The sequence below is a fragment of the Equus caballus genome, chromosome 2 (assembly GCF_041296265.1).
Source record: "Equus caballus isolate H_3958 breed thoroughbred chromosome 2, TB-T2T, whole genome shotgun sequence".
NCBI lineage: Eukaryota > Metazoa > Chordata > Mammalia > Perissodactyla > Equidae > Equus > Equus caballus.
Window position 1 is genome coordinate 71,472,224 of NC_091685.1, and position 72,089 is coordinate 71,544,312.

The 72,089-nt window shown below is 41.8% G+C and overlaps 1 protein-coding gene and 1 long non-coding RNA gene across 18 annotated transcripts; both read left to right on the top strand.

The window, feature by feature from the left end:
- Positions 1-4,516: 4,516 nt before the first annotated feature.
- MFAP3L (microfibril associated protein 3 like) lies at positions 4,517-47,208 on the top strand. Of its 16 annotated transcripts, none has more exons than XM_070257134.1 (4): positions 5,579-5,800; positions 25,604-25,773; positions 27,773-28,201; positions 41,437-47,208. In XM_070257134.1, exons 3-4 carry the CDS (start codon positions 27,904-27,906, stop codon positions 42,369-42,371), a joined length of 1,233 nt encoding a protein of 410 aa, XP_070113235.1. In that variant the 5' UTR covers positions 5,579-5,800; positions 25,604-25,773; positions 27,773-27,903; the 3' UTR covers positions 42,372-47,208. The 16 variants fall into 16 exon arrangements, with proteins under 16 accessions (XP_070113239.1, XP_005607782.1, XP_070113245.1 ...); XM_070257150.1 differs by lacking the exon at positions 25,604-25,773 and adding an exon at positions 34,450-34,504 and having other exon boundaries at positions 5,664-5,800; XM_023636300.2 differs by lacking the exon at positions 5,579-5,800 and adding an exon at positions 26,660-26,760.
- Positions 47,209-50,411: 3,203 nt separating this feature from the next.
- On the top strand, positions 50,412-59,286 carry LOC138921808 (uncharacterized). 2 transcript variants are annotated; one of them, XR_011434662.1, is made up of 3 exons: positions 50,412-50,539; positions 52,238-52,492; positions 58,817-59,286. It is a non-coding gene; the product is annotated as an uncharacterized lncRNA (long non-coding RNA). The 2 variants fall into 2 exon arrangements; XR_011434663.1 differs by lacking the exons at positions 50,412-50,539; positions 52,238-52,492 and adding an exon at positions 55,700-55,835.
- The last annotated feature ends 12,803 nt before the right edge of the window (positions 59,287-72,089 follow it).

Below are 72,089 nucleotides of genomic sequence, written 5' to 3' on the forward strand. Positions count from 1 at the left end.
GAGATGCACGAAAATCACCAGCACAGAAAATGACAATCCAACTTTCGGAGTTCACTCTGGACCTCTCCCTGTGCAGGTTTCTCAGGTAATTCCTGCTGAGGTCACCGTGAAGCTGCAGAAGCTCACCTGGGCCTGAGAGCCCCTGGTTCCGAGCAGCTTTCCACAGTGGGTGTCGAGCATCCCTGCCAAGGGTTGGGGCAAGGGATTGTCCTTGGGGCCACATTCCTGGAGAACATCCTGGCTTCTCTGGGGGTTTGTTTTCCCACTTGTCAACCGTGATTTGTTAGTTTGATTACCTGGGTCACCCAACTTCCACCTCCTCCAGCCTATGGTGGGAAAACGGATGTTTGGCCTTCCCTCCTTCCCGAGGAAAATATAAACTAAAAGAACAAAACTTCAAGCCGTGTACAAGACAGAACTTTTCCAGAATCCAAGGGAAAAGCACCCGAGAAGTCAAGTTTTACAGAGGGGTCCCCTCTAGGCCTCACCTCATCTCCCCAGTCAGCCTCTCGGGGGCTCTTCTCAAACCTCCCTCACCAGAGGTTCCCTCTTCTAACCTTCCCATGCATACATCCACCCACCTTTCAAAAAGCCCCTACACACTGGAGGTGATTCTTGGATTCATCCCTTCTCCTGTCAATAATTCACATCCCTAAATCTGAGTCATTGTCTGGAATGAAACCCCGGGGAGCGACAGGCTCAGCTGCGATGGGCATTAATGTTGAAGGCCGGCAAACTGTCCAGGAGGGCGGGGCTCTGATGTGGTCTCAAAGGGAGGTCCAGAAAGGGTGCGACCCTTCAAGCTGGGTCATCTGCCCCAAGTGAGTGGCAGGCATGCCATCTGCTCTCCTGATTTTGGCAGCTGGCTAACTGGTTAGACCACACTCGTACACATATACCTCCAAAGGACCAACATCGATGCTCAGTCTAAACCCATAATGAGGAAGGGAATATTTTCCTAATGCTGACTCAGACTTTTCGAGAAGCTTCGTACTCGGTGGCCAGCAAGTTGCAAGATGTGGAAGTATTTGCTCCCTTTCATTTCCACCCCCCCAAATCCCCCTTTCTAATTGTGCCCTTTTAGACACCCAGAACAAGGAAAAAGCCTAATGTAGGGTTACACACCACTTATTGTCCTCTTCCAGGAAGGGGTAAGGTCAGAACTTCCACTGTCCCACTCACCCTCTGTCAGAGGAGGCTGGATTTAGGAAAGAGGTGCTGGAGAATGACACCTGGCCTGAATGGGTCACCAGCAAAACGCCGTGTGGTTCAACACATAGAAAAACAAGCGGCTACTTTACTACATATTCCGCCACATTCTCCAGACTCTCTAACATGAGTCAAGGCTATTCAATAAGCACAAACAAGGATGACAGTTTCAAAAATGGATGGATTCCCTTCCCATCCACTTACATCTCTCTGCCAGAGAAAACTGATTTGGGACTACTTGAAGTTTTGGACTAACAGCTATCATTTTCCCTTTTATGTATATGACTTAGAACTGCGTTTCTCAAATACAGTATGCAAAATCCTGTGGAGGGCTTGTTAAAATCGCTTCCCCCTGGACCACTCTATCCAGGAGGTCTGGAATGGGTTCATCATTCCCCCAGGGGATTCTGAAGCAGGCAGTCTGTGCCTCCATAGTTAGCTCTAGGGCTCTCAGCAGACAATGGAGCTGGTAGAACTGTAAAAATTATGTTCATTCCTAAATGGTTAATCTGCCCTCCCAGGGTGCCACACCTTCAACAGAAAAACTAAAATCTATTCTAAGGAGTAACCATATAATTAGAAGGTTACACCTACCCTGTGGAAGGAAACACAATGATAGAGAACAATAGAATCTGTGGATTAATTAGCAACACAGTGCTGGGCCTTGTGCAGTTACAGACTGATAAAACAAGTACATCAGACGGGCTCAAAAACACTTCCTGATTTCTGAAGCTGAAGAAAATTCACTGGGTTTAAGGCCAACTCTGAAATCTCGCTTCTGTCAAAAGAGCATAACCATGCAGCAGGCTGTATAGAGGTGACTTTGTTCTGGTATTTTTTCTTTGCACTCTATTTACAATTCTCAAGAGGAATTTTAAAAATTAATGAACTTTAAATATTATATGGGCACATATGTCTATCATTCATTTATTAAGTAAAATTTTATTGAGCACTGAGAACAAAGATACAAAGATGGTTGAGACAAGCCCTTGTTGTCATGTCGCCTACAATGTAGTGGAGGAGACGCAGGAAAATAAATCAAGGTTAGGTGTCAAAATGGAGAAAAGGTGTATGGTACAGGTGAAGTATTCAGGAGGAAGTCACCTTGGGGAGGTCAGAGGAGACCCAGCCTGAACTGGGTCTTGAAGAGGTAACAGTTCCCCAAGGCGTGGGCAAGGGGAGAGGAGAGACAAAGAACCAAGGGAACATGGAGGCGTGAATTCACATGATAAGTAATTCGGATTGGCTAGGATATGGGAAGCTAGGAGGCACTAGCTGGAGGCTAATGTGGAGAGGGAAACAGCCAGTTCAAGCCTGAAACTGAGACTTTATCCTGTAGGCACTCTGAAGCATTTAAGGATGTGTTGAAATATAATTTGCGTAAAAAGAAAAGTCTGAGGAGGCATAGAGGCTAGATTGGAGGGAACGCAGAAAGAAGATCCTTCTGGGAAAGATGATGGGGCCTGAAGAGGGCAGTGCAGGTAAAGGGTCCATATTGAGAGATATCTAAGGGCAGGGTGGACAGTGTCAGTCACCAGCTGGATGGTAGGGGAAAGGCAGATGGACAAAGCTGGGATAACATCCATATTTGTGGTGTGCAGAGAAGATGGGGGCACCAGTAACCAAGCTAGCATGTACAGGCAGAAGAATAACTATGGCTCGTGAGTTCTGTTTGGGACATACTGGGCTCAAGTTTCCTGAGGGTCACAGCACTTATTTGGTAGATTACATATAAGGGTCTGAACTCAGGGAGATATTTAGAACTTGTAGTTTGAGGCAAAGATAATATTCCAAATACTAACAAGTGGTATGAACAAATGGTTAGGCATAGATACCAATCAGAATAGGTGCCTGATCCACCAGAAAAGATCACAGCAATAAACAACTAGTGTAACCCATGTGCACACGCCAACTGAACACCGCCTTGGTACTGACAAGCACTGGAGTGGCTGAGAGTCCAGCGGGAGATGAGAAGGGAAGAGGCCACAGGACCGAACACCCACAATGGAGTGGTGCCAAGGAAAAGAACCTGGAGAAGGAAGATGAGAAGGAATAGTCAGAGAGGTCAGAGAACTAAGAAAGGTTCATATCACGAAAGACTGGGGAGCAGAAAGCATCAGATGGGGAGGAGTGGCAGAATGGACTATTGAAGAGATGTCTTACCCATCCTCTCCCAGGCTGGACTATTTGTGGTGTGGGTGTCTACCAGGACCAGGGCAAGTTTAAGAGCAATGCCCAGGTGGTACCAGTAACAATGGAGTTTCAAAGCTCAGAAAAGGGATAAGAGTGACTCCAGCACAAGTTAGGATTCTAGGAGGAAGTACTTAAGTAAATTTATTCTTCCCAGGAGTGATACCTAAAGACGGTGTCTCCCACTGTCCTGAAGCTGAAGGTGGGGGGAGCCTGGGTTTGAAATGAAGCCAACCTCCCTGAGGGTATTTCCCACTATTAACCAAGCCTCACAGGGCAGCTGAACTGCCTGCCCATCTTCCTCCTCTTTATACAGAAAACAGACAACCATCCCACTCACTTGCCTGGGCTCAATGAAAAGCTCTCTCTGGGTTCTTAAGTTTATCCATCTTGAGACTGTAAAATCTCTTTCCTGTAATATTTCTCCATTTCAGTCTTCTCTTCTGTAACAGAATATTAAAAGCAATTCCCCACACCTGCCTGAAGTGGATCGAAGATGGCATGAGAGCATTCTGCAGGTTCTCTGAGAACTGGAAAAGGGAGGCAGAAGGAAAGAGAGCAGAACGAATGCAGAATTGCCTTAAGAAAAAAGAGAATATAACTGCAGAATTATTTCAGAGTGAACATAAAGATTTAATCTTTGATAAAACAGGTGAAAATTTAACGTTCTAGTGCAATTGCAAAGAACGCTTATTAAGTACTTGAAAAGAAAGAAGATTTAGGTTTCCTGAAAGAACGACGGGCTGAAAAGTTCTTAGAGCTAAAATTCGAGATGCCATAAAACTACTGTTAAAATATGATTTCTAATTTCAATCTTTCAGGGCAAAATCAAGCTTTGATTCACTTGTAAGCCAGATCCCACGCACTCTTCCTCCCAAGGAGGGCCTAGGCAGCGGCAACCTGTCCACGTGTCGAGGTTATCCTGCACCACCAGAGCCCGTCTCCTGACCTTCGATGTCGTGATGAGCGAGCGCAGCTCCATCAACCTTGGGCAACGAGATGCACCCGCGTGCGGCAGCCTGGCACTGCCCCGAGCATGCTCAGTCCTGTCCTGACCCACTTCTGCAGGTCTGCGCTCCGGGCAGGAGGTCGCAAGCGCTACTTTGTTTTGTTTGCCAGGGATAGAGAGAAGGAGAAGAGAAACTGGGAGTCGTTGAAAGCCTCCTCTCTCCTTGACAGCAATCCCTGACCCGGCGGCGGAACATGCCCAGTCTGGCTGCACGAGCCACCAGGAGCGTTCGTGTGTAAGGTCCACCTTTCCGGGTTTTGCAGCAACCGAAGGAGAAGGGGAGGTACCGGAGTAAAAGGGTCGAAGTGGGCGTGGCCAAGGGGCGGGACGAGAGGAGCCAGGGAGGAGGAGACCGGTCTCGGTCCCCGAAATTGACTGTCTCTCGCAAGTCTTAAAAAAGAAAAAAAAGGCTGCTTACATTGCAGGGTAGTGCTGCCAAACTTCTGTTCTGCAGGCGTTCTTTATAAATTTAGAATAACCTATCTTTCCTATTAAAAAAGCATCCTGTTGTTCATTAGAGAAAACTTAGAAACTACAAATAATCAAAAAAGAAGACAACTTAAGAATCCCTGGAAACCTCCCAGTCAGAAGCCACCAGTGAACGTCCTGCCGTGTTTTCTTCCAGTCTCTTGTGTGTGGGCTTTAGACTAGACAGCAGAGACACCCGGGGAGGCCTGCGAAGCTTTTGATTGCAACGCGGCTTGACAGACGGCCTTGGAGACGGGGTAGGTTCGGAGGTCGGTTGGTTGGTTCTCCCTCGTGTCCCAGGATGGGATCCGGAGAAGCCTGTTCCTGGGTGTCTCTGAACACTCATGGGACGCGACGCTCAGAAAAGTTGCCGTGGAAGCCCCGGGAGCGCCCCGCCCCCGACAATTATCAGTCACGCTGCCCAAGCGCGACCGCGTCGGAAGTAGGCGCCCTGCGCTCCAGTAACAGCCGCGGCGTGCCGCAGCGGAGCCCCGGGGCCCGCGGAGTCCCGCCCAGAGGCTGCGCGGACTGCCCGGAGGGCATCCCGGCACGCTCGGCCCGCCCCTCTCCTCCGCGGGCGGAGCCGCCGCGCCCACGGGTTCGCCCGCGCCGCCGCTCCGCCCCCCGCCCGCGGCTGCCGCGAAAACCCGGCGGCGACACACCGCCCGGCCCCAGCCTGCGCGCCGCCCGGCGCGCCGCACTGGGCATGCTCGGCACCGGCCGGCTCCGGCTCCAGTAGGTGGGAAGCTCCGCACTCCCGGCTTCCCGCGGCGCAGCCCGCATCGCTGCGAGGCGCGGGCGAAGGCGGCTCGCCCGCAGTAGGCGCTGCCGCGCGTCGGGTGTGGAGCGCGGCGCAGCGGCAGCTCGCAGGCTGGCCATGGCGAGGGGCGCACGGCGGCCACCTGAGTGGCGAGGCGGCGTCAGGTTGGCGGGGGCGCCGGCGAGCTGGGGCGGAGGGGCGCAGGTGGCAGGGAGCCCCGCACGGGGTGGGCGGCCGAGTGGCTGCCGCCGCCGGGGCCGCGGAACTTTCGGGCGCTTGGGCTGGCGGAGGCTGCGCCGCGAGGTCCCAGCAGCGGGCTCCTGGGGGTCGTAGGATGCTTCGAGATGCTTGCGGGGCGGGACTTGGGGATCGGCGGGTTGGGGCTAGCGCGTCTCAGCCTTGTGCCATAACCTTCCTACGGCGAGGAGCGCAGTGTCTACCGCGCGCTGCCGAGGAGATTCCCGGGTCTCCGGGAGGAAGGGGAGCCAAGGAGCGGCGGGGGCCTTCGCAGACTCCAGATCGTTCGAGTCACCGTGACTCAGTTTCCCCGGGACGGAGGGGAGGGTGTGCTGTCCCGGGCCCCGAAAGCCCTGAGTGCGGGTTCCGCGTCAGGAGCCGGGAGAACACGCGTCCTGATGCTGCAGGAGTGCGGGAAGCTGTGGGCGCCGCGAGCCGCCGCCTCGCGACTGGAGCTCGCAGAGTTTGTCGCATTTGACTCCAAAGGAAGTTGACATCGAATTGCTTCATGGCGTGAAATGGGGAAACGTGCTTCACGGCTTAAAAAACAAAATAATTGCAGAGCTGGTTTATTTTAAGCTCGACCGTTAACCTGCCTTCGCCTCCAAAAACTTGAGCTTGCAAGTTGAAAGATTTATTAAGCAAGCTAGCAAAAAATGAAGAGTGTTTGCAGCTCCATTATCTGCTCACTCTGTAGAAAATAATCATTACGGTTGAATTGTCTTTGTTTTTAAGGATACTTGTTAACAGAAAAGTTTGGTTACTGTGGCAATCTTTATTTTGCGTTATCTTAGCTTTCTATTAGGAACTTGGAAACCGAACGTTGTAGAAGCGCAATGTTTCTGGTAAAGTGTTCTCACATTTGTTTCTAGATGAAACACATTTTTTTTCAGTTGCTACTATGCTGAACATAGTAAAATTTTTCAGGATGAAATGCAAGATGGAAGGAAATTCATTTTCAGGAGAGAGTAAGTTAGAACAATGTGGTTCTACTGGTATTTTACTTGTACAGAAAATGCAACTTGTAGGTCCCACTGCGATTTCCAGTGTTGGTTTTCCTAAAACATTGCTACCATTCCCACTCGTAGGATTATTGGATCTCTTAGGAGCAAGGGAAACAATCCTTTTTTTAGTGGGAGTGAGTTCCACCTCTAAGTAAAGCTAAATTTTCAAGCCTATTTTCATAAGCACCACTTAGTGGATTCATTCACTTTTTTTATTAAGTTTATTACGAATCTTCTGGTTTGGGTTCTTGGTAGAGCTTAGTAGACTTTTGAGGTGCACTGACTTTTCACTGGGTTATGAATAACCTTTAATGTTTGTTCTTGCCTGAGGTAGCTCCAGCTCTGATCCCAGATACTCTGGGTACCCAGGTGGTCTCTGTACTATGCCTGTACATAACAGAGATTTAATAGCAGGAAAGGCTTGAAATGTCAAGACAACAACAGCAATAGCAACAACATGCTTACTCTTTCTACAGTTTAGACCTACAGTCCTCCATTTTAACCAAATAGTTTGGTTGGTGGTGTTCATTGCTCCTAAATGTATTTGTAAATACGTTTCTAGAAAAGTTTAGAAACTTGAGGAATCCCAACACAAATATTAAGAAATTGTGCTTCCCTTTTCTATAAAAACACATCACGTTTAAAATCTGCCATGAAGTACTGCATGTATGCCAACTTATCTGTGCAGCAGCTCTCGTGTTCTCAGGCTGCATTCCCAAGTGGAAGTCAGTACGCTCTCCCCTCAGCCTCGGGTTTTTCCTGACCTAGAGGGAGCAGCAAGGCCTTAGTTTCCCCTTTGTGAATGGTGAGGTTTAATACAGATAAAAGGGCCCTCTTTTGCATCTAAAAATCCTAACTATTTTTTCAGTGTTAGGAAAGAATGAAATTTAACAAAAGGCATTTTTAAACACCGCTCATAGCTTCAAGACTTCCACGAGAGAAGGGAGTCTGCTAACCGGAAACTAACAAAACCAACAGGATTTAGGTTGAAGAGGGGTTTTATTATTCCTGATGAAGAAAAAAATAGCAAAGTTGACTTTGTATTCGAATTAGGAAATAGGTGATGATTTCTGCTTTTTTGTACCTAACTGTTGGGTTCTTGCAATTCAACTGCTGGGCCCATAATTTTTAGTTTGATTTCCATGTCTTTAGATTCTATACTGTATGATGGTGTTAGTGACATTAGATATTTATAGGAAACTGTTGCCTTTAAAAATAGATCTTGCCCCTCCCCCGTTCACCTGACCTTAATTTATTCAACTCCTTGTTTGGCTTGCAATTTAAATACTTGAGGCTATTTAAAATTTGTTTAATTTGAACTTTTGGGTCTATTTTTTCAATGCAAGAACTTCCAGATACTGAAATACCCAGTAAGTATTGTGGTAAAGTTGCTTTCAACCTCCAACATGGTACAGTTCAGATTTGTTACATGAGTGTCATTTTTTTGGAATTCAGAATCATGCGGATAATATCACTTCCCTAACTTGACATCTAACCAAGCACTTGGGGTGTGGCTTGCCCTTTTCTAGCCAAGCCCAAGAGGACACTTAAAACTTTGACATTTTGTGATCCATGGCAAATGGCATTAAAGTTAGAAATAGCCTTAGATGCAAACAGTTTTATTTTTGGTGTTTTAATTTTTAATTTTGGTGTTGTAGGGGAGGAAGAAATAGTCCTCTGTCCTCTAGGTGTTTCTGGCTGGTCTAAGAATTAATTGACATGAGACAGAATAACAGGAGAAAATCAAACAAATTTAATAACCTGAGTACATGGGGGAAACCCAGGAAAACTGAGAAACTCATTAAAATGCCTGAAGCCACCACTTATATACCTTCTTTGGCTAAAGACAAAGGAGGATGTGGTTTTGGAATTCAAAGGAGCAAAAGGTAATTCACATGGAGATGGAAAAGCAAATGTTTGGTACACAAATGTTTGCCAAACCTTGCAAAGACAATGGGACCTGGGGAAGACTTTGACCAAATGGGCCTTGCTTGGTTCCTCCCTATCTACCATTATAGTTATCTGTGGTGATAACTCCTTCCTGAAACAGGCCTTCTATCTTAAATTCTTTTAGGCAGTTAGAGAGAAGGTCAAAGTTTCTTTCTGATTCTTTAGTTCTTAAAAATAGTGAAGCGGAAGAAACACATTTGGGGATGGTAAATTCTGATCCCCCATACTATTATACCTCCCTGGAATGGTTAAAGGATTGGGGGGGCTGGCTGATTATGTGATAACCAGTTAAGAGCTGTCACAGCTAGTTTCTAAGTTATACTCAAAACAGAAGTCCTGTGAATTCATTGGTTGTGCCTGTGCCTACACCTGAGGTCTTTACTCATTAAGTATCACGTTCATTTTTCTTCCCCAATCTTTTCTGGTTAGGCCCTTGAGGCGGCAAAAACAAATAAAACTGGTGACTCATAATCTAGTCAGAGACATGCTTGAGGACAAATAAACTACGGTACAAAATAAGTGCTCCAGGAGAGGTGTATGTACACAACTAAGGAGACATAGGAATGAGCTTCTTGAGTTGGAGGAGGAGGGGGCCTCATGAACACAGTGATATTAACATAGAATCTTAAGGAATGCCTAAGGAATTGGTTAGGAGTCTTTTAAGCATAGAAGTGGACTCTCCAGGCAGAAGAAACACCATTATGGTAGTTAGAATAATGCCCCCCAAAAATAATATCCCCTCTGTGACTTTGCAGATGCGATTAAGTTGAGGATCTTGAAATAGATTATTCTGAATTATCCAGTGGACCCATGAGATGTAATCATGAGAGTCTTTATAAATGAAAGAGGGAGGCAGAGGTCAGTGTCACAGTGTTGTCATGTGAGAAAGACTTGTCTGGCCATTGCTGACTTTGGGGAAGGAAGGGGGCCACAAACCAAGGAGTGTGGGCAGCCGATAGAAGCTGGCAAAGGCTTGGAAACAGATGTTCCCCTAGAGCTTACAGAAGGAACCAGCCCTGCCAACTCCTTGATTAGCCCATCATGACCCATGTTGAACTTTTAACCCACAGAACTGAAAGCTCATAAGCAAATTTGTAAGTCACTAAGTTTGTGACTTGGTGCCATAGAAAAGAGCCGTAGGAAGCTAATACGACCATATGCAAAGAAAGATTTTGTATTATGGAAAGATGGACAGGGGCAGGAGAAGGGGAATGAAGTAGTCCTTTCGTTGTGATGAACTCGATATTATGCAAGGACTTTATCCTGTTATGGATCAACTCTGGGAAACCAGCTAAGGATTTTTAAACAGGAATATGTAATGAACAGACTGCTGCCAGATTGATTTGTCTTCCTAAGAAAGCCGTGTAGAGCTGAACCCCAAGTTTCACAGGGCAGTTTGAGAAAGGGTGTCTCACCAGAGGTGGTCAGTGATGGATAGAGATCTGGAACCAGCATGTTATATAATTCAGTTCTCTGAATTGATCTGAAATAACATTTGAGTGCATGTGTGAAATAATAGCATAAGAAAATTTTTATTTACAGTTTAAGAACGTCATAGAAAGTAAAACACAAGGGCCAAGTCACATTTTGACTTTTTTTCTGCTCGTTGTCCTCTTAGCCGGCAGCTGCTCTGCTGCACATGCAGACGTTAGCAGAGAGCTGTGAAAGCTCAAATTTAACATAGTTAACTTGAGAATGATGCGATGTCACCTAGGCCAACTCTGACCAGTTGGTTGTAATATTGTGGGCTTGTACAGGCTCCACTAGGAAATGGTCACAATCCAGTAGCAGTGTTTGCCATGAGCTCCATATTTGGCGGGGACGGGTGCCAGCCCCTTATTCAGTCTCTTTTATGTACAAAGGCTTAATGTCTATCCTGTAAAAACTTATAGTCTGGATGAGTTGACATCTCTGTATGTCTGGAAAATCTAAACTGAAGAAATCTTCTTGGGGCCGGCCCCGTGGCCGAGTGGTTAAGTTTGTGCGCTCCGCTTCGGTGGCCCAGAGTTTCGCTGTTTCGGATCCTGGGCGCGGACATGGCACTGCTCATCAGGCCACGTTGAGGAGGCATCCTACATGGAACAACTAGAAGTACTCACAACTGAAAATACACAACTATGTGCTGTGGGGAATTTAGGGAGATAAAAGCAGAAAAAAAAAAAAAAAGATTGGCAACAGTTGTTAGCTCAGGTGCCAATCCTTAAAAAAGAAAGACATCTTCTACCTTAGTGATACAGGAGTGGCTCTGAATTGAAACTAAACTATATGTGAGAAAAAAATTAGGAGGAGGAAAATACATTTTTCAGACGACATGGTAAATGAAGCCCTGGGCTGGCAAAGTCTGATACTGGAAACAACAGTAAGACTTGATTAAGATTTATCTTAATAAAAACAAAACAGTGTACCTATATTGTGTAGCTCTATTTGCATAACTAAGATTTTTACCCAAACTTCCATATATAATCATGTAATAACTGTTGTTTTCCACTGTAAGGGACCGGCTTAGTGTAAACCATTCCCTTTTTCTTGGATCTTGATCTCTGGGATACATGCCCCTAGTTCTCTCCAGGCTTGCTTTTTTTTTCCCCCTCTGTCTTTGAGGGTTTTCACTCTCTTTTTTCTGGGTTCTAACCTTAGTCTTCTCATCTTGTGGCCTACTGCGTTCCTTCTGGGTGAGTTTTTTTTCCTGACTGCATCAATAGCCCATACACCAATGTCTCCAAATCTGTGTCTTCAGATAAGTCTCTATCAGCCATTCATTAATTCATCAATTAATTCAACAAATATTGATAACCTGCAAGCTTATAATCTATTGGAGGGATAGATGTGCCAAAAATCAGTTACAGTGAAAATATGAAGTTACGGGTAAAGGTCAGTGAGAAAAGGAGTGTCTGGGGCTACCTGGGGAATCTTAGAGAGCTTTTAAACCAAGACTTGCTAACCGCTAAGTAGGGGTTTGCCAGATGTGCAAGGTTAAGAATGGCAGGATGGCCAGCTGGAGGCACAAAGGTGTTGTGGGGGCTACAGGGAGCTCAGGAAAGGGTACTTGATGGGGGTGGGGGGAAGCTCCAGAGATGAGGTTAAAGAGGTGGATGGGAGTCAGACCATGAAGCATCATATATGTGCGGCCAAGGACTTTAGTTTTATGCTAGTGACAAAATGAAGACATGGAATTTGTTTTAAATCAGATCTTTTAGAGTCAGCTAACGTCAGCAACAACATGGTATGTGGATTAGAGGCAGGCAAGACTAGAGGCAGGTCAGTGAGGAAGGAGTCTGTTAGAGTGATGCTGGTCAGCGATGATGAGCACGTAAACCAGGGACAGACCAGGGACGTGGTAGACATGTGGGCACGGAAGGCAAGGGGGCGTCTTAAACAACTCCCATGTAATTGGATTATCTCTCTCAGGTCCGCAGAAGGGTGGAAGGCACACCCTATCAAAAGAATCACAACCTTAGAGCAGCTCTCGAGGGCTCTCCTACCGAGCACAAGGCTTTGCAGTACCAGAGACACTAACTTCCTCTGCTTGTGCTTAACCAGAGGGAGCTAAAGCAGCAGAGGAGGAGGAAAGCCCAAATGCAGAGCTGTGTGTGAGGGAAGAAGTCAGAAGTTCATCGTCACAGGGCACGTACCTTGTAAAGGAGGCATCAAAGAAAAAAAGAAGAATTAATTCCCTGATGGTTCTCCAGCTTCTGAACAGAGGTGTTCAGGGCTTGTTAGTGAGACTGAAATGATATTGGTGTCGGGTGGACTTCCCTAATTCCAGATTAGAAGGTAACTCGTGTAGAAGCTGGGCTGAAGTTGACTCTTTGTGATCAGTGGAAAAGAAGCTTGCTGAGCAGATGCTTAAATATAGTCCCACTCTTTCCGTCCATTGAGGGGAAAAAAAAAGTGTAAGGGAAGGTTTTTCTCCTTAAGGAAGTAAATGGGTTGGGATGAAGTGCTCCAGAATTACCCATCGATAGGGCCCACCCAGTTCAGACAGGGTGGAGGGCCCAGGCTGGGGCTAATTCACATCATTCTCATCAGTTCATGCAGTACCTCCCCTAGACGAGATGGGATGCATCTATTCCCAAGTCTGTACTTTCTGTCCCCTCTAGCGAGAGCTCTTTAATATCTGTGGCATTGGGAACCGTCCCAAGTTGACCAGCTAACTCCTTTCTTCCCAGAGGCCTGGCTCACCTGTAAAGAAGTAGGTAGATGCACAGTGACTGTGCTCTCTTGAAGATGCAAACCCACGTTCCCTGGTCCTCAGCAGGGGAAGGTCATGAGTGAAGACTGCATTAGTGCTTGGTTCCAAGCTTCACCCAGGACTTCCTTCTAGGTCTTTACACGTGGCGGGGGGGGGGGGGGGGGGGGGGGGGGGGCCTTAAACATCTAGAAACCATTGAACTTTCTTGCTTCTCAGCTGCTCTTGTTAATTTCACTTTGTCAATTTCTGCCTCCTTGCTAAAGCGGGCCCTGGGCTACATTGCCTCCTTACTGGCCATGGCTGCACTTCTGCTCTTGCCCTCTCCCAGCACACCTTTTTGTCCTTCCTATTGACAGTCCCAAGTTGGAGACAAGGTTTTTTCCTTCAACATTAGGACAACATTAGATTACTTGGTCTCTGAGTGAGTCTAGTCCTTGTTAGACGTCCCAAAGGTAACATGTTTTTCTCCATTTTAAAACACTGTCGAGGAACTTGAAATTAATTTCCAGAAAACGTTTGAGTATTACCAGTCCTTTGCTTTACTGAGGGCTGAGCATTTCTCCTTGAGTATCAGAACCCAGGACCTACAGTGGACTTTTGATTCCCTCCTTTCTTTGTAGGGCGTGTCATCTCTACCTCCAGGTTATGCCTGTCTCCCTTCTTTCACTGGGGTGTTAGTTTTTACTTCCTAAGTAATGGATCATCTGTCCCAGAGTCCTCTTTATCATTTCTCCTAAAAAGCCCTAGGGGCCTTCTTATTAAATAGAATTTCTGGAGGAGTGTCCTACTATCCCAGACTTCTTGAGATGGGCATGCCCAGCGGATCCACTGCATAAGTCTTGCTAAAACACACTGTCACAGAGATTTTTGTTTTTAATTGGCATGCCGTGTTTATTTCCACCTCTGCTTGTCTAAACGAAGCCTTTACTCCTGCTGGGGAAACTGTCCTTTCTCCTTTATTCATCCTTCAAGACTTGGCCAACCCCAGGGAACATTCTGTGACCTTTCCAGCTGGGCCTCTTCTGAATTTTTGTGGTATTTACCCAGTTTAGTGCTTAATTATGTTTTGCTTTGTATGCAGGTATCATCAAGATTCTAAGCACCTGTAGGGGAAAGATCTGATCTTAAATTTTTTTTAATCCCCGCGGCAATTGGTACTAAACTGATAATAGTAGCCTCAGAAATACTTTGAGTTCTGCTTAATTGATATGACTGGCTCCTAACTGTTTTTATCACTTATATGAATCTGACTGCCCAGCTGAGAAATCATTGAGAACACCTAGAGAGTATGCTCAGCCTAGCAGGGCTTTCTCCCATCAAAGCCAAAAGAAAAGCAAAGCTTCCTTCAAAAATTCTGTATGGAGGGGCTGGCCCGGTGGTACAGCGGTTAAGCACACACGTTCCACTTCTCGGCAGCCCGGGGTTCACTGGTTCGGATCCCAGGCACGGACATGGCACCGCTTGGCAAAAGCCATGCTGTGGTAGGCGTCCCACGTATAAAGTAGAGGAAGATGGGCATGGGTGTTAGCTCAGGGCCAGTCTTCCTCAACAAAAAGAGGAGGATTGGCAGTTAGCTCAGGACTAATCTTCCTCAAAAAAAAAAAAAAATTCTGTGTGGAAAGCATTGAACCCATATTTTCAACTTCCTTCTGGTGTTTTGTTAAGATAATTTATTGAAAACGATTTAACTTTAGGGGAAGATTAATCTTGGGATATGCACTAAAGCCACCCAGAAGATTGTCCAGATCCAACCAAATTTTGAAAAGTATTGCTCTTATGTACAAAATTTTTAAATAATAACAATATTTTTAAATTATTGCTTTAAAATGATAAGTGTGACACTTTGGACATCCATGGCATCTAGACACTTCGCCTAAGCTGTGGTATTCACTCATTGATCGCTGTGTACAGGTTACAAGAGCCCTGGAGTGAGAGTCAGAGGACGTGGCTCTCGAGGGGCTTCTCGTGGGTCTCTGGCTTGGCCTTCGCTTCTTTCACTGTCCATGTGGACAGAACCGCACAGGCCTGCCCATGTCAGAGGATGACTTTGGGGCTCAGATGGGATAACATCTGTGAGAGTGTTTTCTAAACCATAAATGCTAGGTGAGCCTAAGAGACATCGTTGTCATGCTCTTAATAAGAAGTAAACCAAGTAGAGTTTGAATTGCAGGATCTCTTCTGACCTGTTTTTCACTAAGATCCGGTCCTTAGTGAGAGTCTATTAAAAACACTTGGCATGTGTGATTCAGAGAACTGTTCGTTATGCAATTCCACTTTGTGATAATGGGCTGGTAAAGGAGGAAGGAGGAGAAGCTTTTTAAACTACCCTCTCCAGTTATTGAGCATATTTTTTCAAATAGATGAAATCTTATTCTGGTGAAAGAAGGCGGCCCAGGCGATCCCATTCCTATGCTGTGAATCTGAATGGCCTCAATCAAACAACCAGAGAGATGAAGACTGCGGGATGATTTCGACATTTTGAAGTATTAGTTAAGTAGGCAGTTGCTTTTCATTTCAACAATAATAAGAATGTATATTTCAGGCATAGAAAATAGTCCCCATAAACTTTACTCATTTCCACCAACAGCCCCGAGTCCTCTGACAGACCAGATTTCCAAAGCCTCTTCTCCCAGGGCCATATTCGGAGCCTCTCAGGGCTCACTGTATGGAAAGGATGCGTTTCTTTTTTTTTTTTTTAATAAAGATGGGCACCTGAGCTAACATCCATTGCCAATCTTCTCTTTTTTTTCTTCTTCTTTTCCCCAAAGCCCCCCAGTACATAGTTGTATATTCTAGTTGTGAGTGCCTCTGGTTGTGCTATGTGGGACACCACCTCAGCATGGCCTGACGAGTGGTGCCATGGCTGCGCCCAGGATCCAAACCGCAGAAACCCTGGGCCGCCAGAGCAGAGCACATGAACTCAACCGCTCAGCCACGGGGCTGGCCTCAGGATGCATTTCTAAAGACTCACTCTCAAAGAAATCTTGTTTAATATTTTAAAGTTAGTTTTGGTAAAGAATAGACATATTTACCTAGGACTTCTAAGAAATGGGTGGAATTTGCAAATGCCCAGTGAATTAGAAACCTGTCTAAATTAAAGGATGTAGAAGTAGTATAAATTTACCTGGCAGATATCCAAGTGCTTGCTCTGAGTGAAGCATGTTTCCAGACATGGGGGATATGGCAATGAACAATGTCTACAGAGGCCCAGCCCTCCAGGAGCTCACAGCTTGATAGGGGCAGACACGTGTATAGACATGGTAGTTAATGCTGTGAAGGAAAAGGCAGGGTAAAGATGGACAGAGAGTGATGGGCCGTGGGACACATATTTTATGTAAGATGACTAGAGAGGGCCTTGCTGATGCAGTGACATTTGAGCAGAGGCCTGAGAGAAAGGAAGCGTGGGAGTGAGCCTTGCAGGTATCCAGGAACTCGTACCAGACAGATGGAATTGTAAGTGCAAGGGTTCCAGTGTACCTGGCACCTTCCAGGATTAGCGGAGCCCAGGGTGTCTGGTGGGGAGTGGGCAAGGGGTTGAGAGGTCAGAAATGAAGACTGCGACGCAGCCAGGGGCCGGACATCATAGAGGCCATGGGAAGGCATTCTCCGGCTTTTACCCCTGAATGAGGAACCCCTGGAAGTATACATTGTAATAACTGAAGAGCGTAATTGCTTTATTTTAATTTCCTTTGAGGCTTCCCCATGCACAGATTGTTACTAGTCATTTAAAACAATAAGTAATGAATGCCTGGTGCCTAGACAGTCAACAGATATTTGAGCACCAAGCACATTTTTGTATAGTGGAAATTTGTTAATGATAAAAATTATACCCTCAAATTGCAAGAGCAGACCAATCTGTAATGAATAATCAAGTGAAATGAAGATTTTAACAGGGGTGATGGTGCGCCTTGGTCAGCCTGTCAGTGGTACAGCAAAGCTTTACCCAGCCAGTGGTGCTTGTTCTGAAGAGGAAAGATTGGGTCAGTGGTGTGGCCACAGGCACTAAGGTAATCACCTGCTCTTAGTCCAGGTAGCAAGGTGAGAGCAGTGAGGCTCTGTCCTTGCTCTGAGCTGCCCCTGGAGCAGGGTTGAGGAGAGGGGAGAAGCCTGCAGCTGTAGCCCTGAGGAGCATCCCTGCCTGGCAGCCTCCCCGCTGACCCATCCTGCCCAGCTCTACAGGAGCCCTACAGGAATCTGAGCTGACTCACCTCTGCGCTGCAGTGAGGGTATCTGGAGGGTTTGGATGGGGGTGTCCAAAGGCTTTGGTAGCATGAGTCAATTTTCTCCTTCATAGTGTTGTCCAGGATGGAAGGAACACAAAAGAGGTTGCATTCCCTATGGAGAACAAGTTACCATGTGCTTTATGGTGCATAAGCCAGTTCCTGGACCATCTGCCATATCACAAATGGCTTGGCGATCGCAGTGCTTTACCCTGGTTGAATTTCCTGCAATGAGATCTTTATGTGTACATGAAAAACTTCCTTGCTCTTTCTCTCTTCTCTCTACCCCTCACCGTTTCTTCCGTTCGTCTGCCCCATCACACCCCAGGTTGTTGTGGTCATAGCATGCCAGATTTGGAAGGGTCTGCAGCTCAGAGGGATCAGCTGACTCCCAGAGGTCACCTACTAGTAAATGGCAAAACTGAGGAAAGGAGCTAGTATCCTCACTCCCAGTTTGTGGGACTTAATGCTAAAATGCTAAACGGGTCTCCTCTTCACACTCCACCCCAAAATTTTTGTTCTTGACCTTAACCTCAGGGCCCATGCCATTTCTTATCCCAGGAACCTTTGCTGTAATAGGATCTCTGCTCCCTGGCTACAAGGAGACCTGTAGCAAGTTCCTCTTCACACTGGCTGTCACTTGGAATACTGGATGTATTCCTCTTAGATGTTCCTCTGTGTCTTGCTTGAGTACCATTAATGCTGTCCTTCACACTCATAATGAAGTAGTTTTATCGTGGACTGTCTGACCACAAAATAATCGACCAACCTTTATAAGATTGTTTCTGTGGAAAATTGCCCTCCAGTTCCAGACAGGGGCATTATACATGGCCAGTTGGGAACCCATCTGAGTACGATCAGATGGGGGAATTGAGAAAGGTCCTTTCACTATCAAGGCCGTAAGAGTTGACGAAGTATGCCAGAAACAGCAAGAAAATGTAAATTCACAATTGCTTCCAGCCATGAATCTTATTTAGGAAATTAAGAATATTGCCCTCTGACTTATTGACCAGTGTGTTCTGCAGGCTGCACAGGGCACATGTGTTTGCCTCCTCCATCCAGGCAGAGTGCCGGCCGACCTGGACTTGCAGGCAGGCAGCTAGGGGTCAGCACCTCACAAAACACCTCCCCGATACATGGGATCCTCTGGCCAGAGGAGAGTTCTGACTCACTGATGTGTCCAGGCTTCCACATATCCATCTGCTCCTGCCTGGCTTCACTCTGAGTATAGGAGCTTGTATACTAAATACATCAGGAACTTCTCTGGAAATGGGTTTGAGATGAAATTAAAATAAGGCACATTGAAAATTGGCAGAAGTAGTGCTGTAGATTAGCAGGTAACATAAATTAATTGGACTAGAATGAAAATTTAATCTCACTATATACACCCTGTAAATGAGTAGGGAGAATGTTTTGAAAGGACATAATTTTTTAAAGGAGAGATGCTGGAAAAAATATCTAGTGGTGGAGACAGGCAGAGAAAGACAGAAACAGCTTCTGAACCAGCCTTAGGTTCAATATGGAATCTGATAATGATGGTGTCAAAGATGAAAGAAAAATGCCAAGACAGCATCCTAACCCTTTTGTCTGCATCATGGTGTGTTTTGGGGATTGGCGTGGTATCATGAAGGCACCATCCACCAGAGCATCTACCTCATTGGTATTCAGTTACCAGATTTTGATTATTCCCTAGATCATCAGATTTCTGAGGAAATGTCTCTCTGATCAATTAAGGTTTTACATTAATTGGGCCCAAAACTATTTTAGACTGTTCGTTTAGAATGAGAATTTGAAGAAATTAAATACACACGAAAACATCAATAAACTCTTCTAAAAGATAGACCTGCACTTAGAATAACCCTTTTTGCATGTCTCAGACTACTGGAACAACTTAAAAATTGCCTTTATGGAACCAAGAGATTTTCATATAATGTCAGGCCCGATCTGGGCGTTGAGCTTTTTATCCTGGTTCTGAGCCACTAAATTGTATGACTGGGCAATCACTTACCTTCTGTGGGCCTCCCTTTCTCATGTTATATGAAGAAAAAACTTTGTGGAAAGACATCCAAGTTTTTCCAGATCTGATATTCTAGTTCTGTGAACCAATATGTGTGGTAGATCTGTTTTTATCTTGCCTAATTAGATAATCATTATATCTATACAGGAAAGCCTTTAATATAATTCTTTTTCTCTTCCTCCTTTATGAATCATTATATTTCTGAGAGCTTTATTTTGTATCATTCTTAGTTTTAATCAGAAAAACGTACCATATGGAAAAAATGTAATGAAGATCCAAGAATGGTTTCTTAATGTTATACACCATCAAAAATAAAGTATTACAAAGATGGCATCTCTGGGCCTATAGTTCATTTTTAGGTTTGAAAAACAGTGATTTTAAACAGATCAGTTTTTGAAAAGTATGTGCCTTTTGTGGATCAAAAAAGTAACAGAGCATAAAATTTTGTAGAGGCCTCGGCATTAGTGTAGTTGATAGAGTAGGAATGAGACTTTTTGTTCTAGTTCCTTCTAAATTGTTCAGTGAGCTGAAAGAGCTCATCTGGTAATCATTCACAGCAGTCCAGCAAGTCAGGATATGTATTTCGTTCTACCCCTTAAGTAGCTGGAAATTATCCTAATACCACATAGTTAATAAACAAACGATGTACCAAGAATGCCATGAGGTCACCTTCCCTTGGTCTCTTTATCCTTCTAGGGGCCGACTGCTTTCATAAGACAGGCCTAATTCTTTCCATGACATGCTGCCATAGAGCTCTCAACTTGTGACAATTCATAAATTTAAGTGGCACTGCTCCTGCTTGTCATCACAACTCCTTCCATCAGCCAGGAGTTGCAGAGAGGAGAGAGCGAAGCTAGAAGAGGTGAGGGGACCAGGCAGGGGCCACCATGGATTCTGCTCTGCCACTGCCAGCAGACAGGCCTTTATTCAAGTGCAGCAGCAAGAAGGCAGTGCTGCCCAAGGGAGTTGTTAGTTGAAATTCCTAATTCATGTATTCATGTGTATTCCACTCACAGTGCCAGGTGCTGGTTCTCGGCGAATGAGACACTCCTCTCCTCAGAGAACTGTCGCTATAACCCGAGGCACCACTGCTCAGGTCTGGTGTTACTTTAGCCTGCTGTATGGTCAATCATTAAATCCTCTACATTCTAATTCCTGTACCTCTTTTGGATCTGCCCACTTCTTGCCTTCCCCACTGCTTTTAGTTCAGGCCCCTGTTCTTTCTTTCCCTCCTGGATATTGTAGTAGGCTCCTAGCCACCTCTCCACCATCAGTCACACTGTGAGCAAGGTGATCTTTCTAAACACAAAACTGGAAGTATCACTTCCCACTTCCAGAGCCTGTGGGTGTACCCCATCCTCAATATTCCATACCATTCCCTTCATTATCTGGACCAGCCTACTTCCTCCTCCTTTCTTCTACACACCACCCAGTGGTGCCTAATTACATACATTTCCCCAATTTTGGTAGGTTCTCTCTAATCGCCATGTCTTTGAATATGCTCTTCCTCTTTTGGAGTCAGCGTCTCTCCCCTGGTCTACCTGGTGAACTCCTTTATAATTAAACTAAGGGTCGCTTCTTCTAGAAAGTTCTTCCTGGCCCTTCCAGACTGCTTGGGTCTCCTATCCTGTATCACAGAGGATCCTTGACACCTTTCTGATGGGGCAATTACACACTGTCTTTAATTGTTGATTTACTTTTCTCTCTCTCCCTGCTAGATGCTTGGATGAGAGAGACTGTGTCTTACCTTTGTACTCCTCACCCTTGGCACTCCTCTGTGCTTGGCACAGAGATATTTCTCCGTTAATGTGTATTGACTTGAATTGATATGTCTGGATGCTTCTAAAAGTAACCTAAAAGCGATGCTCTTCCATAATTTCATGTAATGATCCCATTTGCCATCTGAGTCAGGAATTACTTTTGTGTGATTAGAGGCATCAAGAATCCCAGACAATTGATACATGAATTCCCAGAACATGTATTGGGAAGAAAGAAGGACAGCATAAATCTCTTTCTGTATTATGACTGGACATCGAGATAACACTTAGCTGATTTAGCACTTAAATGATTTGATTCTAGACAGCAGTAATTGCTATGGGAAATTCTTGTTCCACAGATTTCTGGGCCTTTGACTTTGGATTCCCATAGTCCATATTTAGGCCTTACCTTGACTCCCTAAAAACCAGTGTACGTTGATTTTGAAAGAAGTTAGGGGAGAAAGAATGGGCTAGTGAGAATTTTGTTCTTATACTTTTTCTTGAAAATTGCAAAGGAAAATCATTTTAAAATACTGTTTTAAAAAAGAGACTAGTATGGATATTTTTCATTAATTATGACATATGGGAGAGGAAGTTGCAGAAATATATCCATAACTAAAATGGCCACAGCAGGCCACCAGTTTGGAGAAGTTAGCCTTTATGATGTAATGAGTGTTTCAGTGCCTGTCTCCATTTTACGTGAAGTGAAGATTTCCCCTCCTTGCTTCCTGAGTAGAAACCTATCAAGAATGTGGCTTATACTGAAAGGCAGCCTTTGTGCCTGTGGCATCATTTATGCACAAATGAAAATAGTAGTAGCTGTCAGCAGATGTTGTTATAAAATCCAGTTGTGTAACTCTAAAATTATTCATCATAGTTGATGGGAAAATGCCAGCGTGAACACTGCCAAGAAACAACAATAATGTATATTCATTTAGTTCAAAATGCCCTTAAACAGGAGGCTCTTTTCCTCCCATCTCCAGAAATACGTGGTCCATAGTCATGTCTTATTATAGATGGAGAAACAAAAGATAACACTCAACAAGGCATTTTATTAAACATTTAATACAGTTGTTGGGAGTTAGGGAAGGGATCAAGTTAAAGAAAGGACAGCTGATGTTTGCTAAATATTTTCCCTTTCTTTATAGAAAAAAAAGTATTCTATGACCGTTTTCCCGAAGGCCGTGAGCAAACACATGAAGCTTAACAATTTGTCCATTGTAGCTTTTGTTAAACCCTGGTTTGGGAATCTGTGGCCTTTGTTCTTCTGTTTTGAAGGACTGCATTTTAAGCTGCTGGATTATAGTACTCGCGGTTTATTCTTTAGGGGCTAAAATGTCTTTCACAATGTTATAGTGTTATTAACTGAACTTTTCATGATGCTCTCGGTAAAATCTGACAAGCTGAGCAAAGTAGATTGGTAGAATTTTTCCCTAATGACTAAAGTGACACGACGTCTTTATGTTCTTCCGGCAGCTCACTGTGAGTTTATTCTTAAACGATTGCCATTGGAGTCCACGTGAGGACGGCTCCTAACAGCAAGTGTGTAAGCATTGCTGTGGGGGCCCAGCATTAAGGAAATTCTACGGAACTGTATGCCAGAGTTCCTGCATCATGGAGCTCTCTTTGTAGTTGAGAAGTTTTCTCAACACAAAACTGAGAAAAATGCAAGATCATAGGCCAGGGAGGAGTGTCAGAAATTTAGTGGGCCGCCGCGGTGGCGCAGCGGTTAAGTGCGCATGTTCCGCTTCGGCAGCCGGGGGTTCACCGGTCCCGATCCCAGGTGCAGATATGGCACCGCTTGGCAAGCCATGCTGTGGTAGGTGTCCCACATATAAAGTAGAGGAAGATGGGCACGGATGTTAGCTCAGGACTAATCATTCTCAAAAAAAAAAAAGTTTGGTAAAAGCTGCAAGTGCTGTGGGAAGTTTAGAAGGACTGGAGTCTCTGAGCTCTGGGACTCGTGGGAAGCCAAAGGTGGAATTGGGAATGGATGCTGGATAGGCAATCAACAAACATCTCCTAGTGTCACCCAGACCGGCTGGTTCTCCTTCTATCTACCGAACCCTAAGCTCATAGCACCTGCAGAACATATGGAAATTAGCTGTCTCTCTCTTCCCTACTAGATTATAAATGGATTTTGTGGCATTCCCAGTCTACCCCAAACCCCTGGCAGTGCACCCAGCACATAATAAATACTTTTTTAAAAAATCTGAACTGAAAGGGCATGATATGAGATGTGGTGAATTCTTACTAAAAGCTATTAATTGATTAATGTTAATCAGTTCAATGATTCATTTTCAAAAATAAATGTTCACGGTGTTTTAGAGTGAAAACGCTTTGATTGAAGCAACCTATAAATTACACCTTATGTTTTCTGTACCTTAGTAACTTTTCGAAATGGGAAAGGATGGGAGTGAGAATGGGGGAAGGGAAGAATGGGTTTGCTAACTGCCAGTCCTGCATTAAAATGAAAATCTCTGCCTCTGTACATCTTAAGGTCTCTAAGGGAACTAGATACAGTTTCAGAACAGTTGCTAAGTTTCTAGCTCAAAGCGCCTACTGACATTGTTAGAATATAAGACAACAGCAGTATCCCCTCCCTCCTCTTTATTCTTGCTAACACAATGTGTTTGAAAGTGGGAAACCAGTTTGGCTCGCCTTTGTTAGAAAACAGCTCTCGAGTTATGCATTTTAAAACTCAGTTGTATCTTCTATTTGCTTCAGTCTCTCTAATTGTGAAAAAAAAGTTACAGTATATTTATTACACATATTTATTAGAACCTGTGTCCCACTTTGTCTTGTCTCTGATTCTCTCCCAACCATTTCGTCAGGTGTCTGCTCTGCTGTAGGCATCAGGGAGTCAGATGAGACACCCCAGCCCCTGAGCCCAGTGTCTGCCTGGAGGAGCAGCTCGTGTATTTTCAGACCTGAGTCCCTGCAAAAGGACCCAGTCTGAAAATCATTTGTAATTATTTCTGGTGATGGGATGGCAATCAATAATGTCTTAAAACCAAAAACAAGGTATGGCTTTTAAATGATCTAAGTTAAAATCAACCAGAGAAGCATGATTTCAGTAAAAGGTACTTTATATCTTATGTTAATAATTCTTATACATCACACTGAGCAGTGTGTAAATACGTTATGTATATTTGATCGCGAATCCTTATACTTGTCCTGTACTTGGTAAGTACTTGGCCAGAAACACACAGAGATAAAGGTGGTGAGATCCAGGATCCTGGCCCAGTCTGTCTAAAACCCGGGGCTGTGCTCTTAACAACCATTCTCTATTGAAGAGATCAGCTTTACAACTTCTCTGTTAAAAGAAACCACAAGTTTAGCCGAGTAAGGAGAAACATTTACAAAGTCATAGCACGGTGTCTGTCATGTGGTTGCAGCCTATGCTATCTCCCTTAGCCAGTGATTCCTGTTGGTGGAGTAACGTGTTGGCCTCCCTGGGCAGGAAAGCAGTCAAGTCCAGGGGGCAGTTTGAAAGTCTATGGCACTAAGAAAACTGTCGTCTTTGCCACTGAGGAAATATATAGTCTACAACTAAGTTATTACCCCAGGGTAGCTCTTCAGTTTCATTGTCTAAAGAATTGGAATACAAATGTCTGCCTTTGGAGAGAGATTCCTTCAGCAATTCATTGAGTATCTAAAGGGTTAGGGACAAGTTTAGACACGGCAAATACAAAGATAAATGAGGCAGACAGTATGGTCAGTATGGTGCTGGCATAAGGATAGACATAAAGATCAGTGGAACAGAATAAAAAGTTTAGAAATAGACTCATATAGTTCATTGTATTTGACAAGAAGGCAAGATAATCCATTGGGGAAAGGACAGTGTTTTCTACAAACAGTGCTGAAACAACTGGATATCCATATGGGAAAAAATGCACCGCAGTCCTTACCTCTTGCTGTACACAAAAGGAACTGGAGTGAATCAGTGTAAAAGCTACTAATGGGAAGGGGCACAAGGGAACTTTTGGTGGTGATGGAAACATTCCATATCTTGTTTATTGTGGTGGTTCCAGGGGTGTAGAAATTTGTCAAAACCCATGAAAATATATACCACCTAAAATGGGCACATCTTATTGTTTGTAAGTTATACCACAGTAAAGTTGATTTTAAAAAAGAAATCATATCCTATCACTCCCTGGCTTAAACTTTTCCAGTGAACGTTAGATACAGTCCAGATTCCTTACCCTGTCCTACAAAGCCCCATGTGATCTGGGCCTCCTCCTCAGTAGACTCCTCCCTGATTGCCTAACTCAGCACTCAAGCACATCATGGTGTGTTTTTCAAAGCATGCATCGTTAGCTGAAATTCTTATTTACATGGTATTTACTTACTGTCTGCTTTTCCCCTTGAGAATATAATCTCCAAATAAGAGGAAAGATCTGTCTTGTTTACTCTTCTATCTCTAGGACCTAGAATAATGTCTTCCTAATAATAGATGTTCAATAATTATTTTTTAAGTGAATAAAAAGGGTAAAGAATTCAGATTCTGGAATGTAGACAATGCAGAAACATTGAAGGCTGCTAAGTAAAGAAATGGCACCATATAATTTGTGTTGTAAATGATTATAGGGATTGGACTGGGAACTGGGGAAAGATGGAAGGCAGGCAGATCATGGAGAAGGGTACCACACCACTTCCGGTAAGAAGAGAGGGAGGCCTTAACTGAGGCTCACTCAGAGGAGATGGAAAGGATGGAACGATCCAAGCAACATTGAAGAGGTGGAATCAACAACATATAGGTACTGATGTTCTGAGGGGATGAGGGCAATAGTCAAACTGAGAATTATACCCATGCATATCTGCATAGATGGTGCTACCCTGAACTGGAGTAAGGGATCCAGGAAATGTAGGATGGTTAGCAGATGAGTTTGGTTTGGGAATATTAACTTTGAGTTACCTGCAGAATATCCTGGTAGAGATGTCCAGTGGACATTTGGTAATACCAGTCTGAAACTCAGGAAAGAGTCAGGACTGAGAACATGCATTTGAGACTTATTAGGTTGTAGGTGCTAATAAAGGCATGAAAATGAAGCATTAGAAAGAGCTATGGGTAAAAGGAGAAAAGAGGGCCAATGATGAAGCTCTAGGAGTTAACTAACTTTTAAGGACTGGGAAGAAGAAGAGGAATTAGTAAAGAATAGTGAGAGCAGTTAGGAGGAGCAGAGTGTAGAAGCCATGGACAGAGAGAGTTTTGACAAAGAACAGTTAATAGTGGCAGTTGCCACAGAGAAAGACTGAAAACTTGGCAACTAAGAGTGACTGGTGACGTGTGCGAGAGCTGTTTCAATAAAGAGCAGGCAAAATACAGAATGTGGTAGTTTGAGGAGTAAATGGCAGGGGAGGAATTTAGGATAAGATTCAGGATTCTTTCCAAAAGGTGGGAAAGTGGAATTCATGCCTGCAAGCCCTAGTAGGAGAAAGGTGTCTTTTGAGAAAGATGGGAATACCATTGGGCTAAGATGCTTGATGTGAAAGCTAAAGGTGTGTATAAGCATTGTGAAAAGAGGATACTGAACCAATGAAGCACCTATAAACAGGTTGCCAAATGTCACCAAGGGTCTGGCTAGGTTTGGAGGTGGTTCCTTTGTTTTGGCAATAATTACATGGCTGTATGATTCTCTCCAGCCATGCTCCAGCCTCCTGGATGTAGGAGCCAGGACAAGCGATAGGCTTGATCACAATTGTGATTCCAATACTGGCGGAGGAATGGTGGCCAAGGACTAGGGGTAAGGATTTTGGGGATTGTGGTCTACATGATTGGGTCTAGACTGAAACAGAAATGGAGCATGCAGGTGAGGATAGGGAGGAAAATAGAAACTGAGAAAACTTGAAGCACTAGAAAGTCCAGTGAGAGGAGTATGAGATCTAGAAGAATGATAGGGTACATTAAAGATGGTTGTTTAGAACTTCAGAATTACTTGGAACTTCAGAACTTAGAATTCAGAGAGACAAAAAGGGCAGGATGTGGCCATCCAGATTAGTGGGTGAAATGGAGGATAGAGGTGTAGGTGACGGTTAGATCTTTGGACATGGAAGTGCAGACGCCTATAACATCACCCCATACATACTGATGTTCCCTAGCCTCTGGGAGGCTGGTGAAGATGGAAACCAAGGAATTGAGTGAGTGAGCAGGAGTTAGTAGATAGCAATTACATGGAGCAGAGAGAGCTAGATGGTGTGAAGCTCAGAGTAGCATGGACAATTGCATGAAAGAGTGGAAGGAGTATCTTGGAAGCCATTATGGGGTGTTAGGAGAAAGCTGGACTGATTCTGGTGGAGCCCTTTTCAAATGCTGACAGAGCCCAAACCGTGAGCACTGGCATAGACTGGAAGTCGTGTTCACTGGAAGAGAAGAGGTTAAGACACGCCGGATGAACACTCAGGTCATCCGTGAGGAAGACAGGCGATGGGGTAGGAGGAGAGCTTGTAATGCTAAATGAAAGAAGCCTGAACTGGTTTTTGAACTCTCTGAAGTAATGTGATACAACTTTAACATAAGAAATATTTATTTGTTCCTACTAAGAGCTATATGTTTCGATAGCAAAAGTAACAAAATTATATTGTTATGATTTCTTTGAAAAATGTAACTTAATATTTGGAACGTCTTCTGAATTTGTGTCTTGGTTAAAAATTGCATAGGTTTGTATTTTAGCTGGGTTTCTAACATTTCATAAATAATGTTTTTTAAAGTCTGAAGGCTAGTATTTATGTGTGTATGGTTTTGTGTCTTTTTGACAGGTTCTTAATCAAGAACCAACTCTGTGGATCCAGGACGGGTTTGTCCCAAGGCCTGCTCTGAACAGCGAGTTGTCTGATAAAAGATTCCGTTGGCAAACCATCTCTCTTGCCTTACAGAGCAAGCAAAGAAGATGGAGCGATTGAAGAGCCATCTGCCTGTGTGCTTTCTACCTTCTGTGCCCTTTTTAATCATAGCATCCACTCTAGCAACTGCTAAGAGTGCGACTAACAGCACTTTAAATGGCACTGACATGGTCTTGGGCTCTGTGCCTGTAATCATTGCCAGAACTGACCATATCATAGTCAAGGAAGGAAACAGTGCCTTGATTAATTGTAGTGTTTATGGCACCCCTGATCCACAATTCAAGTGGTATAATTCCATTGGCAAGCTGCTGAAAGAAGAGGAGGAGGAGAAGGCGAGAGGAGGAGGTAGGCTGTAAAGTTGTGTCGAATGTCATAAAATATAAACGCCGACTTGGAGCCAGCACCCTGAACGTTGGTTGGCCTTTTTCATTTAAAGATCTCATTTTGTCTTCTTTTTCTAAGGCAAGAGAGAGAAACATATATCCTTAAGGATTCAAAGCAGTAATTATTCAGTTCTTTCCACTCTGACTCAGAAGACAAAGGGCAAACATTAGATTCTTTCAGAAGATGTCTTGGAATTTTTTAATATAATGCATCCAAAATGTTATAGGAATGAATATAAAATGGATTTTCCTTAAGTATATAGTCCATTTATAAGGAAGTTTTGCCATGTTTCATGGAACTAACTCGAATAAACAATATAGCAGTTTATCCTAAAATACCAGTTTAGTTCATTGACTGTGGATTCAAAGACCGCACTTCTTAAAAGAAGTCTCTGTGTTAAGTTCTCAGCCACCAACTAGAGATCATTCTGTGCTCCTGGACACCTGGCTGAAGTTTATAGACTGTTGCAGCTGAGGCCAAGAGGGAGGGAGGACGCACTAGCAAGAAATAACATGTGGCAATGGGGGAATGCTTGGTTTTTAATGAATGAGTTTCTGGCCAAAAAGTGTGAGTCACCTACCTGAGCCCTGAGTTTACTTCAGGAAAGACTCCAGCCAGAGAGAGGATTGACTGGGTCACTGGGAATCAGTACATTTCTTGTTTTAGATGTAAGAAGTAATTGTCTGAAAACCCAAGCCTGATCCAATTGACCTGAAGGAGTTAATGTACTTTCCTAAGAATTTACTGTGTGATGAATAGGGGATTGGGGGCAGGGGAGTAAAAAGACCATTGTTCTGAAGTAGCAGCTTATTAATTTCTGTCACTCTTTCATTCATCTTGCCCTTCCCCGTCCACAGCCCTTTAACCAATGAGCAATCCCCAGTAGAGTTTCTGCTCCAAGAAAACCTGCGTTTTTAATCTCTTTCTCTCATTTATCTTAATTGCTGAGAAAACCAATAGAAGCTAATGCCCTATGTCTCCTTAGGAGCTGAGTGAATGGAGTTTTCTTGCAATTGCATACTTCTGGTTCACAGCTGTGTTCCTCTTGGTGAAGGCTGCTGGAAGTCTAACCACCTGGGATGTAGGATTTCACTGGGGCGCTACCACTTACATTGCTCTTATTTAGCCGTTCAAGGAGGCACACCATAATAAAGTTTCTGCCCTTTAATGAAAATAGTATATATTATGTATCATATGTGTATTTGTTTAACCTGGTAGAGTGGAACCCTTCCCCTACCGAGTAAACTCATGGGACCCCAGAATTTTTAAATTAGAAGGGACCTTAGAGACAAGGTAATCCAAATCCCTCTTTTTTTCACCTTTTCCCAAGGTCCTGATGTTATTAAGTGGCCGTGACTAGAACCTTCACTACTGACAGTGGAAAGATGAGGCACGACCACCACTAGCCCACAATTGGTTTCCATTCCTACAGTTCCTTCCTCCCAGACTACAAGTCAAAAGGAAGTGACATCACACTTGTGAAGGGGGCCAGTAACCATGGGAACATAGACACTCTCAGGTTCCTGTAATTCATTAGGTCTTTCTACAGGGCTGGGCCCCTGCAAGGAATATCAAGGTGACTGAATTTGAAGGGAACAAGGACTCTAGACCTGAATCTACCTTTCGCATGGACCCTGAAGCAAAGGTTATCCTGGGTATTAAAGAGTTGGGGCTGGGGCACTGAACCCCTGAGTCCTAGAGAGGAAGAAAACCGTAGAAACAGCATAGTATCAGGGCCTGAGTTTCAGTCGCAGCATTTTGAGCACTGTCGTTGCTGCTTCAAAGAGATCACGTGATGTCTGTCTGGTTTGTTTTGTTGGGTTTTTTTTTGCTGAGGAAGATTTGCCCTGAGCTAACATCCATGCCAATCTTCCTCTATTTTTTAGTATGTGGGCCACCAGCACAGCATGGCCGCTAACAGAATGGTATAGATCTGCACCTAGGAACCCAACTTGGGCCACTGATGCAGAGTGCACTGAACTTAACTCCTAGGCCACCGGGGCTAGCCCACATGATGTCTTAATTGAAAAAGTCCTTGTAACTATTGACTCAGTCTTGGCAAGCAGGCTCTGTACCTTGCTTTCTTCATCTGTTTATTGGGAAGTTAGACTAGATGGAAGTCACATTTGGCTGAGTTTTCTTTGGTTTTGTGGGTGCCCTGGTGGTCTGTGGTAGGCAGTGGAAAGCCTTTGGCACAGAGAACTGCTCCATCAGAACTCAGCACTCTCATATGTGTAGCCAGCAGCCTTGCTGGTAAATCAGTTAGCTGTTTTTAAATCTCTCAAGGAAGATGCACTGTAGATTTTCAAAAAGAACTCGTGATACTGGTACTTGATGTTCCAGCTCAGCTTTTGTAATTGCCGTGCATAATAATAGTAATTTCAGCACATAAGTAACACAGGGTAGTGTGCAAAACACTATACCTAACAGCCCAGCAAGACATAGGAAATTGCAGAGATGAGACTCCTCATCATAAAATATTAGAATTTTAGTGTTAGAATGGCCTATTCGAGGACCCATAATCTTTAACTCTTCATTTCTGATGGGGAAAATGCCCATATTATAAGCACAGACATAGATTTCAGTTTTCAGGCTAAAAGGCTAGAAGTATAAATGGAGCTGTGTTTCATTTATAACCCAACAAAGAGGTGACTGAATATAATATGAAAAATGATGCTAATATCCTGGCATTACCTAGATACAGTAGACTACTGTTAAAACCAAACTAATAAGGTAATTTTCATTAACAACCACTACCATTGATTAAGCCCCTGTAGCAAGTTACAGATATTATTTCTAATCCTTAGAATAAGCACGATAGTTAGGTATTATTAATCCTCATGTATTCAGATGAGAAACCAGGTATAATGGAGAGGATATTACACAGAGAGCGGCCAAGCTGGTGTTTATTCTCCCTCTGCACCCAACCAGCATCTGCTCATCTTCAGGTGTCTGTGGGTAAAAACTTGATAAGCATCTACCCCAGACTGAGTGAATGAGAGAAGACTTCCTGGATGGAAAAGGTGTTGTAACCACTGTCACAGTTCAATGGCATTAGGATGTGTGCTGTGATGTGTGTACATGGCACGAACACACAAACAAATGTATTCAAAAATCATCTGGGGAGTTTCTCCGGGAGCACACTACCAATCACTTTGTGATAAGCCTGGAAAGGAACAATTTCATTTGTTTGTGCTGAAAAAGTGAGGCAGCTGTTGTTCATGTCAGCCCCGCCGGTCCTAGAAAGAATGGGGCTATTTCCTGTCAGGGGCAGGAGCAGCAGCTCCTTCGCTTTGCTTCCCTGATTCTTGTCACTTCAATTCCACAAGATCAGGAGAGGCTAAAGTGTAATCTATTTCTGGAGGAAGACTTTTTGGTAGTTCACCAAAGGACATGTTTGGGGTGGTCCACCAACCATATTACAGAAATAACTCAGAATTCAAACAACGTGAATAGCTGCAAATGGCTGTGAAATGTACTGTTTCAATTTTCCTTTTGGTAAAAGTAAGTAGAAATATAGAGTTGCCAGAAAGTATTATGAAAAAGTCCCAGTTATTTCAAGTACTTATTATCCAGTGTATATTTGCTGTGGCTTCTTACTCTGACTTTAAACCATTTGAATGTACATTAGTCCTTTTATCAGATGATAAATAACAAGCATTTCAAGAAAGTCAGCCGGTATAGGCCTTTGTAAACACGTCTGGCTTGTTAGTGATTAACTTTGAAATTCTCCCTTAAAGTTAGGTTTTAGACTTTTCTGTGAATTTGTTTTCCAAACTCTTGTAGCGTCCTGTCACCGAAAACAATTAAGAATTCTCTTTAAACATAAACATGCACAGAGTAAACGGAGCTGAATTGCACAAAGTTCGCAATTGTCACAACTACTACTCTAGCTTCGTGGAATTCATTATTATGATTTTTTTGCAAATTTAGTTTACGTTGCTCTCTTGTTTTCATCACTCTGCTTTTGCAAATTTTTTGAGTAGACTGTGAAATGCCCCTTAATTACTTCTGCAAGGGACAACAACAAGCTGTGGCAGCCAAGTTCTAAGACCGTAGTGCGTCGCCTCCCTAATCCGTATACTTAGGGGGACGTCTGTTCCCACAGCACTGCATGTAACTTATCCGTTGCCTCTAAGATCAGCGTGCAGTAGTGCATTAACTTATAAAAATACTGTACTGAATTCCTCTTTTAGGACATTCAGTATTTGAGATTAAAAAAATCAATTTGTCAAAAGGGCATTAAAGAAAGTTTATGTAATTATGAATATATTCTTGGAAATTCAGAAGACTCCCACAATATTCTTTCTTTGAGTAAGTTCCTTAGACTTTTCTGAGCCACAGTTTTCCTATCTGTAAAATAGAGACAGTCCTTTTTTACTATGAGGTGGGGTTGTGAGTCTTAAACTCTTGTGTATTAAATGCTTAGTATAGTACCTGGAACATGCCACAACCCGTCAGGAAACAGCAACTGCTGTCATTGTTATTGGTCATATTGCCAGCGTCCTATATTGTCACAATCATAGATTCCAAGTGCTTAAATCTCTGTTTCATAATACAGGGCATTTTGTAAAGAAAGGAAATAATTTTCTGGGCAGTATCTTATTCTCTGTCTCAATTTCTCCACCTTTTTAAAAAGACATTTCAGAAGTACAAAAAAATTTGTATCCCTTAAGTGTTGTTTGAAATTTCAAAATAATGTGTGCCTGCTATATAATAGCAAGTTTGGAATCCTGTCCTCCATCAGAGGCATCTCCTTCCCCAGCACATCACTTTTGTGTACAGAGGGTCCATTGATATCCAATATGCTTCTACCTCTGAAAAAGCAATGTATGTGGAAATTGCAAAGTATATTATGCACAGGATGAACTTTACATTTGCCTAACCCTGTCATTCTCAACGGGGGCCTATTTTCCCCCCAGAGGACATTTGGCAAAATCTGGAGACATTTTTGGTTGTCATAATGGAGGAGGAGGAGGAGAAGGAAAAGAGAGATTATGCTGCTGGCATCGAGTGGGAAGAGGCCAGGGATGCTGCTAAACATCCTACAACACCCACGAGAGACCCCTACAGGGAGTTATTTGGTGCAAAATGTCAGTAGTGCCAAAGCTGAGAAATCCTGGTCTAACCCAGAGAAGCACCCCTCAGCTACCTAAAGAATTATTCCGAAGTAGGTCTTCAAGTCGGTTGTTTGCATCCATAAGGTATTTTCCCATAAGCGTGGTTAATTTATGGTACTTTGGTTCATTTTCCAAAGCGAGTCAGATTAAGGGCCAACTTGGTAACAAACCACCATTTGTAGTGTTTCTTTAATGAGTTGTGCTCCATTTGGGATGTGAGCCCAGAATACTTTAATCTTAGCAGTGAAAAGACCCTTCTAGATCCATCTCAGATAAGGGTGACAGCTGAGATTCCCAAAGTGGAAGTTATTTATATTAACTGAGTGTAGGGTTCTCTTGTCTTGAAAGACCACCTGTGCTACTGTCAGAAAAGACTATCGCTATTGCTAGCCCACATGGAATTACATGCTTGGCACTTTTTAAAAAATTAAGGTTACCAAATCAAATTAGCTGGAGGGTCAGATGTTTCCTTTACCAGGAAATGGGAAGACAGTGGGTTCTTTTTGGATATTATTTATACCTTGAAGCAGAGCAGAGCTGCAGGCTCCGCACAGCGCAGCCCTTCCACCCCCACCTTCCTGAGCTGAAAGCGGTGCTAAGCCTGTGTTATCCCAGGCCACCTTTGCTCCACGTGTTGTAGGAAATCGCTTGTTAGGGCTGCCCTGGTACTCTCTGAAGAGGTCTCTTGGGAGGATAGGGGAGGGGCTGCACAAGGGCCCTTGCAGCAGTGTGAGAGGTTTATAACCTGACTCTTTGCCTTGGCTTCAAGGAGCTGTCATCTACTGCACAAGCCCGGTAACAGGTGCAGCCATGCAGGGCTCGATTTGTTTTCAATTATGTTTTGTAAAAAGGCATGGATCCTTTCTCTTCAGTAGCCTGTATTTCCCATATTGGAAGATAAGCACCACGTCTATAGACACACACACGCACATGCACATTTGGTTATTATTTAGAGAGTGTCGATTCAATGCGACACCCATTCAAGTGGATGTTGTACTTCGTTTACGTTTGCATAAACATTGATTGGAACTCTCACCACCTGAAAACTTTTAAGTTGGTTTCAAGAAAAGAACCTATTTGTTTTGGCAGATTGAACTCTCCTCCTTGAACACCGTGGAGCTTAAGAGCCTAAGTATCTAAACAGGTTTGTGAACAGAGTTTTAATCTTTTTACCCTATTCATTGGAGATATAGACAAACCATACATCAGTTTGTTTACACATTCACAGGAAGATATCACCAAGGAAAAGGAAATCCTTTTCTGCTTATAAATAATTTGAGGGAAATTCTGAGAGCTTAGCATTTGGGTCTAATGTTAATTTTTAATGCTTAGTGATCCTCAGGAAAAGCAGGAAGGATTTAGGGTTTCAGTAGAGATGGTGTTTGGAGAAAAGCTGTAATTGCAGAATCATTGTACTTTGTGCTCTCCCTTTCCTGTGGTTCAGTTCCAGAGGGTGTTGATGCTGCTCCTTCCTAGATAGCAATAATTTGTCAAAAGATGTTTGCATGAGCAATAGTTCTGATCTGGTGCCATATGCTGGTTTCACATTGAGTCATAGTAACCCCTATACCATAGAATTTCTTGATGTTTACAGGTTTAACTGTAGCCGTACGATGCTGTTGATCCGCATCCCTAATTGTTAGACAGTCTACCTGACACTGTCCTATTGACATGACATCGTGCTGCCTTGAGTGACTTCCTCTTCCATGTGTGCATGGCCCATGGTGGGCACACTGGCACCGGGTCAGCCACCTTCCTGGCATGGGACCAAGGTTATGGCTTCTCCCAGAGAATGTTGGCAGGGGAGGAAAGCTCTAGAACCACATCCCTGAGGAGAAAAACTATTCTGAAAAGGAGATCGTTTTCATTACCTTTATTTTCTTACGTTCATTAGTATTTTTCCAGTCAGCCTAGGCTTGCCCGTTTTGAAGAGGTTCAAGATTTCTAAAAGTGGGTCATAGATTATATTCACTTTAAATTTTGATAGATGCCTCCAAGTCAACCTTCCAAGTGTTTTACCAACCCAATTCCCACTTCAGTGTGTGGGAGTGTCCCTTCATGGGCTCTTGTATCAACATAGCATATAATCAATGCCTTCCCCTTTCTTTAGCGCTCTGAACAGTGAAAAAGTTAAGTCTTTTAAAACTACTTTAAAATTTAATTAAAATTTAATCGTTAGTGTATTATAATACAATCGTTAGTTGTACACATAGATGTCATTTGTATTCCTTTTTTCTGTAATTTATCCATTCATATATTTTTCCCGTGTTTTTCTTTTGGGTTATTTCTCTTGATTTATAGGAGTTCTTTATGTTTTATAGTTATTGTTTGTCAAATATTCTTGAATTTTCTCCCACTCTGTCAGTTGCTTTTAACTTTAGTGTGGCATATTTTATAGTGTAAGAAATTTTAGTTTGGGAGAAATCCAATCCGTCAAATGTTATCCTTTACAGTTTCTAGAATTCTAGAAATACTTAAAAAGGCCTTCCTCCCAAGGCTATGAAATGTTTTTATATTCTCTACTAATTTTATACTTTTAATTTTACATTTAGATCTTCAGATTACCTGGAATTTATTTTTATGTATCACATAAAGTAAGAATTGAACTTTATTTTCTTTCACATGAATAGTCAATTATCTCAATATGCTTTCTCCACTGATTTGAAATGACTTATTTATTTTTAAAATTCCCACGCTTACTAGCCTCTGCTTCTGGATGTTCAGGTTTCCTCCCGTGATTTTATCAAGGGTCAGAGAAGGCTTTCTCAGGGAAGGAGGGGAAATGCAAGGGTGGTGTCTTAACTGGGCTAAGCATGTGTGAGATAGGGGCCTTGGAGTACGGAGGAAGGAGAGCTTTCCAGGCAGAGGAGGCATGTGCATAGGTCCTGGGACACCTGTAAGACGTGAAGTAATGTGGATCCGTCAGGGGAAAAGTCCTGTAAAGTGAGGGACTCCTGTTCTCCCACAGGGTAAATGTCAAGCTCTTGAACCTTCTGGCCCTGCATTCCTCTCAAGCATTGTCTCCACTCAAGCCCTTCTTGTTTTAAACATGTCAACTGCAACTGCAGCAGCACACACTGGCTTACCTCTTTTGCTCAAATGCTCTCCCCCTCCCCATCCTCCTGTGGCCTTAAAAGTCCTTTCCTTGTACTTCCATGCCTCTTCCTACCAGCACCATGCCAGCCCACCCTGGCTTAGTACTGCTCAGCACTCTTAAGAAGCCCCATCCTCGCTGTTCCCCATTCCCACCCACTGCCCCCTGCCAGTGTGTTTGCCACATGATCCTTCGGTTGTTTCTTGGAGTCTGTGTCCCTCCTTGGGCTGGATGGTTCTTACAGTCGGGGGTCATGTCTTACTCATCTTTGTATTGACATAGTGCAGCATGGAGCCTGGTATATAGACAATTTATTCAATAATATTTGTTGACTGAATGCATGAACAAGATTAAAAAAGATCACTGCCGTTCTAAAAACGTCAGCTTGTTATAGAGCGTAGCATACACACTGCGGTACAGATAAGAAATAACATCTGTTAGCTTTTCTCTTTGCAAAGGAGAGGCTGTCACCACAACACTTCCATTCACACATGAGAGATGCTCACGTGTGATTCTTGCACCTTGAGTTTCTTGGAGAAGACTGTGACAGATTCCTGGGCAAACTCTAGTCTCCAGAAGAGATGCAGAGCCCTCCTCCTCCTGCGTGTGTCCGTGTTTTAGCCTGAAACCTGCAGGTGTGTGTCACCTTACAGGACCAGAGTGGGAAGAGAGGACATGGGGAGGGCATCCCAAGGGCGGAGCTACAGTCTGAGCCAGGACAGAATGGGAATAAGTGAACGAGCATCAAGAGTCTTAGGGAAATATTTTACACATAATCTTTCATATATATTCAGAAAGTCGTCGTTAAACATCTGCCTCTTTGATCTCCTCTGAAATCATTGCGTGGCATCAGCTGCTGACATGTTAGATGTTTATTTGTACCAAAATGATGCAGCTTAATGAAAATTCAACACATACCTTTGACATTCCCACTCAGTTACAGTTTAAAATACACGGGGACGGCACCGCGTATACCACTTTGTGTATATGTCACTGAAGGTTTCCTGTGACAGTCAGTGGTGGTGGTTTTTACTTCTTTAACTTTCTGACAGCTCAAGTCAGGACCATACCAGAACGAGTCTTGGGGCAAGGTATTTACAGACTGAGGTGAAGGGCAACACGCAGCGCAGAAAATGTTCTCAAGATGATCCCGGCTGGGCGGGTACCATAGGGAGATTCTTCGTGAGCCTGGGCCCAAACCTGATGTGAGAAGAGACCCCCAGAGTGGAATTTGTGCCATCTTCATGGTTTTCAGGGCTGCATATGGTAGTAGAAAATGCAGAAATCTTTATTTTCCCCTAATCCAAAGTCAAGCTGAGGGGCTGGCCCGGTGGTGCAGCAGTTAAGTGCACGCGTTCCACTTCGGCGGCCCGGGGTTCACCAGTTCAGATCCCGGGTATGGACATGGCACCACTTATCAAGCCATGCTGGGGCAGGTGTCCCACATATAAAGTAGAGGAAGATGGGCATGGATGTTAGCTCAGGGCCAGTCTTCCTCAGCAAAAAGAGGAGATTGGCAGCAGATGTTAGCTCAGGGCTAATCTTCCTCAAAAGAAATGTCAAGCTGAGGATGAGAGGAAATATTTAGAATCTTAGTTTCTGGGAAGGAGTGAATGTGTCAGCCTTTTAAAAAGAAGCAATATAGACATAGATCACCTGGAGATGTGAATCTTAGCCCTTCTGACTTGGGTAGATATGTGGGTATGTCTTGAGTTCCAAAGACTTGGTTTGTGATCTGGTAATAGAATGTTTAATCCAGGTCACATATTCATTTTATCATATCAAATCTGAGAGGAACCCTAAGTGGCATTAATATTACCTTAATCCGTAGATAAATATGGTATTTGTTATAAGAGAAATCTAGAAAAGGACTGAAAACTATAGAGATGTCTTGGTGTCCCTGTCGTAAATTGGAAACAGGAAATTGCTGGCAGAGAGAAATGTGATCACAATCACTTAACTAGGGTGTTGTAGCTCAGATTATAGATAATAACCCAACTGTTTTAGGATCATAATATATAGATTCATATTTGTCGTGGTTGATAGTTAAGCAGATAGAGTCACCTTGCAGATACATGGGCTGGGCTTCAGACTTTAAGAACAAGTGAGATTAATTATTGGATACAATATGTAAAAGATGTTACTCTAAGGACCCACTATCCTGGGCGAAGAAGCAGAATATCCTCCTAAGTAATGTTTGATCTGCTGAACATCACACAAGTTTCCCCAAAATGAACCATGTGTCACCTAATAATGTTATATTTGATTCCAAACAATATCTCTTGACAGTGTGACAAGAAACTTTTGAAGTGTCTAAGTTGTTATCTGAGTTGAATCATTTGGGTCCAGGATACATAGATACATGTCAATAGACAATTAAAAGTGTGTCTGGAAATAACTGTAAAGTTCAAGTTTAGAAATGTTTTTAAATAGTCAGCAGAGGAAAGTATGTATTTTCACGTTTCTTTTTTCTATAACAATTAGAATACCATTATGACTGAAACTGTTATTTAGGTGTGGGGAGAAAGCTGTTTATATAGCTATCAGATGCCTGCCTTCTTAATCTAATGTGCTTGTCTGCTTTTCTTCTTCTACACCCAGGTTCAGACTGCCCTAGCCTTGTGTTTACAGATAATTCCTCCATAAAAGGAGTGGTGGGGGGTGAGGGGGTGAACAAATTGATTCTAACTATTCCCCATACAAATAACCTCACCTTCTCACCCTCTTCCACCCTGTTTCTTGTTATATTTCTCCAACAAAGGAAGGAAGGTAAATATGAGAAACTATTATAAGTATAGTTTATAATTCTCTGGAACCCAATACCTTCTCTATATAATAAGCTTTCAGTCAAATAGAAGGTTTTTTTTTTTTTTTACCTGCTGTAGTCTACTTTTATGAAACATGTAAATTTTAAGAAAATAAGTTGACAGTTTCCCTTGCCTCAGGTCATTATGTATTCAGATTTATATATGTATTATAAATCTGCAGCTGAAGTATCAAAACTCATGTTCAGGGAATGAAAGGGGTAGAAGGCTTGCCCCTGAACCGTCTGAATGAGAGGAAACTTCATAGATCAGCTGCTAGGTTGATCTGTTCATGGACATTCACAAGAGACTGAGAATTCACTAGATTCCCCGAACCAGTGTTTTCTACTCTTAGGGAAAACACACTGGCTGAATTGTTGGAAAAGGGTTACCCAGGGACACCAAGAACCACTCTTCACAGATGTTCTTTCAGAAAGCAAAGTAATGTGACAGCATCTACGAGACGCATCCTGCCAGATTCACCGTGGCTAGCAAGTAGGAGGGCCTGTGGGCCCCCAGAAGGCACCTCCCTGCTCCATCTAGCTGCCTTAAGAATGTTCCTTGGAGCAGAGGATGCTGGAATAAAGAAGGCCCTCTGTTACCTCATTCCACAGGCCCTTGAAATCTTGGTCACTTATGTGCTCTCAAGTTTGAAAAAAAAAAAAAAAAAAGAAAATGTTCTTTGTTGTTCTTGGGAAATATCAGACTCTTAATTAGAATTAAAGGTCACTGCCAGAAGGGGAAGAAACAAGTAAAGATACAATGCAATCATAGATACTTAAAAGGAGACTACATGTTAAGTTGCCCCATCTCTCAGGAGAGGTTCCTCTATTTGGCTTACGGAACTACTGGAGAAATATCTACCTGCTCCTTAGAGCTCCCAAGAGGCCTGAGCTGGACCCTCCTTTCTCTATAGGACAGTCTAGGAAGGTGGTAGGATTTCATAAAGGCTCAGACCCAAGATCCAGAAGCCAAATCTAGTATTAAGCTTCCCAAGATTCCTCTGACCTGCAGGTGCACAGGCAGACCGAGAATTAATCCCAATTCGAGAGTTTCGCCCGATTTAGAACCTTATTTCCAGGGCAAAGCTAGATCCTTTCCAGGCCAGAAGGGGAAAGAAGAATTGCGCTTATCAACATTCATTCTCCATCGTCTGAGGCTTATTTTCAACCTAATGGGTCTGTAATTTATTTGCAAGGCTAAAACAAATTGATATGAATTCATATCCAGCCTCTGAATCTGCACATTGTTAGGCTGTAACTTGAGGTAGTATAGACAGTTCATTGTGGAGTCTCAAAATTAATGATAGAAGTTATGTTTTAGGGGCTGGCCCCGTGGCTGAGTGGTTAAGTTCGCGCGCTCTGCTGCAGGCGGCCCAGTGTTTCGTTGGTTCGAATCCTGGGCACGGACATGGCACTGCTCATCAGACCACGCTGAGGCAGCGTCCCACATGCCACAACTAGAAGAACCCACAACGAAGAATGCACAACTATGTACCGGGGGGCTTTGGGGAGAAAAAGGAAAAAAATAAAATCTTAAAAAAAAAAAAAAGAAGTTATGTTTTAATTAACTGAGGTCGTACAAGGATAACTTCCATCGCAAATGTGAGAAACCCAGATAAACAATTATAATTTAATTGATTTATTCCAGATTCTGTGTTGATCCTAAAATACTTTATATTCTGAGAAGCATTAAGCTCCTCAGCAAACGTATATGCAGTAGAGGCGTGCTCACAGGCAGCTTAGAAAATCACATGCTACAGTCAAGGAATTCTCTAGTAAGAGCACAGTATTTTCCAGGTGGTTGGTTTTTTTATATTTTTCACTAGGATGTGGAATTACACAGTGTAGTTCGGTAGTTAAGAATACAGCCTCTTGACTTAAGGTCATCTTGTAGCTCTACTGCTCCCAAACTGGTGATGCTGGGAAGGTGGTTTAATCTAACTCTGCCTCAGTTTCTTCACCCTGTAAACTAGGGCTAGTATTAGTGCCTACCTCACAGAGTTGTTGTGAAGATTCAGTGAGGTAATACACACCATTGTCTAGCACATAGCAAGCACATTAAGTAAATGTTTGCTGTCGTTATCATTAGTATGAGTAGTAACAGTAGTAATAGTAATGTGCGAGTTTGTAGTCACTTCAATAGGAAGTTGTCTGAATTCTCTCCTCTCCCTTCCAGCAGGAAAATGGCAGATGCACGACAGTGGCCTCCTGAACATCACCAAGGTGTCTTTTTCAGACCGAGGTAAATACACATGTGTTGCTTCTAATGCCTATGGCACTGTGAACAACACAGTGACCCTGAGAGTCATCTTTACCTCTGGAGACATGGGAGTCTACTACATGGTCGTTTGCCTCGTGGCTTTCACCATCGTCATGATTCTCAACATCACTCGCCTGTGCATGATGAGCAGCCACCTGAAGAAGACCGAGAAAGCCATCAACGAGTTCTTTAGGACAGAAGGCGCGGAGAAGCTGCAAAAGGCATTTGAGATCGCCAAGCGGATCCCCATCATCACCTCAGCCAAAACTCTAGAGCTTGCCAAAGTCACCCAGTTCAAAACCATGGAGTTTGCCCGCTATATTGAAGAGCTTGCCAGGAGTGTGCCTCTGCCTCCCCTCATTATGAACTGCAGAACTATCATGGAAGAGATCATGGAAGTGGTTGGGCTGGAGGAGCAAGGGCAGAATTTTGTGCGGCACACTCCAGAAGGCCAGGAGGCCGCCGACAGGGATGAGGTGTACATGATCCCAAACTCCCTGAAGAGAAGTGACTCCCCCACCGCCGACTCAGACGGCTCATCGCTGCATGAACAGCCTCAGCAGATTGCCATCAAGGTGTCCATTCACCCGCAGTCCAAAAAAGATCACATGGACGACCAAGAGGGTATACCATTTGAAGTCAAAGATGAAGAGGAGACAGAACCGTCCGCTGAACGTTCTCCAGAAACTGCGGAGCCTTCTACAGATGTAACATCCACGGAGCTAACGTCGGAAGAGCCGACACCTGTTGAGGTATCAGATAGAGTCCTGCCGCCAGCTCACCTGGAAACTACAGAGCCAGTAATGGCACGTGACAGAAACACCTGCATAATTTACGAAAGCCATGTATAATATCAACTCCAAAAAGCTATGCATATCAAGAAAATCAGGGGCTGCTCCTTGTAGTACCGATGTAGTACGCACTTGCCGCTAAGCCTTACCAGGAGATGCTCATCCCTTAGGTAGGAGACATGCCATTTCAAAAGGGGAAGCACTTGTGTGCAGTTTCTGTGACTGGAATTTCCCCAGTAGAAAAGGATGCGGGGAACATCAGGGTGCAGAATTGATACTACTGGACAGAAAGTGTCCATGTGATACGAATTTTAGAGGCTCTTCTCTGCCAAATACCTTAATTGGCGATGCCCTTTTGGCAAAGAGTACACTACTGTAAGATATTCCGAGTTCAAGAGCCCTCTCCAATGCACACTGCATTGCTTTTCCTTTGAAAAATTATAGGTCTGCTACAATAGTAAATGCACGTACGTGGGTTTGTTGCACTTTCTTCTCAGTTTTTGTTCCTTTCATGGTCCCTTTTTGTTGGAGTACTTGTATTAATATTAATTGTTTTTCTGGTTTAGTCCTCTTTGCCCCTTTGTCCTTATTTCTCCCTAGAACATTTACCTCAGAGGCTTTGGTGTCAGTCACCCGTACGAGGACTGATATCTACAAGTCATTTATAATGTTCCAAAGTAGTTAGTAGGCTCGTTCTTTTTGTCATTTCCCAGGCCTCTCTCCGTACACTGCTATTTTTGTTTCCAATGAAGCTGCTGTTGTGAAACTGAGAAAAGCTTTGCCCAGGAATAGCACTTTAATAGCCAAATAAAAATGTGTTTACCTGTCCATTTCTGAGAGCATTTTGGTGAGCTCAACCGAGGTTGGAGGGAGATTGTGAAAGGTTGAATATACCCATTCTACCCATGAAAATTGCTGTTTTTACATTTAAGGACCATCACCCTCCAAACAGAGACTGATGCTTTATCTGGGAAATTTGTTGCTTCCAAAGACAGGGGCATTCATTGAATGCCTGCAGGTTGTAGAATATTGGCTTCCCAGAAGGGTTTGCAAGGACCAGATGCCATCAGGTGACTCCAGCTTGATTTGGGGCAGCAAACGTCGGGATCTGTGAAGTTGTGTGACCAGGTCTGCTTTTGTAAACTGCGTAGCTGACTTGTTGGTCCTTGAAGGGGAGAGTGAAAGGTTAGAATAGTGGCATAACTGTACCATCACATTTGATGCCAAAAGTATTGAATTAGTTTGTAGTCTCACAAGAAAGGAGTTATTATACGTGAGGCAGAATGATGCTGTGGAAAGAAGACAAAGCTAGGCATCCAAAGGCCAACACCTTACCTGACTGTGCCAATAACCAGCTGCCTGGCTTTGGGCAAGTCTGGGTCTCAGTTTCCTTATCTGGCAGAGGTGGCAGACTAGATGAGCTCTGAGCACCATTTAAATGGTCTCACTCTCTCACAGATCCAAACCAATATTATCACCCTTGCTCTTTTTCTGAGTTACGTTCAAGATTTTCACTTTCATCTCTGGGTTCACCTAACATTTTTTATACATATTACTTATTCAGACAAAGTGGATCAGTTTCAAATAATCATAGCATTTTAAGCAAGTTGTGGATCTTCTCCCCCAAGACTTCCTTAGGACCCCTTCCACAGTGTAGATTGAATTGTGGTGAGAATGAGTGTTGTTATTTCATTTTCACTTAGGAACAGGGGAGACACTAAGCTTAAAGAAATTCTAAGGGTCATGGTCACATCAAGTGATGGGGTCATGACATTGGAGGTTACATGGACCATGTTAGTCATGAGACAGCAGACCCAGATGCTTAGTTCTTACTCTGTCACTATCTGGATAAGTGACCTTGGACAACTCTCTTCCCCTCTCTGGGGTTTAATCTTTTGCATCTACAAAATATGGGGTTGTACTTGATGGGCCACAAGATCCCTTCTAGCTCAGACATTTATAGTTTTATGGAAAGTTTGTAATCATCCATGTTGGTCCCCGTTGCAAGAGACAGGCAACATTGGGAGCAAAAATGGGTGCATGAGATCGGATGCTTTTGCTGTTGAAACTTTACAGCAAATGGGTCTGGCTCTGTAGCTGAGGGCAGAGGGTTTGGCTTCCGGGGTGCCCCTGACAGTTTCTTTATTCATAAATAACTGGTGTGGAAGACAATCTGACAAGACATGGAGTTTGATCAAACATCTCTTGGCCAGGATGAACTGTTGGCATCTAGTTTGAAGTGTCTTTGGTGGTCACGTAAAGAAATTAGTAGTGAGCAATCAAGAGAAACCATGACTCCTGTTTGGGCTGTCTGGACTAGGATTTTATGTATTTGAGTTACAGAAAAGTTTTATCTCCAACTCTTAGAATATAGATATTTTCCACTTGTTACGGAGGTCAACAAATTCTTACCATGGATCTATACGCCCAAAACAACAACAGAGACTTAAGCTCATTTTGTGATATTGTGTGAACTTTTTCCCATTCTATTCAGTTGTCCTTCCACATAAACCGTTGTGCATATTTCCACATGGAAACTATAAGAGAAGGCATCTGTTCCATCTAGATGTTGACGAGGGGTAAAAAGTTTAAAATGAGCAGAGTTTTTTTGAAGCAGGAGCAGAAATTTGTGACCAAAGAATGTTTCCAGGTTGGTTTTAACTTCTTTATACTGGGGAGATCATATAGATTTTCAAAACTTTACCCCTCTTTAAGGCATCAAAAAACTCTTGATAAAATGCCAACCTAAAAGGAGGTTGGCTCACGATGGAAATTTTTCCTTCCAGAAATTCTACACTCTCCCTATCCTACAGCGTCTTTATGAAATGAGAAAGGCTTTCCTGCTAGAATATGAAATGTGGAAGACCTTGTGACTTTCGGCTGATTTTTCAAAGATAAACTGTTCAGCTTCTTAGAAATTCATAGAAGTATGGCTGTGTGTGTGTGCACACATGCACGTCAGACTCATTTGGGAAGTTTTAAAAGCTTAACACTAAATCCCAAGCCATGTCCTTTGGGTCTTATGTAAGCATTCTCAAAATTAGACCATTTCTGGTTTCTGAGTCATCTGATCATATCTCTAGCAGTTTTTTTCTTGAAATTCTGAAAATGATTCAGATACGTGTACATATTTAATTCACTTAGATGATCTGTAAACTTGGATGGTATTTATTCTAAATGGAAAAAATTTTATACTGAAAATCTATGTAATTTATAATGGTTTTGTTTTATATATTATATTTTCATATCTTTAGGGCACATCTGCTCTTCTCATCTTTTTGTATATCATACTTGGCAAAAGAACTACTAATACTTGACTAAAATCTCTAGGAACCAAATGTGATACATAACGCATAGAAATCACTCTAAAATCTCTGAATGTTCTTACCTGTCCCAAGCATCATTGTGCCGTCAGTTACGTCCAGAATGATTTGTCTCAGATGCTTATGAGCATTCCTTATTTCAAAACTAAGGCTAAAAGATCTGACATCATGCACAATCGATTCTGAATCTTCTTTCCTTCTTTATCTTTTTGTTGTTGGTTTCATTTTTAATTGTAGAAGTCTATGTTGTCTAAACTTCTGTTTGAAGGGCAAATGTGAGATAAGAAAGCAACTTGATGGAAAGACTAAACTGAACTGTGGCTCTGTAAATTATTCAGTCGACTGATAACATGTTCTAATGCTTGGATTGTTACTTATTGGTAATCTAGGATCTGCTCAGCTCTTTAGCACAGGAAGGAAATGTAAGGCACAAAGAATATATGCATGTTTTGAACAGACACACTCCAAATGTAGTGCAGCCAACACAGATCAGCTTAGGAACACCAACCCCAGCCACTGAAGGAACCGTTCAGAAGGCAGAGCTGACGCCTTTATTTGCAAATTGAAATAGAGTGTTATATCAGTGCTAAAACTCTTCAACAGCAGCCCCTATGGTTCTGTTAATGGGATATTTCCTCTCAGTGTTTCATTTGGTAAGAAATTGGAGCGTTTAACTTATCTTTCCAAAACCCTATTTTATACTCAGCACAGTTCAACTACTGTCCTCTACCTGTCTTCACATATCCTTTTGGCAGTCCCTTAAGATTAAAATCCATGTTTCTATTCTTGCTTTTTAAACTAATTTATTGCTACTCTTTAAATATCTACCAAATCTCATTGTATATTCATGCACATATTTCAAGCACCTGATAAGCTTCAAGATATTGGTCATTTTTACATTCACCTACCTATTCATATAAAAATCCTTCAGTAGATAACAAAGTTCATTTTCCTAATGACTTTTTTAGGGTTTCTACAGTGATAAATAAGATTGAGATTAAATGAATCAGTGGTGGGAAAAAATCAAACAAAACAGAATTGCTTATTATCTTTTCCAATGATCAGTTATACAAGAAAATATCATATGAAGGTGATAATGATCTTTGAGATTTTTTTAGAGATTTTGTTTTTAAGGGGACTAATACTTAGAATACCACAATCAAAATTGAAGCTCTTAGAGAATGCAAAGTTAGAAAGCAAGTAGTTCAAAGAATATTCTGGCATAAATTATTTTTATTTAACCAGTAATAAAAGACTTCAAATGTATCTCTCAGTCGCCATAGAGTGACTAGAGTGAGTTAGGGTCAAAGAAGATGCTTGCACTCACATTTGGTTTGCTGTATCTCTGGTTCTGGATGTCCTTTGTTAAAATCAGAAAATAAGATGAAAAAGTTTATCTGGGCGGAAATGTGAAACTGATGATTCTTTGAACTATAATTGTTCACTTTTTTAAAAAAATAAAAATGTAAACAAATAACTAATATTTAAGTTGATGTTATAGTAGCAAAAAAACACAAAAAACGTGATCCATCCTGTATTTTGATTATTGCTTTAATAAAGGGTTTGCGCAGGTATGTGGAATGTGTGTTATGTCCCACCTGATGGGTGCATGATTTTGGCCTTATTTACTCGTTCCAATGATAAGAAATCTGTGGTCAATGCTTATCCCTACGTTTTTGCATCTGTAGCATATCTTGGGAAAAATGAAATAATTTTTATGTAAAACTACAAATTTATCCAAATGCAGACACCTGAACTCTGTCCTGACAAACATTATAGCAATATTTTTACCTATATCAAGAAATAATTTTTAACACATAATATCAAGCTTACTGTAGATAATTCAAAAAGACCAGGAAACTCACATACCAAGAACATTCCATGGGAGAAGGCATGCATAGTAATCTGCCACAATACACCTCAACAACACCAAATCTAGGCCAAATCCCAAAACAGGCTAAGTAGGTTCCTTTGACAATGAGTAAGTGAACTTCGAAAGCTGAATTCCTCTCAGATAAGATAAAATGTGGGGTGTGTAAGCAAAACTACCAAATGAGAAAGGAGACTACCAAATGGGAAAGTAAGAGGAACAAACAAGGCAGAAAGTCAGTATTTTACTGTAGACTAAAGAGCCAAGCAAAATAACTGGGTGAGTTATCCAATGAACTATGCATATAATTAACCATCCATAGGTTCTCTCAAGCAAAAAAGGGCTTAAGAGAATTATACTGCCATTAATGGAAAAATTAACAATTGTATCATCATGAAAGAGGAAATGGGAAACTTCCATCCTAACGAGGTAATTTTGACTGGTGCCTTTTTTCAGACCCAGAACAAACAATTGCTAGATTTCTTTGCAGGTTTTGGAATGCCGTGTTCTTCATGGGCCTTAATCAAAGGAGCTAAGTAAGACTTAATATTAATCTGAGTGATTGTCAAAGACACGTATAGTCATAGAGTTGGAAGAAAGTGTGAGGTTATCTGCTTTATGTGTCTTTTTCTACAAAGTGCCTAATTCGTATCAGCTCTGCTTGCAGATCTCTGAAAAATAGGGAGCTCATTACCTTACGCAGCCGCGTGTTCTCTTGTTGACAGGTTGTGAGTGCTGAGTCAAAATCTTAAAAGTAGTAGCACACTGGTCCTTGGGCTCTCTCAAGCTAAAAACATGAGTTAGTCCTGCCACAATAAAATTGTCTTTTTACTGCCAACACAAAACTAAAACTATAAACGCATTTCTGTAAAAGAGAGGATTACAAAAATTTGGGGTGCTCCTGATACTACTGCATTGATTACACACCATGTGGCACAGACCCTTTAGAGGGAATAGGTTCTGCCAACAGGGTGTTAGAGGTAGAAGTCAGGTGAATCAGGTGCTCCTCCCAGCCCCTCAGATGCCTTAAGGCTACAGCTCATTAAATCAAGGATGGTTCAACTGCCAGAAAAAAAAAAAAATGAAGTTGCAGATTAATTGCCTCAGTAGATTAGTATGTTTTTCAAGGACCGTTAGAATTGACATACTGAAAGAAGTATATGTATGCGTTACATGGCCTATTGAGGTATTTTTAAATAGCAATTGAATTAGGCACCAATTGCATTTACACTCTTAGGTAAAATGAAGATACCAGGGGTAAAATAACTCTCTTCCTCATACTAAATAACTAATAAATGTTAAGCTAAAAAATATGGATGATGGTTGATACAGCAATATGAATTTTTCAAAACACAAATTTCTCACTACCAATGGAGTGGGTTTTCTTGTAATTGACTCATGTTTTAAAATTTAATATGGAATAGGAATCCTAGGGAATAATGCAAAAAATACCTGCACATAAAACTCTAACAAAATTAGGGACTTTTTGTTGTTCGGTGTAAATGCTGTATAGCATCTATTTTCTGAAAATTTTCATGATTCATGTGCAGCTGATGTGTATCAGAGACCCCTGCAGTGATGGATGCCTCTGGTTTTAAGTCTGATGGATTATTGTGTCTCTGGGTGCTGCACAGTTCTTCCACGTAGGCTTCTGATGAGGAGGACAAAGTTGTCCCAAAGCTTTAAGAAGGTTCTTCATTCTAAACATCAAGGCTTTTGCATGAAGGGGAAAAAATAAGTTTGTCTGAAGAAAGCAGTAAAATTCTCTGTACCAGCTATACAGATTGCCCTTGTTGTCAGATGACGTTTCTTACTCTCTTCCCTGCCAACGTTACCTCAGCTGTTCAGCCGGCAGACCAGGTTATTATGCATGAAGTAAAACGCTTGATTATGGGATAGATTGTAGTAGAAAACTCATCTGCCATGTAGTAGACATTTTATCAGTTTAACATAAAAGCGGTAAATTTTAATGGTATGTTTGAAATTATTTTAAAACTGAAACATTACAAAAATTATGACCTGGCATCATGTTTGTAGAAATGTGTTTGTCTAATGAAGAAGGAAATTGAAAGTGTTAAGACCTCAGGAATTGCAGAAAATTTAAATACATTCTATTTGTAGGAAAGAAGAAAGATGACAGCTGATATGAGGAATCTGTAAGCATTAAAGTTTTCAATGTGCAGAATATAACTTTCCTAATTTTTTTGTCATCACAGTAATTATTGAGATACATTAATAATATTTCTGAAACTCTGCCAGATCCTGAAAAAAAGAAAACCCAAATTTAAGCCAAATTTTAAAATATATATGTATTTTTCTTGTATCATGTTAAATATCTTATGTTATCTTCTCTCATTCCATAATGGATTTGAGGTGATTGAGTTAAATGTATTTTACTTTCTGTGAATCCTTTGAAATTGGATTTCATTCAAGCTCACTAACTCTCAATAACCGGACTACTTTATTAATCAAACATTTTACTCCCAATATTTTGAATCGAGAGATTTATGTAAAGTAGGTATGATTATATGATTATGTATGTATATGAGTATAAAGCAGAACAGCTGGATGATCTATGTTTTTCTTTATAGCTAAAAATGGAAGACTTTCTGTTGTTATGCTATGCTCACAGACTAAATGTTTGTGTCCACCCAAAATTCCTGTGTTGAAATCCTAATCCCCAGTGTGATGGTATTTGGAGGTGGGGCCTTTGGTAGGTGATTAGGGTCTTCAAGAGTGGACCCCTCGTCAATGGGATTAGTGCCCTTATAAAAAAGACCCCACAAAGCTCCCTCACCTCTTCTGCCATGCGAGGACCTAGCAAGAAGATGAACCTGGTCTATAAACCGGGAAGTGGACTCTCACCAGACACTAAATCTTTCAATACCTTGATCTTGGACTTCCCAGCCTCCAGAACATTAAGAAATAAATCTTCATTGTTCAAGCCACGCAGTCTATGGTATTTTTGTCGTAGCAGCCCAAATGGACAAAGACAGAGTGCATAGTGGAAAATAGTGCAAGAACACATAAAACAGGTAACACGTTTCTTCCAATTTCTTACATATGTATTTGGATTGTCTTTTTCAACATTTTCCTTACAAGATTTTTTTAAACACCTCAATATAAAAATCAATACAAATAGAGAATTCTAAACTTTCAGATTATTTTCCTTCTTCATTTAATATTTACATTCACCATCATAGAAAAATTATAGTCCTGACTGTCCTGTTTGTGTGAGATCTAAAGAGGATGGCTATGCTTTATGACACCAAATTTAGATTCAGTCCATTACCTAAACATGAAGTTGTCTTGCTCCAACTGGTACCAAAAATGTCTACGTACCCACTATGGTGGGCTGAACCTTGACTACTGTTTGTGAACATGTGTGTTTGGTTATATGTTGCATGTATGAATTTTATCTTTCTAAATGCTCTGAGCCTAGAACATAAAATACATCTTTAATTAGACTTTTTATTTTGAGATAATTGTAGATTCACTTCAAGTGGTAAAAAGTAGTACAGAGAGATCTCATGTAGCCTTTACCCAGTTCCCTTCAATAGTAAGATTTTGTAAAACTATAGTATACTTTCACAATCACGGTACCAACATTGATACAATTCCCAATCTTAATCAGATTTCCCCAGTTTTATATGTACTCATTTGCGTGTATTTCATTCTACACGATTTTATCATATCTAAGTTTTTATATCCACCACGATAGTCAAGATACAGAACCACAAGGATCACCACAAGGATCCTCCATGTTGCTCTTTTATAACCACCTCTCGCCCTAGAACATATTTTTTAAATCAGTAAACTCAATTAGAGTAAAAGAAGTGAAGCTTATCTGGAACTAATTGTAGTAAGTGGGTTTTTCCATGGAAATATGTTCAAACCATCAGTTTCTTAATGTCTGATTTCCTGTCGCTTTAGAAGGACTTACACAATGAAGACAGATTTTTTCTGAAACAGAAAGGAAGTACAGCCATATTTTTGAAATCCTAGAAAATCCTTGAGAAGCAGGGGATCTGAGGCAGGAATAAGTCAGTGTCTTGGTGGAGGAACTCTTGGACATTCAATTCACACCCCATAGTGCTCTTGCAGCCTAAAGATGCAGAACAGAGAACAAAGGCATGATTTCTACATGCCTTTAAAGGTCTCAAGGAAAGAGAAAGTACTCCATCCAGTGTCTAGAATGCCTAGGACTCACTACCACTCCAGAAGTTCCAAAACTAAGGGCACAAAGTGGTAAAAAATAATGAGTAAAGACCCAAACAACCTCTGATACTGGTGACCTTGTGAGCCTTGCATTTTTCTCCCTTGGGTAAGATGCGACTTAGAATTTAGTGCCCAGCACCAAGGCCATAAGGAAATATCTATCAGTTCTGACGTTGTATTAAAGTATTAAGGGCCTTAGTAAAAACCTAATACCGGTTATACGATCTCAAGTATTAAAATTAAGACAACTGGCCACAGTGTTGAGGGAAAAGCAATTCTGCCCAACTCAACAGAAAGTGCAGGAGGCACATTCCTGAACAGGGTCACTGGAGGAGTCTTGAAGAGTCCTCATTCAAAGCCGCTGAATTGCCACCAAGAAAGAGTCATTCCTTCAGAGTAACATTTTTTTCACACTATGCAAATACGCTAGACTTGTAATTACATTTAGCCTCTGTCAGGTATTATGAATGCATAGCATGAACTGGTTTAACTCTATGACTCTACCTAACATCCAGCTGAAATCTGAGCACCTATGGGGCAGAAGTGTCGAAGAGGGTGGAGAAGAGTGATGTTGACTCCTAGGCGACTTCCAGGAGGGCAGGCCTGCGTGGAGGTCCTGAGCGTCCAGAAAGCATCTCATGCCTACTGACATCTTGGAAGCATAAGAGGACTTGCCTAAGGCAAGCATGAGAAAACTGAAAAATAACTTCTACCTCGTCCTGTTACCCAAGACCAGCCATGCCCAGATATCAGTGAATTTTAAAAATATGGTAAGTAGTGTGTGTTAGCTTGTGTGAGTCAATTATTCAAGTCATAGGAAAGTCTACTCATTATCTAATTGCTAGTTGAGAAATCCCTCCCGTTTTAGTCCTGGTTGTCTTCTCACTGACATGAACCACAATGCTTAAAGCATTTTGGTCTAAGCTAATCAGCAGTGTCCCGTTACAAAAATCAAGTTATTAAATCATTCCTAAGAAATGATTCCCAGTGATAGTGGAGGGCAGACTTTCAGTAAAGTAGCAACATTAAAGCATCTTTCAAATACCTGTTTGTTTAAAATGTGTTACATTAATTAGGATACTTTATTTCCATCAAGTTCAAAACTGTTCTTTAACTGCCGCTTTGGTAACATTGCAGTTCTGTATTTTCCACTCAAAACTCAAGACTAAAGCACAAAATCTATACACTGTACTCTAACTATAATCTTTCATTTTATTCTATAATTCTTTAATTCAATAGTTTTGCTCTGTTTTCTTTGCACATGCTGTATCTCAGAGTCTTACAAAATTGTTTATAGTCGATTATCAACAGTGGGATGTAACATTTCCTGTCATTTTTTTCGTATCAAAAAGTATTTAGATAAAGCCGAGTAAACCCTTAAGTCTTTTCCTTGGTTTCCGCTCTGTAACCATACACACCCTCTTCCTCTCTGTCTTCCAGGCGCTTTAGCCTCATAGATGATCCCATGTTCTAAAGAACAGAAAGTTAAGTAATTTTCCCAAGACCATAATAGATTCCTCAGCTACTGCACTGTGAGCTCCATACAGACAGGAAGGACATCCATTTCACTACAGTGCTTCCCGCAGAAGCTTAAAGGTTACTGGCCTTTAGGAAGTGTTAATTAAATGAAAACAAATATGTCTTCTAGCTAATTAGAATTTATTGGAATTGGATTAAATGTGTTCATTCATAGGGCTCAGTGAAGGGTAAAAAGGACATGTTGAAGAATCTTTTTGAACCTAAAACCATACTTGTACAGACTCCTCCATTCTCTGGACAGTTTTTCTGGATGGATTTCTTTTTTCTGGAATAAAATATAACTTTACATTTCTTCCCATTTTTCTCTTCTTTCACACTTTCACCTAATATTTGAAAGAGCTCTTTAAAAGTCTTTTGTCCACTCTAGTGGTGTCCTGCTGAGACAATTTTCTACAATTAGAAATCATCAGTGAATTCAAGAAAAATGAATTGTGACATTGAAATTACTTCCATGCCATTATGTGTCCTGTTCTCTGCGAGCACTTTACAGTCAGTGGAAGATGGAGAAGAATAAAACCACATCCTTTCTGCAGCACAGATATTGGTGGGGACAGGGCATCCCAGTCATAGGTTAATACAATAACTGTTGAGATGGCCTTGCCTTTGTTCTGGGTTTCTTTTACTGCGGAAGAAACAAAACAACATTCGAGTGACAAGTGGGACTGGAGAATCTGGTTTCTGGAGCCTGTGCTGCCTTCTCCTTAATCTTCACCAAGGCAGACTGCCTCCAATGGAAAATTAATCCACAAAGAGCTGATGAGTTTAAATTTTTATTTCCTAAGTGATAGGGTGTTTCTCTTCTCTGACTTGTTTTCAGGGCACAAACAGGGCAGCACTGTCCATGGACCTCTCTTCGTAGGAGCAGGAAAATGCGACTCCTTAAGTGAGGGAATTATTCCAAGATTGAGAAGGGAGCGAGAGAAACATAACTGGCACAATATACCAACTTGAACGTTTATTGACTCCACAATCCTGCACCTGCACATTCTGGTGTTGCCCATATGTGTTGCGCTTTACACAGCCAGTGCCTGTGTTTGTGAAGGGCTGCCATTCACACCATTCCTGGGGAGGTAAAGGGCTTCTGCAGCTTGCTGCTGCTTCATTTTCTCAAGGACTCACCATTTTCTCCCCTACCCCTTCCTCCTTCCTCAGAGGAATCCACTTTCCCCTTGTCTTTTTCCTCTCCATCTTGTCTTGTTATGGGGCAGGCTGGACCATTATCTCGCCTTGGCCTCAGCCCCCAGCGGGTAATGAATACCTTTGTTTTCCTCCTATCTTGAAGTTAGCCAGATGCTCCACAGGTAGCCTGGCGCTCAAATTCGCACAGGCAACTACTCAATACACCCCAGGAGATACTGGACTTTATTGGTTGTCACATTTTCACCGTAATTATCTCTTGCTCCTCCCAGCCATTCTTGGCCATGGTGTGCATCCACTAAGATGCATAAAAATGTCCAAATATTAATTGCTTTCAATGCTGTGGGTTAACTTTCCCCTCATATTTTACAAGGGCCTTTGAAAGGTAAGACTGCATGCTTCCTTGATTCCACCTCTCTTTCCAAACTTCACAACTGGTCAGGCCTAATTTATCTCCACTAGGCTGACTCCTCCTTACTGTCCTGATCCCTGGACCTCATAAACTCACTCACATTCTCCTCTTCTTGAATCTACCCTCCACTGACCTGCCCTCTGATGTTGTCACCACCATCAGAACATCATCATCATTGTTCATCCTTGCTCTCCAAGACACTGAGCAAACTCGTCTTAGAAGCCTCGAGCTGTTGGTCCCTGAACTGCTCCCCCTGTCACAACTGCACATGTATTCACATGTGCATGCACACACACATACACACAACCCAGCACGCCACTGGCTACCAGAGGCAGACGAGGAGGAAAAAGTGCTACAGGGTTGTGAGCCATTCTGATCATTCTCAGAAATAGTAAGTATGGAAAATCAAGAGGACAGGTCTTATAATAGCAGAACCACATCACAACATGACATACATGTGATCTTGCAATAGTGGGACTAATAACTGCAACCATGAACCTAGCCCCTCTCACATCCTCCACGACACCCCATACAGACAGAAACACACTCGTAACCACATCAACCAGTTCTTTGTCTTGGTAATAATATGACCCTCCCATCCTAAAGTTTAACAATATTCTAGAGATAGTGGTGAAGGTGGAATTCAGAGCCAGATTCCAGACTTTTTCCTGCCAGAGTCCACTTGCGGCCACTCTGTTGCACTCCCCTGAATGACCTAGTTTCATAATCGCTACTACATGAATCTGAGAAGGGTCTTGAATCTCAGAGCTCTCCATTGACCTGGCATCTGGCAGTGGCTCAGCTGCTGCTTTCTTATGTAACATCAGCCCTGCCCAATCTCATTGTAAATCCTCTTTTCTAGCATTTGCAGAGTCACGAGAGGTTGGACCCTAGGTATTATTTAACTACAGGGTAGAAAGCCTTTTTACCCTCTTTGTAAATCACTTCTCTGCTTATTTGCTGTGTCTCTCTGAACTCCACTTGACCTTTCTATCACCACCTGATAAAGGCACTGCTAGATCCAGGTAAAGATCGAAGGTGGGCCCAGTGGGTTTTTACTTTTCTGAGAATACTGTGAAAATCTTAATTGTTCTTTCTAAATACTCAGGAATTTAATTTTACCAGTTATCAAGTGCTTACTTTGTAATCTGTTCTTAAACTAACTGTGCCAAAACAATTCTTATTATGGTATTGAGTTACCTTATCTTATTACCCAATAAGCAATAAGTTCATGAAAATGAGTAGAGTGTATTTACTATACAGTTTTCCTGACCTAATAATCTCTGGATCTACTTCTGTTTTACACTGTGTATTAAATTTAAGCTAAATAGCAGGAAAAAAATTAAGAGTAAGAAAGTGTGAAGAGTAATCCTAGGTATTTCTCAGAATTCCCCATGCATCGGTGTGTGTTACGTTGTTTCTCTTCAGACCAGCTGATTAGAGATTCCTGATGTTCAACAGGATGTCCTTGTGTTAATCGGTAACTAGGTAATTGTGCATCTCATCATAATGCCTACAAGGAACAGCAGTGAACCAACCTTGATAAGTAGAGAAGTCTACCCAGGGAAGAAATAGCCACTTTTTTAAATAAAAGTATCCTTCTTCTTGATATTGATGCATATGATCTCTTGACTCATTGAAAAGTGATGTTTTTCAATAAAGCAAAACACTCTTTTGTAAAGGTCAAATGATAATTTTCAGATGAAAGGCCAAAAAGTACTTATAAATTGGGAGAATAATCCTGAAGTATATATGTTATTCAAACTTTCTTTCGGATTAAGAATATCTCTGAAATAGAAAACAAAAGTATATATCCTGTTTTGTAGTTAATATGATTGTGAATCATCATTCATTAAAGAATTCTCCCTCTTGTAGTCAATTACTAACCAGCAGAAGCAAATAATTTCCCTTTTCTTTCAAAATTTTATTATATTTTAATTAATCAGATAATGATAAGATTTGGACATGCAAAACAGGATTCAACAGAAAACCATTCACTCTTTAGTAATTCAACTTTATTTATTGGGTGTTTGTAACAGTCACAGAAATATTAGGCTCCATAAAGAACATAAAAATGAACAAGACCTGGTTCCTGTCCTCAAGAACTTCATCTTTTTACAAAGTGCATAAGATACGTAGTAAATAACTGTAATAGAGGGTAAAAAAAAAAGTAATAAATGCCTTCATTAATAGAGAGATGTAATCATAGTAAAATTCAAAGGAGGAATAATATACTTTTGGCTGGGAGAAATCAGGAAAACTTTGTGAAGAAAAGAATAATTTCAGATAATCTGCGGAAGGTTGTTAGGATTCGAACACAGGAAGATAAGGGAGGACATTTCCAAGGAAGACACTCAATGTGAGATGACGGGTCGAGGCAATAAACGACAACAAAGGACTTTCTATTGGGCTAGTATGGAGAATGTGAGGCTGGTGGCAGTGAGAAGGAAGGTTGAGAAGTTGGTTGGAGCCCACTCTTGGGACCTTGAATGCCAGTATACAGCGTTCAGGCTTTCTCCTTGGACAGTGCAGACTCACTAAGGACAGAGTGGCATGGCAGACCTCTGCTTTAGAAAGATGAATGGGGAGAAAGTGGAAGTTCTCCGTAAAGCAATTCAGAAGGCTTTTGATGAGGGTCTGAACTGTGTTAGTGGCAGTGAGGACAGAGCAAATGGAAGGGATGTAAGAGATATTTCTAAGATGGCATCATTGAGGGCTTGGCGACAGATCCTTTTTAGAGTAGGAGGAACCAAAAATAAATCAGAGATTTTAAGTCCAGATGACTAAGAGAATTATAGTGCCATTAGCAGAAATAGGGAGGAGAACATAAAGAAAATAGGATGTTTAGAACAATTATAATTGTTAATATTGTGATTTTTTAAAGTCCATTTTAGCTCCTTAAGATTGACATATTTATGTATATAAACATGTAAATTAACAGAGATGTTTTCTCCAGGATGTTTGGAATTATTGAATATCTTCTTGTCCTTGGACTCCTTCACACGATAGGACTTTAAAAGCCTGTTGTGATATGAAAATATACAATGGCATCGTGTATATTGAAACTAAAATGCAAATAACTGAATTTTCTAGCACTTAAAATTAGAATCAATAATTTATCTTTTGTTGGGAATACAGGCTCATAATATTTGGTATCATGACTTATTAATTACCAGAAAGTCTTAAAGTCCCCAAACCACTGAAGAGAAGGGAATTATAAAGACATGTTGTGCAAACAATTAGAAATGAAATGGCTTAGTTAGGATGCTTTTGGCTGCCGGTAGGAGAAAACTCAATTCAGAATGACTTAAACATTAGGATTTTTTTTTCTTACATAATAAGAACTCCAAAGGTGGGGAGTTTCCCATATAGATTAAATCATCCACATGATTGCGTACCAAGGTTTTCTCCAGGCTTCAACAGTCCCATTTTCTCCTTGGACCGTCAGTGGGTTCCCTCATGGTCTTCAGGTAGCAAAAGCAACTGCAGGCATTGTCTGTTCACACTTGTCATCTGGAAACAGAAAATACGAAAGGGCTATTTCTTCTTATTCTCTTTTGTTGGTTTATTTGTTTTGTTTTAAAGAAGGGAAATCTTTCTCATAAGTACACTGAGCAGGCTTCCTCTCACGTCTCATTGTCCAGGGCTGAGTGAAATGCCCATCCCTAAATCAGTCACTGGTTTATATCAATCATAATAAACACCCTGTCAATAGGGCCAGTCTCCCCTGAAATCCACAACTGTTAAAAGGGCTGAACAAAATCAGGGATATATTGGAAAGGAAGACAGTACAGATGAATGGTGGTTGGGGGGCAACCAGTGGAATTTGCTATAATCCCAATGGTAGAAGAGAGAGAAAGAGAAGGGGAGAGGTGGAGAGAGGAAGACACAGAGAGAGAAGAATCGACTTGAGAGAGGATTCAGAGGGTGGATTTCTTAAAACATTTAATATCAATGAATTCAGAAACTGAAAACAATCTGCCCTTATTTTCTGTTGCTGTTTCAGGGGACTTCTGTAGCCATAGAAACTAGGACTGATTGGAATAAAGTTCTTGGCCTCTCCAGCCGCAGCCCTCGTTTGGAAGGGAATTCTAAGTCACCAGAGAGCTACTGCTTATTCTTGGGAGAATGTGAGAGTGAACCCTCCTCACGCTGCCAAACTGGCACGGGATGCCATCGCCACTCTGCGAATGAACAGAACACAATAAACAAGCCGAGGGAAAGAGCTTCAACTTCCAAATGCCCTCTTGAGAGAAGAGAGAAGGCAGTTCCTGGGAACAGCAAAAAACGCTGTTCAAAGAGTGGAAGCATTGATTTCTACCATGAATGACTAATGATCATTGTGGTGTGGTTTAGAATTGAAATACAAGTTCTGCAGCCTAAAGAACCAGCAGACCTATCTCCTGTGATGTTCCATTTACACTCGCTTGATAAAAGCATCCCAATAAATTGGACTGTTGGGTTTATTTAAACTCATCCATCTCAGATTCATGAAAGTATTTACCCATGAATCCAATTTTCATTTCCATTTGTTGTGCCTCTGGGACTTTTCTTACTTGATTAGGGATGGTTGATACCCATCTAAAGTTTGGGTAAGATAAATATTGCATACACAGCTGAGCTCTTGGTATCTTCATGTCAGCGCATGTGATACTTATAGCAGGTCAAGTTGATAGATTCGTGCATTTTCCATCACTAGGCAATAAGAAAGCCTTGAAAAATTCATTCCTAAGTGTCCAAATCCAACTGACTGGACGCCAATCCTTACCAGCAAGTAATAGACCACCCTGTCTCAACTCACTGGCTCATCTACAAACAACCACAGCCAGGTGAGCAAGCACACCCTGGCCTATTTGTTGGCTGGACCGTTTTCCATTCTGCTCTACTCAGGTTCTTATCAATCAATATGAAGAATATGTATCAAAATACCAAAATCAAAATATGGTATCACAGGAAATAATAATGATGGTGATGATGATGACAATTATCGTTCATTTAACAAATGTTAGTAACTGCCTACTAATGCATATGTCAGGTACTATTCTAGGTGTTGGGAATGCAGCAGAGAACAAGACGAAGTCCCTGCCCTGATGGGGCTTGCAATTTTAGAGCACAGACATGCAACCAATTGAATAAAATAATTTTAGAAAGTTAAGTGCTATGAAGAAAATAAATCAGTATATTTGTGTATAAACTTACAGTATAAACACAACTTGTTATATGTGTATATGTCTCTCTCTCACACACACACACGCACACTTTTTCAGAAATTATTACTAAAAGTCTTGTTACAGATGTACACGCGTCCACTCAGAGACCTCTCTTAGTTGGCCAAAGTCCAAGACTATATTTTACAACAATAACAAGTTGCATCAGACCAAAGGCATCAAACCTAACAATTCTTTAACTTATCCAACAAATATTTCATGAGCACCTGCTATGTACCAGGCAGGCATGGTGCTGGGCACTGGAGATTCAGCAGCTGACAAAATCAGGTCCCTTCCCTCATGTAGCTAATGTTCTGGGGGGGGGGGGAACAGACAATACACAAATAGACAAATATGTAGTCTATCAGATGGTGATAAGTGCTAAGGTGAAAAATAACGCAGTGTAAAGAGAAAAAGAAGCGTGATAGGTGGGGACAGGTCCCTGTTCCATACATAGTGATCTTTATATGAAGGCCTCAATAATATGGTAACATTTGAGCAGAACCCTGAGGGAAGTGAGGGAGCAAGCTAAAATGGATATCTGAAGAAGGAACTTTCTAAGCAGAAGGAAGAACAAGTGCAAAATCCCTGGCGAGGAGAGTGCTTGGTGTGTTCCAGGAACCACAAGGATCCAGCGTGAGTCGGCGGTGGGGGAGCAGCAGGAGGTAAGACCAGGGAGGAGACGCAGATCGCGCAGGCCCTTGTCAGCAATTTTCAGAACCGTGACTTTAATTTGAGATGGGATGCCGTTGGAGGACTTTGATCACAGGAATGGCATGCTCTAGGGAATCTGCAAAATGAGGAAGTAACGTAAGTACTAACTTAAAGTCCAAGGATTAAAACGAAATTGTGTGGTGTAGTGACGCTAAAGTCTTGGCTTCAGTAGACACAGCACCTCATCTCGGAATCCCATCCCCTTGTACTGCTCTTCTACGGTACAGAGCCTGTGCTGTCTGTGGCATCAGGCCTGGAGTAGCTCACTCTGACCATTCCCGCTCTGGCTTTGGCAGTGCAGCCTGTGGTGGTCATGTGCCATTCTTTTAGACAGCTCAGTATCCAAACCCCCTTCGTGTGTTTGAAGAACCCCCTACCCCTTGAGACAAAGCCTAGCTCTCACTTTAGAAGCTCAAAATGCCTAATACCCTACCAGCTTCCCTCATAGCTAGGACATGGCTCTACAAATAAGACATACCCTCCCTAGATGTTGAATGGGAGGGTAGTGACCAATGGAAGCAGAAGACATGCACCCTCTATCCTTTCTTCCTCCAGGGCCAGCAGTGGCAGAGGTTCTGTCATCCTCTCCATGGTGGCCCATACGATTGTAATGGTACAAGTGGCGGGGTCTGTACCCAGCAACAGAGGCAGTGTGTTGTTCTGGTTATCTATTGCTGCACAAAAAACCACCCCTTAACAACTATTTGACTATAGGCAAAGATTCCGTGAGTCAGGAATTGGACAAAGCACAATGGGGATGGCTTGTTCTCGTTCCATGATACCTGGCCCCATGGATGGGAGAACCAAAATATCTGGGAGTGACTCTAATGTCTGGGGGTGGGAATCATCTGGTGACTTCTTCACTCACATGTTTGGTGTTTGGCTGATATGACTCAAACAACTATGAATTTATTGACCATCTCCTTCTGTCTGTAGTCATATGGAGACCTCGCCTTTCGGTCTCTCTACAAAACCTTGGGGAAGTCGGACTTTGTAAATGGTGGCTCAGGCCTCCAAGAGCAAATGATCTAGCCTAGGAAGTCACATAGCATCACTTCTGCCATACTCTAATTTTCAAAGCAGTCACAAACCTACCAAGATTCAAGAGGAAGAGGCATAGAATCCATCTGTTGATGAGAAGAATGTCAAAGAACTTGCAGCCATATTTAAAAATCACTACAGGTGTCTTTATTAAACCATGTGCCATGAGGTTTTTCCTAGCTGTGCAGTCCCTAAGCCTGGGTATTTAGGCATTCTCAGAAATTCTATGAGCTACCCAATATCCTCTAATAAATTCTTTCTCTGGTTAAATTATCCAGAGTTTGTTTTATTTGTTAGCCTCTACCAGCTCTGGCACAAACACCACCCTCACCTGAATACTTATCCCCCCAGACAAGTCAATAACCATAGAACCTTGAGTCTGTAAAAATTATATTCATTTCTTTTTCTTTTCTCTGATTTAGCATTTTGACTGCCTCAATTGCTGCTAAAGAGAAAAAAAATTCCAGCAGTCCCTGCCAGATTTGAAACCTTCATCCATTTTCAGTATGTCAGGCTACACAAGCAAGCCACCTCTCTAGAGCTGTCAAGGGACAGTTATTTTTCAGTCTACTATGTCTAAGGGCACTGAAACTGGCAATCAGTTAAAACAACAGAAAAAAAAGAAAAAAAGGAAACTAAGAATACATGCTGTATGTCTTGACTATTCATGAAATTTAAAAGCTGAAGTTATCATATACAAACAAAATTTTATAGGGAGCCTCAGGTTTTTAAATCCCATCTAGCTATAGATTTATTATTTATGAATAGCTTTCCACTTAGATGGCCTAAGTTTTGTCTGGAAATAGCATCTTGCCATTACCTTGTACTTCCAGCTGTCTTAAGGATCAGTGAGTAAACATAACTGTCAAACATGATGAGCTCCCCAGAATATTAGAGGTATATAATATTATCAGCCACGATGGTGGCCATTAATATAAAATGATGGAAAACATGCTTTCTCTGTTTCTTTGTGTGTTTGCCAGTGAAGTATAAATGTCAAATATCAGGGAAATAATGTACTGATTCACCAAGTTGAAATCTCTCAGAGACTGAGACATGTTTCCAATGGTTTCCCACATAACTATTTTAGACCGTAGTATTTCTCCAGATTGGACTTGTGCCTAATCATACAATCAGATTTGCTTCAACCACCCAGACGCATATGAGCAAAAATAGTAATTCCACACCAAGTTATTATTAGCTTGTGCTGCCTGAATCATAGCTAAGATCTATTCGTTTTTACAAGTGATATTGACATAATCAAATTACAGCCAATTTGAATATTTTCTTCCTAGCTTGTACCCCTATTAGCAACTCTCAGTTAGAAATTCTCTCACAAATGAACAAAGTAGCCTTTCTTAAGCATTATCAGTTTACCAATAAAACTTGAACCGTTAGGGAAGTCTGACCTACTGGGTATGTTATAGTAACAAGCTTTTTAATTATAAAACATTGGTATGAGATGTGGCTACTATTATTTTATGTCTAACGCTCTAAAGTGGAAGCCAATTACCCAGCAGGATAAGAGATTCTGAAACAGTTAGAATTACATATTGTACTGAGTATTACAATCAGAATGGTCAAATCCTTGGCATAACATGACAATGCCCTTTATCTAACAGAGAGCATAAAGTACAGGGATCACTATATAAATGTGAAGTGTGTGCATGTATTTAATTGGAGTGATCATTTTGGAAGTTTTGTTTCACTTGGTTTTAAATAAGCTTCAAGTCTTAAGGTAATAATTCTAAACCACCTAAAATCCTTTCTATTTGTGGACATAATGTAAATATATTAATTTGAAATGTACCTGTAATCATAAATAGTGTTTCATTATTTAGAAGGTCTGGGTTAGTGTGTTAATCTTAAAGACAATATTTGGTGTTTTCCCAGACTAGCAGTTCAGAGTTAACATGAGTCACTGGCCCAATTAATCCTTTTATGAAGTAGCTGTTTGAGGAAATCAGGCCAAATTAAACATGTGTGTGTGCGTGCGTGTGCATTCATGTGTGTGTGTGTGTATGTGTATGGGGGGGAGGTGAAATATGTAATCTTGGTCTTGTCACTTTCCCATTTTCCCTTTCATTTTTCCCCTCATTCCTAATGCCCCTGCTTCCACTAACTTCCTGTCTTATACCCATTTCTACTAGGTTTATGCTCATCCAGCTATTCGGCCAATCTCCAAGTAAGTTTGAACCTGATAAATTTTTAAACAAGATCAAAGAAATATCACGAATTGTGGAATTTCAGGCAGATGGTGATAGGCAGTTGGACCCAGGAGGAGTGGTTGCAAGGAATTTGGAACGGGGATTTTGAATCTCCCATCTGCCTACTCTTAGGTTCTGAAGGTCAGAGATGAAGAATATTAAGAACACCCCATCATTCCTGTTTTTGCTTGTCACAAACTTTCACCAGACCAACGCCCCACCAATGCCCTTAAGACCGATAAGCCAGAGACACTGGCTCACTCTGACCTATCATTCTTCTGTCAATAAAATATTAGTAACGAAAAGTAACTTAGAATGCTGTTACTGAAAAACACGGCAAAGCTAAGAGCTCATTCTACAGTGACAAATAAAAGTAACATTTTAGATCAGATCAGATTGAAGCATTGACAATATTTAATAAAATGTTTCTAAGCAACAGGGTTAGAAGAATCAAAGAGCTTCAAGAGAGCTGACATTTATAGAATAAAAAGGAATCCAAAAATAGCCTCATTTTCTTACAAGCAATTCAGTCTGGAAGGTAAAACAAACTCCTTCCCAAAACTCAACCTATTAATTAGTAATCTGTTTCCAAACATCCCGTGTGTGATCTCAGTGTCGAAAAACCATGCTAGTAGCCAAGTTTTATATGTATGAAAAACTTGGAGTGTAAGAGCTGACAACAGTGATGATTTAAATGCCTGGTCGTGTGATACACCCTTCTTCAACCCCTGGTTATCAAGATAACTTACAAATAAAAAGAAATGCTCAATATTCCCTTTTCTATCTGCAGTCTAAGTGGAAGTTTTGACAGTCCATTGTTATGACACCCTAATTTTGTCTGCATGAAAGATTTCCTCAAGAGAAATGAAAATTTCTATAATAGATCCAAATAAGTACTTAATAGATTCTAGTCTAGAAGAGAATATGTGATCTTTTTCAGGTCACCTAAATGCCACAAAACCAAGAACTCCTTAATACTTGTAGACCAATTTTCCCACTACTGTGTCTGAAATGACAGCTTAGAAATCAGTGAAAATTCTCACTAGCTTTTCCAAGAGTTGAGTACAGTGTGTGTGAATGTCCTTTTTAAATAACAGTCTGTAGAGAAGGCTTGTGGCATATAAATGTGTATTCTCAGCTCTCTTTTACTCTGTACAAAAAATATATATATAATATGCTGAAGAAAGAAACAAAGGAGGTCCTTATGCTGGCCATTGGTCTGATTGACAAACCCGTACTGGATACTTTGATTTCTCCATTTCCGTGTCAGCTGGAGGTGGGTATAGAGAGTCAGGGTAGGGAACCATGCAGATCATTTCACTGGAGAAAAAGACATGGAGTGAAATGCATACACCCATGCATACACACATATATACGTGCAGGAAGCATAGTTTTTAGAGTTGTTTATTTGATTAACCGCTCTTTAGAAAACTCACCAAAAATAGACATTTTGTGTGTCCACTTAAACTCACCAGAGATGATTTGTAAGATTAAGGCCACGTGACTTTGGTCCCACCAAGTCCCAGCCCAGTGGTTCCTCCCCTCCCACCAAGATGAGCCTGACTTTTCTCCCACGTCATGTCCTTATAGACTCTACATACAACTTCCAGCACTGTTGCTTTGCTCTTTTAAACCACCTTCAATTTCAAAATGATCAATTTAACCTAGTCTAGTCTTTTTTCAAGAGTCTGCTTGGCGGGTATTTTTGAGACAGGGGCTTGATGTTATGGTTTTCATTGTTTTTGTTGTTCGTATCACTTTCTAATTTATTCCACTGAAAGTATAAAGTCATCACAAAGTAAAAGGTTTAAACTTTTTATACAAAATGATTAGCACAATGTCCATTTTAAAATCACTGCACAAAACCCAAAATTAAGCTGCCAACTGCTCTTAGCATTTTTCTGAGGTAGCCATTATAGTATGCCTCCTCCCACTTTTTTTTAACCATTATGCATCTTAGGTTCTCTAATAAGTACACAAGAGAGTCAGAGATGTGAGACTAAAACTGAGTGCAAGGTTAATGTTCTTTTACTCAGCCTCCATCCCTAATACTTTGCTGAGATAGCCATTTTTCAGTTTGATAATATAATGGTGTTTTTATTCAGATGTATTGCCTACATTAATGCTGTCTGTCCTGACGTCAGCATGTATGTTTAAATGGCACCACACCGAGCAGCAAAATATTAGGTGAGCCACAGCTCATGGCAGTAAAAAACAGTGCTGAATTGATGGAGAAATTAAACTGCTGCTAATTACATATTCTGTTTTATCTTTGAGAGTCAAACTACAGAAATATACTTTGTACTGTTGTAGATTCGTCTTAAAACGTCTCATGTAAGTCAACTGATTTGACCTAATCTGGGGAGCAGCCTGCAGACAAATCCTGAATGCCGAGGCATCAGTTACTCTCATTGCTTGCTTCTCTAAGAGTCTAGGCTCTGAAATAAACATTTAAGAGATTCAGAAGTGGTACTGAACCATAAAATACTCTCTCCAGGCACAAGAACTTCAGGGAACAGCAAAGAACATTGAACTAAGAATCAAGAGACTTGTTTTCTTATCTGGCTCAGCCAATAACTAGCTATGTGAACCCAATTTTGATCACATTTATTGCCATTTCAGATGCCCTAGGTAGCTACCAGTTGCCACACAGACGAAATTCAAGGTGCTACTGTGGGCTTCAATTTCAGTCACTGTTCTCAAACTGTTTGAGGAGTGACCTCGTGTCGTGGTAAGGTGTCCAGACTCTGCAACCAGACTACCTGCTTTGAATCCTAAGTCTGCCACTGGCCAGCTGTGTGACCCTAGGCAAGTTACTTAATCTCTCTGGGACTCAATTTCCTGATCTGTAAATGAGAGATAATAACAATAGCTACCTTGTAGGGCTGTGGTAAGGATTTTGTGAGTCGAAACTATCATGTCTTTAGTATGGTACCTGACAAACAGTAAGTGCTATGTGTTTGTCAAAGAAAAAGTGGTCCCTTCACTTTAAACCCTGACTTGAAACCCATCTGCTCCACAATACTTTCCCAAATAAATGCATGGTTTAAGAATCAGGGGACAGCGCCAGCCCCGTGGCCAAGAGGTTAAGTTCGCGGCTCCGCTTCAGCGGCGCGGGTTTCGTCGGTTGGGATCCTGGGCGCGGACATGGCACCGCTCATCGGCCGGTGCTGAGGCGGCATCCCATATAGCACAACCAGAGGCACTCACAGCTAGAATATGTGACTATGTACTGGGGGCTTTGGGGAGAAGAAGAAGAAGAAGAGGAAGAAGAAGAAAAAAGGTTGGCAACAGATCTTAGCGCAGGTGCACATCTTTAAAAAAACAAAAGGAATTCTTACGCCTTCTCCCACTGTAGTTTACTTTCATTGCCTAAAAAAGAAGAAGAAAAAAAAAGAATCAATGGATAATAGTTGAGTTGAGTTACAAGTGCAGACACGTTGATGCCTTCAAGTTGTCTGACAGCAAAGAGACTAATGTTCCTTCGATGCTTGATCCACTTCATAGTCACCCCTCGTATTCCTTCTTGTATTTCTGTATTCCCTGTGTATGTGTGAGCCTGAAAGATGTTGTTCCCTCTGAAGAATCACTTCGCATCCACTCCACTTCTCCTGGCAAACTTCCTCTCCTCTTTCAATAACTCCTGTTCTGTGAAGCTTCCCCTGACTCCCTAAGCTGGTAGGGCACTCTCTTTTCACAACAGTTTTCTTAAATGACCACAAGATTCTTTAGCATTCCTTTCATAACAGTTAGGGTCTAAGGCCCTTCCCCTTGCTTCTGGGTGGGTTTGTAGCTGCTTCATCCAATAGAGTATGTGGCAGAAGTGACCCTGGTGTCTCATGAGGCTGGGTCATAAAAGGTGATGTGGCTTCCACCTTGTTTGCTGGAACACAGGCGCTTGGAGCCTGAGGCTGCCATGCTGTGAGGAAACCTGGCTCTATGGAAGGGCCATGTGGATGCGCTCTGGTTGGCAGTCCTAGTCATCATGTCTTCCCAGAGAAAGTCCCAGACATTATGGAACACAGGCAAGCCTTCTCTATCTCTTCTGTGCCCTCTCCAAATTCCTAACCCACTGAATCTGTGAGAATAATAAAATCGTTGCTTTATGCCACTAAGTCCTGAGCTAATTTATTACACAAAGTAACTGGAACAATTTTCTATGATTCCAAAAGACTTTGTATATGCTAATATTATAGTACTCAATAACATTGCAGAATAATGATTTTTATTTGTCCCACTCACTGGATTGTGAGCTCCCCCAAAGCAGGAACTCTGCTTCATTCATCTTAGTATGCCTAGTGCCAAATATGGTACCTGGCACATGATACTCAATATGTTGTGGAATAAATTATTTCTTAGAGGGTACAGATGTCAAATAATATTAAATTATAATATAATTTATATTTATAATCATCAGAAAGGTTTGTCCAGTGCCTCAAACTCTATGAATTCTCAAAAATGCACATAATGGATGGCAGTATTTCTCTATCTGCATATACATTTAATCATGCAAATGTATACACACATTTTTTGTGCATTCATTCACCCCAGAGTCCCTGCATCCATCTCACCAGCACTTACATATTTGTTCGGCTCTTTACTTGGAGACATAATCTAACTTGGACTAGCTTAGAGAAAACTCTTCTTCTCTGCCACATAAATCGTGCCTGAGCATAAAGCCCTCCTTGAAGTCATCCCTGTTAAATTAGCACAGAACAGGACAAAGAGCTGGCCTCTAGTTTCCAAACCAAGCAGGCAGTCAGACTTCAAAATTCTTAAGAGATTCTTTCAAGGGATGTGCACACACCCTTTAAGTAGCAGTGGCGTGCACATTGTTCTCTATTTTTATGCAGTCCAATAAACCAAGAAAGTACAGAGTTTTGTTTTCAGTGCCAGCCTTAGCTGACTATATATAGATACACATTATGTGCTCACATAGATATATAACATATATGTGTATATTCACACCAAGTTTTCTCCATCGGGTTAGCAGCCTGATTTGGCTTGACTCTGTAGCTTAGAGCTCCTGGTAGTACTTCAGGGAGTGCTGTTCACTTGCTCCTCCATGTGCTATACTGCAGAAATCTCTGCCAGCTCTGCTAAATGCCAAGCCAAAGCTTCATTCTGGCTTCATTTATTTTGTTGGGTTTGAGATAAATCTTTGATTCAGTGTCTACATGCAAACCGATTTGCCACTTCTCAAATGTCTAATTCTGTAAATAGATTTTCAAGAAGCCACAATGAGTCAACAAGCTTGTAAAAGGGCTGAGATAAAGTATACATGAAATTTACTCAAAACTGACATCACAGACTCTGAGATTGGGATTTATAGAGGGATGCCAGCCTGCGAACCATGAGATTTTCTGGGATGGGGTGGTGCCTACAAGATCTCACAGTGGAAAGTGGTGGGCCAAGGAGAGAGAACACATTGGCAGAGCAGCCACTGACCTGTGGGCTCTGGCCTGAAAACAGTCCCTATTCAAGGACCTGGTAAATTATGTAAGGAAAAATAAAAGAGGAGTTACACATTTACTGAACACCAGTTAAGTGTGTGCCAGGAATCTTTCTAGGTACCTTACTTGTTGGTCCACGTACTTTGCACCACCCTCATGGCAAGTCATTTGATGCCTCTGAGCCTGTCTCCTCATCTGTGGCAATGGCTCTCCCTCCCAAAGCTTGTTCACCAACTCCCCTCCCTCACCTTCAACAATCTCCCCTCCCTTCACTGAGGTCAGAGCTGTCTTCTGTGACTCACTCCCCCGCCCAATTTCTCATTATCTTCACTTGTATTTGTTGTTGTTTTTCTTTCCTGGCTTCAGAAAAACTTTCCAAGTCTCCATCTTTGATCTCAATTTCTTCTGTCTTGTATCTTCAAACATTACCTCTGAATTGGCCCTTTCCCCTCATCCTACATATATTCTTAAATCTAGAAACGTCTCCATTGACTGCTATCTTCTCCAGAGACCTACTTCAATGTCTACTTCAAGAACTGTTGAACCTCTGAGCATGATGTTCAAGTCCCTCTAAATATGGTTGACATTTTCCCAACCTTATCTTCCACTTCCCTCCATTCATACCATATTTTCTAGATCAGATTACTTGTTGTTCTCTATCCTATGCCCCAAATTGCCTGAATTTCTCCACATCTATTTCTTTGCATACATTCATATACCCTCTCCTCTGCCTTTTCTGTCCACTGAAATCTTAATTATGCCTCAAAATTACACATGCTCCCAGAATAATTACTGAAGATCTGCCAGTAAAATGAAATTTCTCTCTTCCATCGCTATCAATCTATTTCTATGCAATAACGAACAACCCCCAATTCTCGGTGGTTTACAGTAAAAGTTTCTTATTCTCATTCTATGGAGATTGTATGTCCTCTTGTTCTGGGACTCAGGCTAAAGGAGCAGCCTAATCTGGGTTATTCTTGTGGCTGAGAGAAAGAAAAAGTGAGCCGGTAGAAACTCACAATGACTCTTACAACTTTTGCTTGAAAGTGACACATGTCTGGTTCTCTAACATTCCATTGGCCAAAGTGCATCACATGGCCAAGTCCAAAGTCTGTGCAGGGGTAGAGATGTCTAATCTTCTTCCAGGGAGGGGAGAAGTAAATAACTGCAAATATGACCTCATGGTTCTTTGCTTATCTCTATCTAACAGCATGAAGAGCAGTATGTCTTGTAGCCCTTTTATTTGAGATAAGAACTGAGTTTTGATGATCTTTATATTCCCCATATTTGTCTTATATATTGAGATATTGAAATATTTAAAGATTTTAAGGTACTCTAAGTTGCTTACTGTAGAACGTATTTAATTTTTCAACAAAACTTCTTTATATTGGATAAGCACTGCATTTAATAAATATTTATTGACCACTCATTATGTGTTAAGCTTCCTTTGTCCTAAAGGAGAGCCCAAAGCAGTCATATAGAGTGTATTTGATTGACTCTTAATGGGCTTTTAACCAAGGGAAGAGTTTCAGTCAGGGTTTTCAAGCAGAGCGAGATTTTGTACAGTATATCAAGCACCTACAAAATCAAAGCCTAGTAGTGTAGGAGGAGTTAAGGAGCTACCACGAGACTCCTGATTTCAAAGATACACCAACCTAGGTGAGATTCAGAGACCACAAGGCTGATCTTGTTGTCACCTCCACTGCTATCATGAATGCCTCCCATATTGACTGGGCTGAGGACTACACACTGGAATGCTGAGTCCAACTGTGAACCTCCATGCCTCGATGACCTGGCTTGGCAGCAGCCTCAGCAGCACAAAGATGACTTCTGTTCCTCTTCCACCTTCCACAAGTGCATCTCAGTGCTGGAATGTGTTCACATCCACAACCACAGCTGCAAGGGAATCAAGAAACTGCTGGTTCCGGTTTTTCAGCTATCTGTGTTTTAGAAAGGTAGATGAAAGGACAGGAGCATATGCTGAGTACCTTGGATCATAAGCAGAACACACATGAGGCTACCTGAAGCCTCTGGCACAGGAGTTGTGGGACTATCTGCCACCCACACTCTGCTGTTTTGGACAATTGCTTAATATTTTGTCATGAACATGGAGACTGATTTTGCATCATTGTTGTATGAAATATTTGATCATATTGAAACATAGAATAGGTGGTAATTAGTGTCATTTATCTTTTAAAGTGCAGTTTAAATTCACTAGGTCTGTTTAAGGACTCAGACTACATTTTGAGGTTAAGATAAGACTCTGAAAATAGCCCTCCTTTACCAGCATGCATCAGGGATGAACTGATGGTTGAAAACAAGTAGATAAAAGGGGGGACGTGAAGAGCAAGAGATTGGATATTAACTGAGGTGCATGACGAGCTTCATCAACTCCTAAAAGACATGATGCTGAGACTTGTCTGGCTGTGCAGGGAAATAGAATTCTACGCAGTCTTTGATTTCTTAGACTTCTTCTCTGAGAGGTGTAACCTAGGGTGAGAACCCGAGTTTGCAAGCTGAATAATATAGACAGAAAGCAGAATGTCAGGACTTCTCTTTGGAATATGCATCCATAATTACAATTCACTAAAAATTATTTTTAATACTGTAATACTAAGCCAATATTAAAGGAAGTTCTACACCTAAAAATATTCATT

Coding starts and splice junctions, on each gene's coding strand:
- MFAP3L (XM_070257138.1), top strand. CDS start 27,904: ATGGAGCGATTGAAGAGCCATCTGCCTGTGTGCTTTCTACCTTCTGTG. Junction 28,202..41,436: donor GGAGAAGGCGAGAGGAGGAG/GTAGGCTGTAAA, acceptor TCTCCCTTCCAG/CAGGAAAATGGCAGATGCAC.